Consider the following 72,089-nt stretch of genomic DNA (forward strand, 5'->3'; position numbering starts at 1 on the left):
CCAATGATAGCAGTGGGAAGTTGTGCGTGGAGTCAGAGAGATAGGGGAAGCAGTTAATAAATATTTTTCGACCGTATTCAATCTAGAAAACTACAATGCTGTCGAGGAGAATACTGCGATACAGGCTACTAGACTAGGTGGGATTGAAGTTCACAAAGAATAGGTATTAGAAATCCTGCAGAGTGTGAAATTAGATAAGTTCCCTGGGACGGATAGGATTCATTGTAGGATCTTCTGGGAAGCCAGGAGGAGATTGCTGAGCCTTTGGCATTGATCTTTTAATCGTCATTGTCTTCAGGAATAGTGCCAGAAAACTGGAGGATTGCAAATGTGGTTACCCCGTTCAAGAAGGGAATAGAGACAACCCTGGTAATTATAGACCAATGAGTCTTACTTCAGTTGTTGGTAATGTGTTGAAAAAAGTTATTAGAGATAGGATTTATAATCATTTAGAAAAGAATAATTTGATTCGGGATGGTCAGCGCGGTTTTGTGAACGGCAGGTCGTGCCTCACAAACCTTATAGAGTTATTTAAGAAGGTAATAGGTGGATGAGAGTGTGTGTGGGAGTGGGCTTGACTGTGGGGGAGGTGTGGGTCAGTGTGTGTGAGTGTGTTGGAGGATAGGTTTGGCGAGATGGCGGGGCGTTGTAGAACAGCATGTGTGAGTTTGGAGTTTTTGAGCTGCGCTGTGTGATGTGGTGGGTGTGTGTGCGATTGTGAGTGAGACGGTAGGTGTGGTATAGGGCAGTGTGTGATGTTGGTCGTGTGTGTGGGGGTGGGTGTGACAGTGAAGGTGGCATGGGGCATTGTGTGGGATGGTGGTGGAGTGTGTGGGAAGAGCATGATGGTGGTGTCGGTGTGGGGCAGCGTGTATGAAGGTGGTGGAAGATAGGGTGGGCAAGATGGCGGATGCGGTGTGGGCACTGTGTGTGATGGTGGTGGAGAGTGTGGGGGTGAGCGTGACGTGGAGGTTGTGTGGGGCATTGTGTGTGAGGGGAGTGGAGTTTATGGGGTGAGCATGACGGTGAGGGTAGTGTGTTACAGTATGTGTGAGGGTAGTGAGAGTGTGTGTGAGAGCGTGATGGTGAGGGCAGTGTGGGGCAGTGTGTGTGATGCTGGTGGATTGTGTGGGGCAATGTGTGTGTGGGTGGTGAAGTGTGCGTAGTTGGGTTTCACAGTGGGGGGTAGTGTGGGTTTGTGTGTGATAGTGGAGGTGTGTGTGGGAGTAGGTGTGGGCGTAACGGTGAAGGTGGTGTGGGGCAGTGTTTGTGATTGTGGTGAAGGGTGTGGGTGTGAGCGTGACGGTGAGGGTGTTGGGGCAGTGTGTGTGAGGGTTGTGGAGAGTGTGAGGGTGAGTGTGACAGTGAGTTCTGTGTGGGCAGTGTGTGTGATTGTGGTGTAGTATGTGGGTGTGAGCGTGATGGTGAGGGTGGTGTGGGGCAGTGTGTGCGATGGTGGTGGAGTGTGGGGGTTGGGCGTGACGGTGAGGATGGTGTTCAGCACTGTATATGAGTGTGGTGGTGAGCGTGACGGTGCGGGTGGTGTGTGGCAGTGTGTGTGAGAGTGGTGGATTGTGTGAGGGTGAGCATGACGGTGAGGGTAGAAAGAGGCAGTGTGTGTGATTGTGGTGGCGTGTGACGGGGGTGAGCATGACAGTCAAGGTGGTGTGCTGCTGTGTGCATGAGGGTGGTGGAGTGTGTGCACGTGAGTGTGACGGTGAGGGTAATGAGGAGCAGTGTGTGATGGTGGGCGTGGTGAGGCGACGTGTACGTAATGGTAGTGGAGTGTGTGGCGGTGAGTGTGACGGTGGGAGTGATGTGGAGCAGTGTGTGTGTGATGGTGTTTGAGTGCGTGGGGCAAGAGTGCGGTGAGTGTGGTGTGGGTCAGACTGTGCGATGGCGGAGTGTGTGGGGTGCGAGCGTGACGTTGGGGTGGTGTGTGGCAGAGTGTGTGATTGTGATGGTGTGTGTGGGAGTGGGCTTGACTATGTGGGAGTTGTGGGACCAGGTGCTTGATGGTGGTAGATTGTGTGGTGGTGAGTATCATGGTGGGGGCAATGCGGGGCAGTGTGTTAGTGTGGTGGAGGATGGGGTTGGGGAGATCGCGGGGGAGATGTGGAACAGCGTGTGTGAGGGTGGGGTTTTTGAGCGGCAGTGTGTGTGAAGGTGGTGGAGTGTGTGTGTGAGCGTGACGGTGGCTGTTGTGTAGGGCAGTGTGTTTGATGGTGGTCGTGTGTGTAGGAGTGTGTGTGACAGTGAGGTGGTGTGGGGCTGTGTGTGTGACCTTGGTGGAATGAGTGGGTGTGAGCGTGTCGGTGTTGGCATTGTGGGGCAGTGTGTTCGATGGTGGTGGAGTATAGGGTGGGCAAGATGGCATGTGCGGTGTGGGCAGTGTGTGTGATGGGGGTGGAGGTTGTGGTGGTGAGCGTGACATGTGGGTAGTGTGGGGTGTAGTGTGTGGGAGTGAGCGTGATGTTGCAGGTGGTAAGGGGCAGTGCGTGTGTTTGTGGGAGGTGGAGTGTGTGGGTGTGAGTGTGACGGTGGGGGCGGTGTGGGGAAGAGTGTGCAACTGCGGTGGTGTGTGTGGGAGTGGGATTGACGGTGGGGAAGGTGTGGGGCAGTGTGCGTTACGGTGGTGGATTGTGTGGGTGTGAGTATCACGGTGGGGGCGATGTGGGGCAGTGTGTGTCAGTGTGGTGGAGTATGGGGTGGGTGAGATGGCGGAGGCGGTGTGGAAAGCATGCGTGAGAGTGGGTTGTTGAGCATCAGTTTGTGTGATGTTGGTGGAGTTTGTGGGGAGGAGAGTGTGACGTGGCGGTGGTGTGGGGCATTGTGTGTAAGGGGGATGCAGTGTGTGAGGGTGAGCGTGACGGTGGTGGCGGTGTGGTCAGTGTATTTGACGGTGGAGTCTAATAGGGTGGGCGAGATGGCTATGGTGGTGTGGGCAGTGTGTGTGACGGTGGTGGCGAGTGTGGGGGTGAGCGTGACGTGGTGTTAGTGTGGGACATTGTGTCTGAAGGGGGTGCAGTGTGTGTGGGTGAGCATGATGGTGAGGGTGGTGTGGGGCAGTGAGTGTATTCATGGTGGAGTGTGTGGGGTGAGCGTGATGGTGGGGCTGGTGTAGGACAGAGTGTGTGAGGGTTGTGATGTGTGTTGGGCTGAGCATGATGGTGGGTGTGATGTGCGGCAGTGTGTGTGTGAGGGATGTGGCGTGGGTGGGTAAACGTGCGAGTGAGTGTGGTGTGTGGCAGAGTGGGTGATGGCGGAGTGCGTGGGGTTGATTGTGATGGTGGGATGCGTGTGGGGCAGTGTGTGTGATGGTGGTGGAGTGTGTGGGGTGAGCGTGACGGTGAGGGTGGTGTGGGGCAGTGTGTGTGACGCTGGTGGAGTGTTTGTATGTGCACGTGATGGTGGGGGTGGTGTGGGGCAGTATGTGTGATGGTTTTGGAGTATGTGGGGTGAGTGTGTCGGTGGGTATGGTGTCCGGCAATATGAGTGAGAGTGGTGGAGAATGTGTGTGAGAGTGATGTAGAGTTCGTGTGAGAGCGTGACGGTGAGGGCAGCGTGGGGCAGTGTGTGTGATGCTGGTGGATTGTGTGGGGCAGTGTGTGTGGGTGGTGGAGTGTTTGTGGTTGGGTTGGACTGTGGGGGTAGTGTTGGGCCGTGTGTGATCGTGGAGATGTGTGTGGGGGTGGGTGTGGGCGTGACGGTGAGGGTGGTGTGGGGCAGTGTTTGTGAATGTGGTGGAGGGTGTGGTTGTGAGCATGACGGTGAGGGTGTTGGGGCAGTGTGTGTGAGGGTTGTGGCGAGTGTGTGGGTGAGCGTGACTGTGATGATGGTGTGGGGCAGCGTGTGTGAGGGTTGTGGGAGTGTGAGGGTGAGTGTGACGGTGAGTTTTGTGTGGGGAGTGGGTGTGATTGTGGTGGAGTGCGTGGGGGTGAGCGAGACGGTGAGGATGGTTATGGGCACTGTGTTTGAGGGTGGTGAAGTGTGTGGGTGCGAACATGACGCTGGGGGTGGTGTGTGGCAGATTATGTGATTGTGGGTGTGTGTGTGGGTGTGGGCTTGACTATGGGGGTGTATGGGCCAGTGTGTGCGATGGTGGTGAATTTTGTGGGGGGGGTATGACGGTAAGGGCAGTGTGGGGCAGTGTTTGTTAGTGTGGTGGTGGATGGGGTTGGCGAGATGGCGGGGTGGTGTGGAACAGCGTGTGTGAGGGTGGGGTTTTTGAGCGGCAGTGTGTGTGATGGTGGTGGAGTGTGTGAGTGTGACCGTGACGGTGGGTGTGGTGTAGGGCAGTTTATGTGATGGTGGTCGTGTGTGTGGGGGGTGTGTGACAGTGAGGGTGGTGTGGGACCGTGTGGGTGATCTTGGTGGAGTGTTTGGGGATGAGTGTGACGGTGGTGGCGGTGTTGGACAGTGTGTCTGAGGGCGGTTGGAGCGTGTGGGAGTGAGCGTGACAGTGTGTTTGACGGTGGTGGAGTATAGGGTGGGCAAGATGGCAGGTGCAGTGTGGGCAGTGTGTGTGACAGTTCTGGAGGGTGTGGGGGTGAGCGTAACGGTGGGGGTGTTGCAAGGAAGTGTGTGTAATGCTGGTGGTGTATTGTGATGTGGGGTATTGTGGGGCATTGTGTGTGAGCTTTTGTGGTGTGTAGGGGCGAGCGTGATAGTGAGGGTGGAGTGAGGCAGTGCGTGGATGGTGATGGAGTGTGTGGTGGTGAGCGTGATGGTGGGGGTAATGTGGGGCAGTTTGTGTGATGGTGGTGGAGTGTGTGGGTCTGAGCGTGATGGTGGGTTTTGTGTGGAGCAGTGTGTGTGAGGGTTGTGCCCTGTGTGGGGTAAAGGTGGCAGTGAGTGTGGTTCGGGGCATAGTGTGTGATGACGAAGTGTGGGGCAGTGTGTTTGACGGTGGTGGAGTATTGGGTAGGCAAGATGGCGGATAGGATGTGGGCAGTGCGTGTGAAGGTGCTGCAGAGTGTGAGGGTGAGCGTGACGTAGGGGTAGTGTGGGGCATTGTGTGTGAGGGGGTGGAGTGCGTAGGAGTAAGCGTGATGGTGCGGGTGGTGAGGAGCAGTGTGTGTGTGTGGGTGGTGGAGTGTGTGGGTGTGAGCGTGACGGTGGGGGTGGTGTAATGAAGTGTGTGTAATGCTGGTGGTGTGTGTGTGTGGGTTTGAGTGTGACGGTAGGATGGTGTGGAGCCTTGTGTGTGTGATTGTGATGGAGTGCATCGGGCTGACCATGAAGTTAGGGGTGGTGATGGGTAGTGTGTGTGATGAAGGTTGCTATTGTGGTGGTGAGCGTGACGGTGGGGGTGGTTTGGGGCAGTGTGTGTGTGATGGTGTTGGAATGTGTGGGGATGAGAGGGACGGTGAGGGTGGTGTGGGGCAGTGTGTGTGATGGGGTGGAGCGTGTTGTGGTGCTCATGACAGTGGGGGTGTTGTGTGGCAGTATGTGATGATGGTGTCGTTTGTGGTGGTCAGCGTGACGGTGAGAGTGGTGTGGGGCAGAGTGACTGAGAGTGGTTGATTGTGCGATGGTGAGCGAGACTGTGACGGTTGATTGGGGCAGTGTGTGTGATGATGTGGAGTGTATGGGAGTGAGCGGGACAGTGAGGGTGTTGTATGGCAGTATCTGTGAGGGTGGTCGATTGTCTGATGGTGAACGTGACTGTGGGGGTGGTGTGGGGCAGTGTGTGTGATGGTGATGGAGAATGTGGGCGTGAGCGTGACGGTGAGTGTGGTGTGGTGAAGTGTGCGTAATGATGGTTGCTTTTGTGGTTGTGAGCGTGACGGTGGTGACGGTGTGGGGCTGCAGTGTGTGTGAGGGTGGTGGAGTGTGAGGTGGTGTGCATGATATTGGGGTGGTGTGGGGAAGTGTGTGTGAAGTAGGTGGTGCGTGGGGTGTTGAGCGTGACGGTGGTGGTGGGTGGGGAAGTGTGTGTGAGGTGATGGTGTGTGTGGTAGTGAGCGAGACGACGAGAGTGCTGTCGAGCAGTGTGTGAGGGTGTGTGATGGTGAGCATTAGGGTGAGGGTGGTGTGGGGCAGTGTGCGTGATGGTGGTGGAGTGTATGGGGTTGAGCGTGAGGGTGAGGGTGGTGTGGGGCAGTGTGTGCGACGGTGGTCGAGTGTGTGATGGTGAGAGTGATGGTGAGGGTGGTGTGGGGCTGTGTGTGTGATGGTTGTGTGTGGGGGTTGAGCGTGACGGTGAGGGTGGCTGGGTCATTGTGTGTGAGGGTGGTGGTTTGTGTGGCGGGGAGCGGGAAAGTGAGAGAGCTGTGGGGCAGTATGTGTGTGTGGGTGGTGGTGCGTGTGGGGGCGAGCATGACGATGGGGTTGGTTTGGGGCCGTGTGTGATGGTGGTGGATTGTGTGGGAGTGAGCGTTACGGTGAGAATGGTGTGAGGCAGTGTGTGTGATGGTGGTATGTGTGGGGTTGAGCATGACTGTGAAGGTGGATGGGGCAGTGTGTGTGATGGTGGTGGAATGTGTGGGGCTGTGCGTGATGGTGAGCGTTGCATGGGGCTGTGTGTGTGATGGTGGTGGAGTTTGTGCGGCTGAGCGTGAAGGTAGGGGTGGTGTGGGGCAGTGTGTGTGATGATGGTTGCTTTTGTGGTTGTGACTGTGTTGGTGTGGGTGGTGTGTGGCTGCAGTGTGTGTGATGGCGTTGGAGTGTGTGGTGGTGCGCATGACATTGGGGTGGTGTGGGGCAGTGTGTGTTAGGTAGGTGATGTGTGGGGATTTGAGCGTGAAGGTGAGGGTGGTGTGGGGCTGTGTGTGTGATAGTGGTGGTGTGTGTTGTGGTGAGCTGGACGGTGAGTGTGCTGTGAGGCAGTGTGTGTGAGGGTGGCCGTGTGTGTGAAGGTGAGCAAGCTGGTGAGGGTGGTGTGGGGCAATGTTGGTGTGGTGGTGTTGTAATGTGTCGGAGCAGTGTGTGTGATGGTGGAAGAGTGTGTCGTGGTGTGCATGACAATGGGGGTGTTGTGGGGCAGTGTGTGTGATGATGGTTGCCTGTGTGGTGGTGAGCGTGACTATCGGTGTGGTGTGGGGCAGTGGGTGTGAGGTCGGTGGAGTGTGTGGGGGTGAGCGTGGCGATGAATGTGGTGTGGGGAATTGTGTGAGGTACGTGGAGTGTGTGGAGATGAGCGTGATGGTGAGGGTGGTGTTGGGCAGTGTGTGTGATGATGGTTGCTTTTGTGGTGGTTTGTGTGACGGTGGGGGTGGGGTGGGGCAGTGTGTGTGATGGTGGTGGCTTTTGTTGTGGTTAGCGTGACTGTCGGTGTGGTGTGGGGCAGTGTGTGTTTGTGGTGGAGTGTGTGGTGGTGCGCAAGACAATGGGGGTGTTGTGGGGCAGTGTGTGTGGTGATGGTTGCGTTTGTGGTTAGTGTGGTGGTCGGTGTGGTGTGGGGCAGTGTGTGTGAGCCTGGTGGAGTGTGTGCGCGTGAGCGTGACCTGAGGGTGGTGTAAGGCAGTGTGTGTGATAATGGTAGAGGGTGTCATGGTGCGCATGACATTGGGGGTGGTGTGCGGCTGTATGTGAGAGGTAGGTTGTGTGTGGGGTTGAACGTGACGGTCAGGGTTGTGTAGGGCTATGTGTGTGATAGTGGTGGAGTGTGTGTTGGTGAGTGTGACGGTGGGGGTGGGTGGGGAAGTGTATGTGAGGGTGGTGGTGATGAGTGGTACGGTGAGAGTGCTGTGGGGCAGTGTGTGTGAGGATGGTCGGGTGTGTGATGGTGAGTGTTACGGTGAGGGTGGTGTGGGACAGTGTGTGATGGTGGTGGAATGTGTGGTTGCACGCATGATAGTTGGGGTGGTGTGGGGCAGTGTATGAAGAAGATGGAGTGTGTGGGGATGAGCGTGACTGTCGGTGTAGTGTGGGATAGTGTGTGTGATTGTGGTGGAGTGTGAGGTGGTGAGCGAGACGGTGAGGATGGTGTAGGGCAGTGTGTGTGAGGGTGGTGGAGTGTGTGTTGGTGAGCATGACGGCGAGGGTGGTGTGGAGCAGTGTCTGTGATGGTGGTGGAGTGTGTGGGCTTGAGCGTGATGGTGAGGGTGGTGTTGCGCAGAGTGTATGATGTTGGTGGCGTTTATGCTGGTGAGCGGTACGATGAGAATGGTGATGGGCAGCGTAATTGAGCGTGGTCGAGTGTGTGATGGTGAGCGCTACTGTGGGGGTGGTGTGGGGCAGTGTGTGTGATGGTCGTGGAATGTAATGGTGAGCGTGATGGTGAGGGTGGTGTGGGGCAGTGTGTGTGATGGTGGTGGAGTGTGTGGGGTTGAGCGTGAAGGTGGGTGTAGTGTGGGACAGTGTGTGTGATGGTGGTGGGGCTTGTGGGCGTGAGCGTGATGGTGAGGGTGTTGTGGGCAGTGCGTGTGATCATGGAGGAGTGTGTGGTGGTGTGCATTACAATGCAGGTGATGCGGGGCAATGTGTGTGTTGGTGGTGTATGTGGTGGTGACCGCGATGGTGAGCGTGGTGTGGGGCAGTGTGTGGGATGGTGATGGATTGTGTGGGGTGAACGTGACGGTGAGGATGGTGTGGGTCAGTGCGTGTGATGGTGGTGGAGTATGTGGGGATGAGAGAGATGGTGAAGGGTGGTGTGGGTCAGTGCGTGATGCTGGTGGTGGGATGTGTATGGTTGGGTGTTATGGTAGTGGTGTTGTGTGGCAGTGTGTGAGGATGAGCATGACGTTAGGTGTTGTGTGGGGCCGTGTGTGTGATCGTGATGGAGTGAGTGTGGGGGGACAGGGTGACGGTGACACAGGAAGTGTGAGGAGTCAGGGTGACAGTGATGGAGTGAGTGTGTGGGGGTCAGGTGATGGTGATGGAGTGAGTGTTAGTGTTTCAGGGTGACAGTGATGGAGTGAGTGTGCAGCGGTCCGGATTTTGGTGATGGAGTGAGTGTGCGCGGATCACGGTGACGGTGATGGAGTGAGTGTGAGGGGTTCAGGGTGACAGAGATGAAGTGAGTGTGAGGGGTCAGGGGGACGGTGACGGAGTGAGTGTGAGGGGACAAGGCAACAGTAATGGAGTGAGTGTAAGGGGGTCACGGTGACGGTGATGGAGTGAGTGTGACGGGGTCAGGGTGAGGGTGATGGAGTGAATGTGAGGGGGTCAGGGTGATGGTGATGGAGTGAGTGTGAGGGTTTCAGGGTGACAGAGATGAAGTGAGTGTGAGGAAATCAGGTGTTGGTGATGGAATGAGTGTGTGGACTTCAGGATGAATGTGATGGAGTGAGTGTGAGCGGGTCAGGGTGACAGTGATGTGGTGAGTGTGAGGGGATCAATGTGACGATGATGGAGTGAGTGTGAGGGTTCCAGGGTGACAGCGATGGAGTGAGTGTGCGGTGTTCAGGGTGACGGTGATAGAATGAGTGTGAGGGGTTCAGGGTGACGGTGATAGAGTGAGTGGAATGGGGTCACGGTGACGGTGATGGAGTGAGTGTGAGAGGGTCACGGTGACGGTGATGGAGGGAGTGTGAGGGGTCAGGTTGATGGTGAGGGAGTGAGTGTGAGCTGGTCAGGGTGGGTGTGATGGATTAAATGTGAGGGGGTCAGGGTGGTTGTGATGGGGTCAGGGCGATGGTGACGGAGTGAGTGTGAAGGTGTCAGTGTGATGGTGATGGAGTGAATGTGAGTGGGTCAGGGTGACGTTGATGGAGTGAGTGTGAGGGTTTCAGTGTTACGGTGATGGAGTGAGTGTGAGCGGGTCAGGGTGAGGGTGATGGAGTGAATATGTGGGGGTCAGGGTGACGTTGATGGAGTGAGTGTGCGCGTGTCACGGTGACGGTGATGGAGTGTGTGTGAGGGTTGCAGGGTGACAGAGATGAAGTGAGTGTGCGGTGTTCAGGGTGACGGTGATGGAGTGAGTGTGAGAGGGTCAGGGTGATGGTGATGGAGTGAGTGTGAGGGGGCCAAGTTGATGTTGATGGAGTTGTGTGAGCTGGTCTGGGTGAGGGAGATGGAGTGAGTGTGAGGGGACTGGGTGACAGTGATGGAGTGAGTGTGAGGGGATCATGGTGATTATGATTGAGTGAGTGTGAGGGGATCAGTGTGACGGCGATGGAGTGAGAGTGAGAGGTCAAGGTGACGGTAATGCAGTGAGTGTGAGGGTTACAGGGTGACGGTGATGTAGTGAGTGTGAGGGGTTCAGGGTGACAGTGATGGAGTAAATGTGAAGGGTTCAGTGTAACGGTGATGGAGGGAGTGTGAGGAGACAGGGTGATGACGATGGAGAGAGTGTGAGCTAGTCACGGTGACCGTGATGGAGTGAATGCGAGTGGGTCATGGTGACGGTAAAGGACTGAGTGTGAGAGGTTCAGTGTGATGGTAATGGAGTCAGTATGAGGGGGTCAGGGTGACAGTGATGGAGTGATTGTGAGGGGAACAGTGTGACAGCGATGTACAAGTGGGAGGGGGTCTGGGTGACTGAGATGGAGTGAGTGTGAGGGGGCCAGGGTGATGGTGATGGAGTGCGTGTGAGGGTTCAAGGTTACAGTAATTAGAGAGTATGAGGGAGTCAGTGTGATGTTGATGGAGTGAGTGTGAGCGTGTCAGGGTGACGATGATGGAGTGAGTGTGGGTGTCATGTTGACGTTGATGGAATGAGTGTGAGATGTTCAGGGTGATGGTGATGGAGTGAGTGTGAGGGGTCAGGATGACAGAGATGGGGTGAATGTGTGGGGTTCAGGGAGACCGTGGTGTAGTGAGTGTGATGGGTCTCAGGGTGACGGTGGTAAAGTGTGTGTGAGGGTTTCCAGGTGACAGAGATGGAGTGAGTGTGAGGGGGTCAGGTTGACAGTGATGTAGTTAGCGTGAGGGCGTCAAGGTGACAGTGATGGAGTGAGTGTGAGCTGGTCAGGGTGACGATGACGGGGTGAATGGGAGAGCTTTAGGGTGATGGAGATGGAGTGGCTGTGAGTGGTTCTGGGTGACAGTGATAGAATGAGTGTGCAGTGTCAGGGTGACTGTGATGGAGTGAGGGCGAGAGGATCTGTATGACGCTGATGGAATGAGTGTGAGTGTTTCTGGGTGAAGCTGATCGAGCGAGTGTGAGAGGGTCACGGTGGCGGGGACGGAGGGAGTGTGAGGGGTTCAGTGTGACGGTGGCAGAGTGATATGAGGGGGTCAGGGTTTCGGTGATTGAGTGAATGTGAGTGGGTCAGGGTGACGGTAATGGAGTGAGTGTGAGGGGGACAGGGTGACAGTGATGGACTGAGTGTGGGGTTGTCAGAATATTGGTGATGGAGTGAGATGGTGGAGGCAGGTACACGGTGATGGAGTGAGTGTGAGGGGGTAAGTGTGGTGGGGTTGGAGTGTGTGTGAGTGGGTCAGGGTGACGATGATGGAGTGAGTGTGTGGGAGTCATGTTGACGGTGATGGAATGATGTGAGAGGTTCAGGGTGACGGTGATGGAGTAAGTGTGAGAGGGTCAGGGTGACAATGACGGAGTGAGTGTGAGGGGGCCAGCGTGACGATGCTGGAGTGAGTGTGTGGGCTCAGGGTGTGAGAGATGGAGTGAGAGTGTGGAGTTCAGGGAGACCGTGGTGAAGTGAGTGTGAGGGGCTCAGTGTGACGGTGGTGAAGCGTGTGTGAGGGTTTAAGAGTGACAGTGTTGGAGTGAGTGTGAGCGGGTCAGGGTGACAGTGTGGGAGCGAGTAAGACGGGTTTAGGGAGATGGTGACTGAGTGAGTGTGAGTTGGTCAGGTTACATTGTTGGAGTGAGTGTGAGGGATTAAGTGTGACTGTGATGGATGGAGTGAGAGGGAGTCAGGGTGACAGTGATTGAGTGCGAGTGAGGGGGTCAGGGTGATGTATATGAAATACGTGTGAGAGAGTCAGGGTGAAAGTGATAGAGTGAGTGTGAGTGGGTCAGTGTGTTGGTGATGGAGTGAGTGTGAGGGGGTTAAGAGTGATGGTGATGGAGTGCGTGTGAGGGGTTAAGTGTGACAGGGATGGAGTGAGTGTGAGAGAGTCAGGGTGACAGCGATGGAGCGAGTGTGAGGGGGTCAGTGTGTCGGTGATGGAGTGAGTATGAAGTGGTCAGGGTGATGGTGATTGAGTGAGTGTGAGGGAGTCAGAGTGACTGTGATGGATTAAGTGTGAAACGTTCAGTGTCTCTGGGTGGAGTGAGAGTGAGGGAGTCAGGGTGACTGTGATAGCATGAGTGTGAGGAGGGGAGTGTGACTGTGATGGAGTGAGTGTGAGGGGGTCATTGTAACGGTGATGGAGTGAGTGTCATGGGTTCAAGTTGACAGTGATGGAGTGAGAGTGAGGGTTTAAGTGTGACAGTGATTGATTGAGTGTGAGGGGGTCAGGGTGACGTTGATGGAGTGAGTGTGAGGGGGTCAGGGTGACAGAGATGGAGTGAATGTGAGTGGGTCGATGTGACAGAGTCGGATTGTGTGTGTGGGGATCATGGTGAAGTTGATGAAGCGATTGAAAGCGGGTCAGGTTGACGGATGGAGTGAGTGTGAGGGTTTAAGTGTGCCATTAAATGGCAGCAGGGATAGACCAGATAATTACAGAGCAAAAAAAACATGTCAGTGGGATGGTGCCTTTTCTCACTGGCCCCTGAGTTGTGAGAAACATTGAAATGTTTCCCTGTAACACCCCCCCTGTGGGATAAGGATGGACAACCCAGCGCTCCCCTCAGTCTGTTACCATAGCGACAGGCTGCTCCATCGCTGAAACACTGAACTGAAATGAGAAAATCCCGGATGGTGTGATTAATGAGGGAATTTGATGAATGGATGGATTTGGGTGAAGGGATATTTCAGCACATTCTTCAGCTGCTGCCTGAACTTAGTCTGGGTCACGGCATAAGTCGCGGTGTTTGTGCAGCAACTGAGGAGCTGCAGCATGAAGCCCAATTCCTGCACAAAGGGATGGAGAAACACAGACTGATACCCCAAATCATACATCCGGCCCCATGTAGAATACAGCATTAACGTTGACTATAACAGGATGAAATTGGCCGAGATCACAAACAGTAAAACGATGGATTTTTTTCGGTTTCTCATTTCAGTGTCAGACTGAGCGTCCCCATTGGTGTGAGCGCGGAGTCTCCTGCGGGCTCTGCTAGTCACTAAAATGTGTCTGACGGTGAGAACATTGAGCAGCAGAATCAGGAGAAATGGGACACCCGGGGTTAGAATGTACTGGAGGAACTCGATTGTGACCCAGACACTGGAGACTCGAACAGCGACTGTTACATCACAAAACCAGGGGCCGTTCCACAGCCGATACCGAGCCGTGAGCATAAAATACCAGAAATGTTCTTTAAACAGCTCAGCACAGTCACTGCTCCCAGAACCACAGCCGCCGTTTTCTCACTGCAATATTTACTTTTCAGCTTCTGGCAACAAATGGCCACAAACCGATCAAAGGTGAAAGTGACGGTGAACCAGACAGAGCAGTCAGTGGCTGCATAAAGCAGGACAGCGTGGACATTACACACGGGGACGGAGTGCCTCAGGAAATAAAACTGTTCCTTATAAACAATGGGAATGTGTCTCAGGATCAGGTCGAGGATAATGACCAGGAGATCCGCCGCTGCCATGGCCCCCAGGTAACGTCTGACACATGGAGACAATCCACAATCTTTATAAAGCAGGACGTAGATGGTCACTACGTTAACTGTGAGGAAGGAAAACAAACCCATTATCCATCAGCCTGGAGGCAAAGGGACCCGTTTGATCGGGGACCCAGTGAGATTTTCAAATGTGTCCCTGTATTCAGGGATTTATTAAAATAATTGGAGCTGGAATAACAAATGGGAAGGTCGGAATTACTGTCAAAAATGTGACATAAACCACAAGAAACCCTCCCTCCCCAAACACACAGAGACACATCCATAAGGACAGAATGGTTTCTAGAACATTCCCACACACTCGATCACTCGAGAGCAGACACAGATCACTCCTTCCCAGTTCCTAATACGGAGAGTGGGAACGTTCCTGTCCTGAAGGATTCTCTCCCAGTTTCCTGAAGACAAACGGAGTTTGGGATTCCCGTATTTTGGTCTAAATTGTTGTCGATCCTGTGTCGTGGAGAAATGTAAACGCAGGGAAAACGTATTCCCCCTTTAACTGTCTGAGGGGGCTTCGGAACAGTGTCTCCTCTCCCTGGAACGGGATCTCTTCCCTCGGGATCTTATCGTTTGTTCAATTCACTGACGTCCGGCCGTTCACAAACTAACAACGTCAGGGACAGAACATTCCGGGTGATATGGTTAATGTAATTTCTGCAGTTTCATGCATTCACATACATACACCTACACACACATTCACTCACACACATACACACACACACATACACACACCTACACACACTCTCACACACATACATACACACACACTCACTCACACACCTACACACACACTCACTGTACTAAAACTGAGGTTTAATGAATAAAAGCTAAATTATGAAACTAATGATCGACTAGGCCATAATGAAGCATGAACTAGAAGTCACCTCTGTTATGCCAGGAACATGGTAACCTTGGGCAAGAAACCAAGGAATGCTTCAGTTAGACACAGAGGGCAAAATACAATGAAAGCTCTTTTCATGACATCAATAAATGTTATAACTAGTAGCAGAAATTGTAAAATAATATAACATTTTAATTAAAGAAATTGGCAGAGAAAAGCGTGAAATGCTTTAACCAATGGAATTGTCATTAATGATTTTTAATGTAAGAAAAATCCATAGCGTGAGATGTTTAAACCAATGAAATTATCACCAATGTATTTGAATGGAAAAATAATGTATAAGTATTAGTGCTGTAAAATCTTCCGTTGCGACTTCCGAAGTCCATTTTGGAACTCGCCCAATCTTCGAAGATTGAATAAACATCTGTTGCTCCGTTTGTGTGTGTCTCGCAGTATTTCGATTTGCCACGGGAGAAGTGATAGCCGGTGGGGATAAGGGCTGATACCAGTCAACTTGGAGTTCGCCTTTTTGAACTTAACCTTGCGGACAGTCTCCCTTGATACAAGGGTTAAAGGACAGTCCGCGGTTGGCAGAGTTCGGAGGCAGGACCCGGTTGTTCTGAATCAGAACCCTAGAGTTAGAATAGTTAGCCAAGTGTCAGGAACTATTCTCCGGAGACTCAGAAAGCCTAGACAGAATTCACTTATAACAAATTTGGGGGCTCGTGTCCGGGATCCTAAACAGAACTCCCACGGGAGGCTCTGAATTATTCTGGGACACTGTGACACACACAGATGTTTGAGCAAACGATGTGAATAGGAAGCGCTCATAATAAAGTAAAAAGGTTGAAGCTTCGAAAAAGTAAAAAGGTGATTTTTTACTTTGAGTCGGACAACTCCGTGCACAGGATCAAGGTAAGAACCTTCTCTGGTATTTTGGGGCTTTCGCGGTTGAGAAGGGTTCACTGCCTTGTCGACTCGGTGTTTGTGACAGGTAACCGGGGTTAATTGAGTAACCAGAGTGTAGGTTAGCCTGAAGACCAACCATGGGTGGCCGAGGTTCCAGGTCTAAAAAGGAACGGGAAAACGAAACCCCACAGATTCCCCTTAATAGTCCGCTGGGACGAAAATTGGGGAATTGGAGTCCCTACGAAAGTCGGGGCTTAAAGAAAAAGGAAATGATAAAATACTGCTGTTTTGTTTGGGTAAAAGAACCCATCCGTCCGCCATCAGTGATCTGGCCAAAATTTGGATCGGACGAGGATTGGGTTTGTTAAATTTTAAATGATTATGTAAAGAATAAACAGTATCCAGGTTTAAAAGAGAGCGAGTATGCTGCATGTTGGGTAGGGAACCTGACAGCAACTGCTCCAACCCCAGTACCCTTATATCCTTTAACCCCACTGAATGAGAGTAAGTGGGAAGTATTAGAGAACTTACCCCCGCCTGTGGCACCCCCGCCATATGCTCTTCAGGAGGAAAAACGGCAGCGGCCGTTGGAGAATCGGGAGCGGGATCCAGGGGATCTGGCGAAGGGGACGTGGAAGCCACAGCAGCAGGGGCTGAGGGGGTAAGGAGATCTGCACGACTAAAGGAGAGAGAGATGAGGGGAAAAGGTGATAAAGAAGTAGTGAGACTGTGTCCCCTACGGGAGGTCCCGTTTGGGGAACGGACCACAGGATTTGTTGTAGCCCCATTAAACTCAAATTATATAAGACAACTGAAGTTTATTTTTTTTACCAGCAGCTTGCAGTAAGACCGACAGAGAGAGAGAGAGTGCAAGAACTGCTCGCAAAAGATTTAACCCTCTGTGATTCGGTTTGAATGCACATTGGTTTGTTGGTGATTGAATGAGGAAGTTTTATTCACTGGAGCTTGAGTTCCAGGATTGTTTTAAATGTGATCTTTATGTAAACTTAACATGATTTATTTTCAATATGTGAAGGACAGTTGTAGTTTCAGTTCAACAGTAGACTGTCGGGGAAAAAAAGACGATAACTTCCATGGTTATTATCTGAGACCTTGGATTCGGCCATTAGAATTTTTTTTTAAACTTGAATTGACAAATTATTGTAAGACAGCTCTGATTATTTTACGACCTAAAGTATTGTAATTGAGAAATAATTGGTCAGGAGTACATAAGAAAACTAATTTTGGATCTAAATTAGAGTACTAAATCTGGGTGATTACAGTGGATTTCAAAATTGGGAACTGTATGCATTTTACATTTTAAATATTAAGTACTGAATAAATGGACGTAAATATATAAATATGTTTACAAGTTAGGAACAGGCTTTAAAGTTAGTCAAGCATGAATTAATAAATTGGTGTTTGAGGATATGAGAAGCTAGGAACATTGCAATATTTCTTAAAAAAAGGAAGAACGTATCGACTAAAGTGCCGATAGGGGACAAGGAGATTGGGTTTGTGTGTGACCCCCTCACCAGTGGGGAGGTCGGAACATTTAGAAGGAAATGACGGTCCTGGATGAGAATCCGATAGGATTGTCAGAACAAATTAATTTTTGAGGCCCAGTCTGTATATGTGGGCTGAGTTAATGTCTATTTTTGAATATACTATTTACTGGGAGAGAAAGGAGACTTATATGGGGATACTGGATAGGGAAAGTGTTAATTGAGATTTTAAAAAACTAGTAGCAGTGCCGGTATTAAGCTTGCCGGACAATTTGGCATGAGAGGGGGATGGTTAGGGGTGAAGACAAATATCCCCTTCAGAACCCAAACTGGGACCACCACAATATAGAAGGGTGCAATAATATGTTAGACATGCAAAATTTGATAATCCAAGGATACAAACTTGCATCCCCAAACAACAAAATTTAGCCAAGGTTTTCGACCTGAGGCAGGGAAAGGACGAGTCTCCCTGTGCATTCTTACACAGATTAAGGGAGTCGGTTAGGAAATGTTCGGGTATAGACCCAGATGGGGAAATAGGATGACGGATGGTAAAGGTTACAGAAGATAGAGGACGGGAACGGTAGAAATGAGTCGGAGTTGTTACAGGAGGTTGAGAAAGTCAGTAATAAGGGATGACTGTATGAAAGACAAAAGGAGTCGGATAAATAAGGTGGTTATCTAAATCTGAATATTTATGTCTTTGTGGGCCGGCCCCCAATAGGAATTTTGTGTTGGTGAAGATTTATGTGTGTCTTTGTGTGTGTAAATTTGATTGTAAAAAAAAGTCTCTGTGGATGTGAGAATTTGTGTTTGTGTATGGATTTTTTTTTAAAAAAGGCTTCTCAGCTAACAAGCAGTTTAACACTTTGTGCTCTGGCTTGAATTCATCTGTTTGTTAATGGTTTTATGTGTGAAACTTGTTGTTTGTCATTTGATTCAGTGCGCTATTTTTGATTGTAATTTTATGAATGCTCAACGTTATTTTTTTTTCTCATGATATGATTTTATTAGAACTTAAGGAGGACCCTGATACTGGGAGAAAACAGCAGTATAGGTGGACTGTCTTAGCTGAAGGTTTTACCGAGTCACCAAACTTGTTTGGACAGATCCTAGAACAAGTTCTTGAGGGCTTGACTTTAAGACCAACTTTAAAGTTAATTCAGTATGTGGACGACCTCCTGTTGTCCGGTCCCACCCAAACTGACACACAGCAGGGAACCAATGATTTATTAAACTACCTTGCAGTGAAGGGATTGCGAGTTAGTCAGAACAAACTACAGTATGTGGAACGGGAAGTAAGATATTTAGAGCAATTGATCAGTCAAGGGCAGAAGAGAATAAGCCCTGAAAGAGTAAAGGGAATTGTAGAATTAGGATTACCCAGAACTAAAAGAGAACTCAGAAAGTTCCTGGGGTTTGCTGGGTTATTGCAGACTCTGGATAGATGACTATGCTATTCTTACAAAAAAAGCTATATCTACAGCTAACGGAAGAAGCTCCGGACAGGATTAAATTGGACCTAGAAGGAAAAATGCTGATTGAAACTTTAAAAGAAAAATTAGTTACAGCACCCGTTTTGAGCTTGCCAAATTTTAATAAAGATTTTAGACTATTTGTTAATGCCAAAAGCGGGACAGCTTTTGGGGTCTTAACTCAAGAATGGGGGGGGGGGGGCATAGAAAACCTGTAGCTTTCCTCTCCAAAATTCTAGACCCTGTCTCACGGGGTTGGCCCGAATGTGTACAAGCAGTAGCAGCCACTGCTAAGCTAGTGGAAGAAAGCCAGAAACTGACGTTTGGAGCACCACTGACTGTGGTTACTCCTCACCAAGTCCGCACTATTCTGAATCAAAAAGCGGGACGATGGCTCACAGACTCCCGAATCCTGAAATATGAGGCAGTGCTCTTAGATAGAGAGGACCTTAAGATAGAGGTGGGAGCATGTTCAAATCCGGCTGACTTCTTCTGGAAAGGAGGACCATTCATGAGATTGAGTGCAAGGTAGTAATAAGTTAGAACAATTCCAAATTCACACGACATGAGGGGTGGTATCCACCTTCAGGAAAATGAGGCAGGGGAGCAGTGGCTCCGGAACAGATGTACAAAGAAATAGGCTGCTGATAAGGCAGGGGGGAACATAAACTCTGAGGGTAGATGCGAATTAATATGGGTAACTTGAGAGTGAGTTTCAGGACGTTGAGACAGTAAGTAGACTGTATTGCGCTGAGATTGTTCGTGGGGGCTATACAGCGCGTAGGGCTGCATTGAAAAACGGTAGGTAGGGAGCGGGAGCTCCGGGGGCGGATGCGCCCAGACACAGGGAAAACATTAAAATGTTACTGACAACCGACCCTGAACAGTTCCATATGTAGAGCAGTGACCTCCGGGAAAAAGGGGGGGGGGGGGAAGATCTGCCACATGAGGACTGCCCAGCAGTACTGGAGACTGCGAGTGGAGATAGTTGGGGAAAAGAATTAGCACTTGAAGACCTGGTGGTCGAGGGGAGGTCGCTATGAGCTCCGATGCGCAGACACAGGAGACAGTGACAGGCAGACATAGACAGAGAGACCAACACCGTATGAGAGAGAGAGAGAGAGACTAGCTGTGTGTGAGGACCTACAGAGAGAGAGCGGAAGCTATTACATTTTGTTGTGTTTCTGGCTGAAAGTCATCTGTTCGTTAGTGCATGAATGTTTGAGTATTTATCACCTAGAGCTTGAGTCATGAGATATTTGTATCTGTAAATATGTTGAGACTCTGGGCTTCGCTGTTTCTCGTTTACTCCACCAGGGATTCCTGACTCAGACACCACCTCTGGATTTCGCTGTGCACACTATTGAAACCGGTGAAGGGGTTTTGATCAAACACTGACAACAGTTAACTCTCGAACTTGTGTGGGACGGCCCGTTCCTAGTACTCCTCACCATTGAACGGCGGAGAAAAGCTGGCAAATGGCCAGTCACCTCTCCAGTTAAGAAAGGAGTCTGGACAGCCGAATCAACACGTGACCCACTATAACTTAGACTGAACAGACTTTGATTAACTGACTATACTATGGCGACGTGAGTGCGGGGACTGTTTCTTCAGAATTGTATGTAAATCTTGTTTTGTGCTTTGATATATTGTTTAAGTTCTTAGCACTAGTCAGAATTATGCTGCTATTCCTGTTACTTCTGAGTTTTGCTCATATATCTTTTTCAGATGTTGTGTTAATGATTTCTGTTTCGGAATTTCCACAAGTTATAAAAATTGATGCTTGCAGCCTAAGTAGAATGCCCAGATGTAGAGTTTCAAAGGGAATATCTTTCCTCGAAGATATTTCTTCACACCCTACGGAACCGCAAAAGCCACCGCCTAGCATCACTATCCATAGAGCCCCCTTTAGCCCAGCCCTAAACTGTTTTGACAGGAAGTGTCATCCTATATATATCTCACCATTAAAAATGCTTCCTCTGAAGACTCATTTCCCCATAAAAATGGGTCCCAACTCCTTAGTAAAGATTTAAAGATAGAGATGACAGTGTATGGGAAGCGTTTTGTGGGCTGCTATTTTTGAACTGGCGTCGGACGGGGACAGCCTTTGGGATTCCTTGATTCTAAACTGCAACCGTTAACCCCTTACACTGATCCAAAGTCACTGCAGATTATAGAGGTTAAAGACCTGAGACAGACTCTTGAAATAGAAACAGGATATGGATAAACAAATGCCTGGATTGAATGGGTTAAATATACTGTAAAAAGTCTGAACAAAAGCAATTGCTATGCATGTGCCTCCGGTAGGACAGTGTCTCAGGTAGTTCCCTTTCCGTTCGGGTGGGAGCGAAACAAACAGGGCATGGAATGCATGATAGCCCTATATCAAGATGAGACTGCATGGAAAAATCCGAATTGTGCCTCTTTGTCTTTGATGTTCTCTTCCTTAAAAGGACATAAGAGGCAAGCTCCCCCTGTGTTTTCTGCCGCTGTTGGGAATCACACATCGTGTGTTTATAGACAGGGTGGATCTATTGATTTGGGGGAGCTGAGATTGTGTTCGGTGATTAAAAACGTTACTGAAGCAGTGGAAGGAAGAAATTACTCATCTTTAAACGTTCCCCGAGCGGATCTGTGGTGGTATTGTGGAGGAAAACTACTGAGACCCACCCTGCCCCCTGATTGAAAGGGGATATGTGCAATTGTACAATTGGCAATACCATTCACCTTGGCATTTGAAAGAGAACAGTGAGTTGGGAGAAAAGGAAGAGATAAGAGATCACTGCTACCCACTTCTGTTGATGAAAGGATTTATCTTGATTCAATAGGGGTCCCTAGGGGGGTGCCTGATGAGTTCAAAGCTCGTAACCAGACTTCAGCAGGCTTTGAATCATCCCTATTCTGGTGGGTTACTATTAATAAGAATGTGGATTGGATAAACTACATTTATTATAACCAAGCACGGTTTATTAACCACACTAGAGATGCAGTAAAGGGTTTGGCCGAATAACTGGATGCCACCAGTCGTATGGCTTGGGAAAATAGACTGGCCTTGGACATGCTCTTAGCTGAAAAGGGGGGAGGGGGGGGGGGGTTTGTGTCATGATAGGCTCTCAATGTTGTACTTTTATTCCCAACAATACGGCCCCTGATGGCTCGGTGACCCGTGCCCTGGAAGGTCTCCAGGCACTGGCTGATGAGATAGCTGAGAATTCAGGTGTAAATACTAATTGGACTGGCTGGCTAGAGCGGTGGTTCGATAAATGGAAGGGGGTGATAGTCTCAGTGGTGATTACACTTCTGTTGGTAATCGGGATTTTAGTTGCTTTGGGCTGTTGTATAATTCCATGTCTGCTTGGTCTAATTACCCGCCTTACTGAGACTACTTTGATTAAGAGTGACCCGCAGACAGTTGTGGGCATTCACCTTCAAGCTGATGCAAATGATCCTGAGGCTGATTGGAATAGACAGGCCATGATTATGTTGCAGAAATTACAGACTGCATAAAAAGACAGGGGGGATTGATATGGTTAATGTAATTTCTGCAGTTTCATGCATTCACACAGACACACACACACACACACACACACACACACCTCACACATAACCCACACACATACATACGCCTACACACACACTCACTCACACACATACATACACACACCTACACACACACACATACACACACCTACACACACTCTCACACACATACATACACACACACTCACTCACACACCTACACACACACTCACTGTACTAAAACTGAGATTTAATGAATAAAAGCTAAATTATGAAACTAATGATCGACTAGGCCATAATGAAGCATGAACTAGAAGTCGCCTCTGTTATGCCAAGAACATGGTAACCTTGGGCAAGAAACCAAGGAATGCTTCAGTTAGACACAGAGGGCAAAATACAATGAAAGCTCTTTTCATGACATCAATAAATGTTATAACTAGTAGCAGAAATTGTAAAATAATATAACATTTTAATTAAAGAAATTGGCAGAGAAAAGCGTGAAATGCTTTAACCAATGGAATTGTCATTAATGATTTTTAATGTAAGAAAAATCCATAGCGTGAGATGTTTAAACCAATGAAATTATCACCAATGTATTTGAATGGAAAAATAATGTATAAGTATTAGTGCTGTAAAATCTCCCGTTGCGACTTCCGAAGTCCAGTTTGGAACTCGCCCAATCTTCGAAGATTGAATAAACATCTGTTGCTCCGTTTGTGTGTGTCTCGCAGTATTTCGATTTGCCACGGGAGAAGTGATAGCCGGTGGGGATAAGGGCTGATACCAGTCAACTTGGAGTTCGCCTTTTTGAACTTAACTTTGCGGACAGTCTCCCTTGATACAAGGGTTAAAGGACAGTCCGCGGTTGGCAGAGTTCGGAGGCAGGACTCGGTTGTTCTGAATCAGATCCCTAGAGTTAGAATAGTTAGCCAAGTGTCAGGAACTATTCTCCGGAGATTCAGAAAGCCTAGACAGAATTCACTTATAACACGGGGAATGTCAGTTATAGAATGTCGGACAGAACGTTCCGGGGAGCTCCGTGACCTGTCCATCACCTTTCCCCTCTATCCATTCTCCCAACATGATGTACTGTGCACAGGCTACATATCCATCCAGCACGGGGAGCTGCACTGACCACATCATTGTATTATCTATAAACCTCAGCCAGACAGTCTGACCAGTACAGAAACCTGTGCAGTGATCACCCGTGAATTAAGCTGTAACCCAGGAGCAGTTATCCTGCCAGCATGTAGGGCTGTGTACCCCACCCCAGTGCATTGATTAGATTACTTACAGTGTGGAAACAGACCCTTCAGCCCAACAAGTCCACACCGACCCGCCAAAGTGCAACCCACCCATACCCCTACATTTACCCCTTACCTAACACGACGGGCAATTTAGCATGGCCAATTCACCTGACCCGCACATCTTTGGACTGTGGGAGGAAACCGGAGCACCCGGAGGAAACCCACGGGGAGAATGTGCAAACTCCACACAGTCAATCGCCTGAGGCATGAATTGAACACGGGTCTATGGCGCTGTGCTAACCACTGTGCCACCGTGCGGCCCCAGGAATAGAAGGATCATCCACACGAGGCTGTGCTAATTTCTTGGTGCTATCGTGTTGAACTCACCTCGTTAACTACCCATGGTGTCCCTCTCATTCAATACCAGCCCGATTCTCCCACCCATCATGCATGCCCCTGGGTATTCTGTGACCCCTGGCACTGGTGCCACGGCGGTCCAGGTGGATGGGCTAGTACAGAGGGTGACCATTCTCTTCCCAGAGGGAGCCACACCACCAGACCCACTGAGCATGGTCTGAGCTCCCCACCCAGCTCAGTGCAGTATCTGCGGTCTGCAGAAATGTCCAGCAATACAGGACAAGCATCAATAACCTTCCCCGCTCTGTCAGGATAAGGGTCACTGTATTCTCTCTGCTCACTGTATATCTGTTATGGCACCTTCCCTACCCCCCCCCCCCCACCCCACCACTCTCTCTCTCTCTCCCCCCTCTCTTCCCCTCTCTCTCTCCCTCTCTCTCACTCGCTCCCTCCACTTTACCCCTCACACTAATAACACTCCATGGATACAACCCTGTGGACTGACTCCATCCGAACCCCTCCCCATGTCCCCCATGTACACCGGCACTAACAGCAGGGCCACCCACTCCCACCCTCCCTTTCTCCCATTCCAGGAGAAACAGCTTGCAGTAGGACGGAAAGGGCCAAGCCGGGTGGTGGAGTGCTCGATATCCATTCCCTCACCCCTCACCTCGCCATGTGGGGAGGGCCCTGGTACAACCCTGGAAGCCTCATGTGGGGATTCTGAAACATCCACGTCCCACCGACCGAGTAAGGAGCAATGTTCAGTGAAGGGCAACTCTCACTTTAAACCCACTGGCAGTTCCGTTTCCCCCGGGCACAACTTAGAAGCCGTGGCCCTGATGCCATCTCCCTTCTGTGTCGAGTTGGTACAAATGGAATCCCCACGGTCTCGGGGGGCAGGAGGGTGGGCTCACAACACATCGTCACCATCACCTCCCAGGAAGGGAGCACGGAGGCTCCCTCCCTCACCGCCCCCTATGAACAGCTCAGATACTGACACTAATCTGTGAGAGTTCCTGCTCTCCCCACTTGTCCTGACATCTTCAACAATCTGTGCTCATATACACGCAGCGCTCTCTATTCCTGCAGCCCCTTTATAATGGACAGCCTGTTTTAAACTGTCTTTCTTTATCTTTCATACCAAAGTGCATCACCTCACACTGCTCTGCATTGATCCCCGTCTACCAGCGTGTCACTGTCCTGTTAGAGTTCCACACTGTCCTCCATAGACTTTACAACTCTTGCAGGTTTGGTACCATTTACAAATATTAAGATTGTCACAGTGTCACAGTGCCCATGAAACAACTGAAATCCTGCCCCACACACAGGAGTGTGAGCAAGTGAAATACTGATATATTCCCAAGGACAGAATCGAATAATGACATACTGTCAATGGAATAACAAAAATCCTGACATATACGAGACAGAGTAGATGAAATATTGACAAACCACAGAGCAAGAGAAATCCGGATAGGTTCCACTTATCTATATTCATCAGGGTATAATGGGATGAAGGTGAAAGTGTGTACTGTACCTTTAAGCAAGGGTGAATGCTGCTCTGAACTGAGAGCTTACAAGTACCTGTGATATGAGAGGATGGCAGACCCAGAAACAGTATATTACTGTAGAGCTGGAGTCGGGTTATAAGCAGTTAAGAGATAGAGGGTCTCTTTCAGTTCACGTTCAGTGTTAAAAACTACATTGTTGTTTTTATTTAAACAGTGGAATTTGGGAGTTCTCTGTCACTCATATTTCAACAGTTTATGAGGCGAATTGAGCATTTATTTATGTTTAGTTTAAATTACCAGAAGAGCTCAATGTTGTGTCCTAACAATTGCTGTGTGTGTATCTGTGTGTCTCTGTGTGGGGCAGGTCTGGCAGTCTCTGTGGTGCTGAAAGTGATGCAATGCCTCCCTCTGCTGGCCTCCACACGCCACTGCACAGGCATTGGTAGAAGGTGAAAACCAACAGGGATTCACTCAGAGAGAGGGCAGCTGCTCACAGCACCATCCAAACTGATATCTTATCCATGTACTGATCTAAATGTCCTTTAAACGTTGTAACTGTACCTGTTTTCACGACATGCTCTGCAAGTTCATTCCACACACAAGCCAGTTTCTGTCTAAAATAATTACCTTTCCTGACTTTTGTAAATCTTTTTTCCTCACACGTTAAAATATCCCTCCGTTTTGAATCCCTAACTCTCAGGAAAAGACATCAGCCCTACAGCTTATCTGTACCCCTCATCACTTTATAAACCTCTGCAAACTTACCCCTCCATCTCACACTCTCCAGTGAAAAATATCCCAGCCTATTCAGCCTCTCCTTATAGCTCAATCCTTCCATTTCCAGCAACATCCAAGTTAAACTCTTCTGAACCCTCTCCAGCTTAATAATATCAAGGTCAATAATATCAAAGTGAATAGTCAATGTATTTTATAAGGGTAATGGAGACCAAAACGAGAGGACATAGTTGTAAAAGGGGAAACATTTAAAAGTGACCTAAGGGGCAGCTGTTTCACCCAGAGGGTGGTGTGCCTATGGAATGAGCGGGCAGGATGTCCAGACTGGACACAGTATTCCGGTAGAGGTCTCACCAATGTCCTGTACAACCTCAACATGACGTCCCAATTCCGATACTCAAAGGTCTGACCATTGAAGACAATTGTGGTAAACACCTTCTTAACCACATTATCTATATGAGATGCAACTTTTAAAGAATTATACCTGACGGCCTTGGTCTCTGTCCTACAACACTGCCAAAGGCCCTACGTTTAATTGTATAAGTCCTGCTCTTGTTGATTTACCAAATCCAATACCTCGCATTAATCCAAACTAAACTCCATCTGCCACGCCTCGGCCAGTGAGTGATATTCCCACCTCCTCACCTTCCCCGTTTAATTTTAAAATGCCCACCCCTCTCCAGGAGGCCTGCACATTCCGGCCTTGATTTTCACAAAGACCCTGAGCTTAGTTTGCCTTGTGTGGTTAGGGGGAGGAGGGACGGATTGCAGACACAGTCAGTGGGGAGGAAAGGCTGGACAGTACTCAGCGGCCTGGTATCATTTCATGGTTTTAGGCAGAGGGCAGACACACGTGAGAGTTGGGTTATACTGGTCGGTGTTTTGTGACCAGAAATTATGGTCTTTCTCCGTGTCTGGTGTTCAGTAATAACTACCTATTTTTCAGAGCCTTCACTGGGCAGAGTGTGTCTGCAGGATTTCTGTCCCTAATATTGCAGACTACAGATAATAGCGATTAAAGATGTTCATAGTTAATTTCGATCTTGCACTTGTTTAACAAAACAAAATGTTTTGTGTAGTTCAGTAATGGTAACCTGATTATAATAATTCCACACCTAGCTGAATGCTGCCCCTTAAAATGTGACCCAAAATCTGGGTATAGTAGTGTACTGGGTAGTGTCCCTGTCTCTGAGTCATGGCTCTGGGTTTGATTCCAATTCCTGACATTGTTTGGTAGTGTTCCTAGCTCTGGATGAGAAGGTGTGGATTCATGTCCTGCCTGTTGCAGAGGTATGTCACAGCATCTCAGGACAGGCTGATGAACAAACACACAGGAGAATAATGTTACAGCTTTATGGTTATTGCCGAGTGGTGCTCGTGTCCCTACCTCCGGGCACAAAGGTCTCGGTGTAAATCCCACAGAAGTGTCTCCTAATATATCTGAACAAACTGATGAAACTGGATTTAGAGATGTGACTTGGTGGAGAAAGAACAGGTGTGGGTGTTGCATTTCAGCATTTCGGCCCTGGATTATTGAAAGTACAGCCATTCGTGTTGATTGAAGTCACATTTCGCAGCAGGAAAGGTTTATAAAATCAGAACGGTCATGGATAGGGTTTGTAGCCAAGGTTTTTCCCCAGTTTAGGGGCGTCCAAAACTAGAGGACATTGGTGGAAAGTGAGAGGGGAAAGGTTTTGAAGAGGCCTAAGGGACACCTTTTCACACAGAGGATGGTGTGCGTATGGAATGAGCTGCCAGAGGAAGTGGTGGAGGCTGGTACAACTACATCATGTAAAAAGCATCTGGATGCTGACAGACCTGCCGAGCTTTTCCAGCAATTTCTGTATTTGTTAAAACAAAACATTCATTTTAACACAGGTATCTATGTTAGCTGTTTGGATACAGAATTGGCTGGCCAACAGAAGACAGCGAGTGGTAGTGGAAGGAAAATATTCTGCCTGGAAGTCAGTGGTGAGTGGTGTTCCACAGGGCTCTGTCCTTGGGCCTCTACTCTTTGTAATTTTATTTAATGATTTGAATGAGGGGATTGAAGCAAGTTTACAGATGACACGAAGGTTGGAGGTGTTATTGACAGTGTAGAGGGCTGTTGTAGGCTGCAGCGGGACATTGACAGGATGCAGAGATGGGCTGAGAGGTGGCAGATGGAGTTCAACCTGGATAAATGCGAGGTGATGCATGTTGGAAGGTCGAACTTGAAAGCTGAGTACAGGATTAAGAATAGGATTCTTGGCAGTGTGAAGGAACAGAGAGATCTTGGTGTGCAGGTACATAGATCTCTTAAAATGGCCACCCAAGTGGACAAGGTTGTTAAGAAAGCACATGGTGTTTTGGCTTTCATTAACAGTGGGATTGAGTTTAAGAGTCGTGAGATCTTGTTGCAGCTCTATGAAACATTGGTTCGAATGCACTTGGAATACTGCGTCCATTTCTGGTCACCCGATTGTAGGAAAAATGTGGATGCTTTGGAGAGGGTTCAGAGGAGGTTTACCAGGATGCTGCCTGGACTGGAGGGCTTCTCTTCTGAGGAGAGGTTGACAGAGCTCGGACTTCTTTCATTGCAGAAAAGGAGGAGGAGAGGGGACCTAATTGAGGTATTCAAGATTGAGAGGCATAGATAGTGTTGATAGCCAGAGACTATTTCCCAGGGCAGAAATGGCTAACACAAGGGGTCATAGTTTTAAGCTGGATGGAGGAAAGTATAGAGGGGATGTCAGAGGCGGGTTCTTTACACAGAGAGTTGTGAGATCGTGGAATGCATTGCCACAGCAGCAGCTGTGGAAGCAGGGTCATTTGGGACATTTAAGAGACTGCTGGATATGCATATGGTCACAGAAATGTGAGGGTGCTTACATGAGGATCAATGGTCGGCACAACATGGTGGGCTGAAGGGCCTGTTCTGTGCTGGACTGTTCTATGTTCCATGTTCTATGTATTCTGAATACATTAAACATTTTATTTTTTAATGATGCAGGGCCATATAAACATATCTTCAAATTGACCGAGACCATTTTCTGCTCAGGGTATGGCTCTGTGTATGACAGCAGCAATGATGCACCGACATGGAACAGGGAATGTGATGGAGACATAGTTTGGATAATGTACAAGGAGACCTCACATGGTCCAGTTTGGGAGAGAATGACATTATTGTGTGATTCAACTCAGAGAGGGAGAAAGTGTCACCTGTCTGAAAAGAAACGGCCTATTGCACTCTCTCTCCTTCATTATTCCTCATCACAGTAACGTGTGCGAGCTAAAATAAAACTCTACTGTCATCATTACCATTCTTATTTTTATAGAATCCTGCAGTGTGGAAACAAGCCCTTCTGCCCAACAAGTCCATACTAACCCTCCAATCAGTAACCTTCCCATGCCCTTCCAGTTACCACTGACTAGTGCACCTAGAGTAGAAATCGCTGAACACTATGGACTATTTGACCAATCCACTTGAATTATACAGCTTTGGGCTGTGGGAGGAAACGGGAGCACCCATCAGAAACTCACGCAGACAAGGGGAGAAGATGCAAACTCCACGCAGATAGTCGCCCGAGGCTGGAATTGAACTCATGCCCCTGATGCTGTGATGGAACAGTGCGAACTACTGAGCCACTGTGCTAACCTGGAACCTCCCGCCAGCCTAATGCAAAGGGAATTCAGCCAAATCCGACCCTCCCAGGATAAAATCCCATTGCTAGCGACTGTGTGAGTACAATATCTTCAGAAGCAGAATAACATTTTGGACAATCTCTCAATTTTTCCTTTTGTCATTAGTTACACTAATATTTTGACAAGGTTGCAGAGATTTTGTTTATTTTAAGGGCGGCATGGTGGCAGTGGTTAGCACTGCTGTCTCACAGCTCCAGAGACCCGGGTTCAATTCCCGCCTCAGGCGACTGACTGTGTGGAGTTTGCACATTCTCCCCGTGTCTGCGTGGGATTCCTCCCACAATCCAAAAATGTGCAGATTAGGTGAATTGACCATGCTAAATTGTCCGTAGTGTAAGGTGCCAGGGTAAGTGCAGAGGAATGGGTCTGGGTGGGTTGCGCTTTGGTAGGTCGGTGTGGACTTGTTGGGCCAAAGGGCCTGTTTCCACACTGTAAGTAATCTAATCTACTTTGTGTGTGTGTGCGTGTGTGTGTGTCAGTGTATTTAGAACGGGAAATAACGGTTCTTTATTTGCAATACCCAAACAGTTTGTCATTCATCTTTCCACCTTAGTTGGAATAACATTGCTCTGGATCAGAAACGTGCTATTTGAGCAGATTAACGATACTAGCCTGACTTGTTCCTAAAACTGACCCTGACCCAGTCTGAGACCGATATCATCGGCTATATCACCGACCTGGTAACATTTAACATTTGTTGTGAACAGTGGAGGAGTGGGACTAGAAAAGGAAACAGTGACCCAAAAAGCCGGGGAACTATAGACCGGTGAGCCTGATGTCGGTGGTGGGTAAGTTGTTGGAGGGGATTCTGAGAGATAGCATTTACATACATTTGGGAATGTAAGGACTGATCGGGGTAGACAACGTGGCTTTCTGCATGGGAAATCATGTCTCATTAATTTTATTGAGTTTTATGAAGAGGTGACAAAGAAGATTGATGAAGGCAGTTGGGTAGACATTGTCTATATGGACCTCAGCAAGGTGTTCATAACATTCCGATTGGTAGGCAGATTAGTAAGGTTCGGTCACATGGGGATACAGAAGAAGCTAGTCACAATTGTCTTGAAGGAAGAGGGGTATTTTTCAGACTGGAGGCTTGTGAGCAGCAGTGTGCTGTAAGAATCAGGACTGAGTTCACAACATTTCATCATTTATGTCAAGGATTTAGATGTGAATATTGGGGCCATAGTTAGTAAGGTTACAGACGACATCAGAAAGGTGGTGTAGGAAATTATCTCAGAGTACAACAAGACCTCAAATAGATGGGACAAAGGGGCAAGGACTGACAGATGAAGTTTAATTTAGATCAATACGAGGTTACACATTTTGGGAAGGCAAATCAGGGCAGAAATTATACACTTAATGGTAAGGGCCTGGTGAGTGTTGTGAAACAAATGGACATAGGGCTGCAGGTAGATTGTTCCTTGAAAGTGGAGTCTAAGGCAGGTACAGAACACATTTGGCACATTTGCCTTAATCAGTCAGAGCATTGAGTATAGGAGTTGTGGTGGCATGTTGTATCTGTACAGGATGTTGGTGAGGCCACTTTAAGAATACTGTGTACAATTCAGTTGTCTGCAGAAAAGATGTACACGGATGTCCCAGGACTGGAGGTTTGAGCTTCAGGGAGAGGTTGATTAGTTTGAGGTGTTTCCCCTGGAGTGTTATTCTAAACAGCCATGTTCTGCTCCCCAGGATCCCAGAACAGGAAAGCATAGGTTGGAGGGCAGAGGACGAATAATTTAGAAGGGACCTGAAGTTAAATGTTTCACACACACAGTGGTGTGTGTACAGAAAGTGCTGTCAGAGGAAGTAGTGAAGGCGGTGACAATCGCACATTTAAAAACTATCTGAAAGAGGAGGGATATTGGTCAAATGCTGGCAAATGGGACTGGATCAGATTTGATATCTGATCGGAGTGAACAGATTGGACTAACGGGTCTGTTTCCGTTCTGAATGACTCTGATTCTGTCAGAGGGATGACGAAAATTCTGAAAGTACGTTTCAAATCCGAATCCTCTTCACTGGACGTTTACTTGGGACATAGAACATAGAAAAATATAATGCAGTACATGTCCTTCGGCCCTCGATGTTGCGCCGACCGAAGCCTACCTAACCTACACTAGCCCAATAGCCTCCATATGCTTATCCAATGCCCCCTTAAATGCACATAAAGAGGGAGAGTCCACCACTGCTACTGGCAGGGCATTCTATGAACTCACAACCCGCTGAGTAAAGAATCTACCCCAACATCTGTCCTATACATACCACCCCTTAATTTAAAGCTGTGTCTCCTAGTAACAGCTGACTCCATTAGCGTAAAAAGGTTCTCACTGTCAACCCTATCTAAACCCCTAGTCATCTTGTAGGTGTCTCTATGTTCACATTGATTGATTGAAAGCTGCGTTAGTGAAATATTTGACAGGGAACTGAGTCATGGATAATGGGACGCAGACAGGAAAGTGGGGCTGAGACCATAACATGATCAGCCACAATCTTAGTGCCTGGTGGAGAAGGTTGAACGTATCTAATGACTCACTCCTATCCCTCAATCCCGTGTCCCTGTGTTCCATTCAGCCCATTAAACCTGTTAGGCAGGAGCATTTGGAGGCTACTTACTTCTATAACCTGGTGAGCAGAAACAGAGGAAATCATTCGGCCCTTCAAGACCGTCCCACACGCTTTGAGGTGATTTGAGAAATGTAATTGTAAAAACCCAGGCTGGGTATGAAAGAGGCTTCTCATCTCTCTTTACAGAGCTTCCCCTCTCTGAAACTTGTGCTCCATTTGTTGGTCATGTTGTAGACCCAAATTCACTATGAATACAGCCCCCATACTTCACCCAGCGATGGCTCACACAATCCTCTGGTCTCCCTGACGGCAACATTCAATAACAGAACATTCATGAAAATAACACCCACTAACTTTCCAATAAGAGCATGTGAGAATATCAGACTCAGGGGCAGGTCGTTCACTCCTCAAACCTGACTTTCCCTTCACTAAGATCATGGCTGATCTGCTCTTGGTCTCAAACCCTCTTTCAAACCCAATTCTTCATCGCCCTCAAATCTCTGACAGGTCAATATCCATCTACCTCCTCTTCAAATACTTTCAGTCATCGAGCTCCCTGAACACTCTTGAGAAGAGAAATCCTGACATTCAACGCCACCTGTTTGAAGAAAATCCTTGCTGCTCCTATACCATGGCTTATTGATATGAACAAAAGAGATTAACACAAGGGGTCAGGTAATAATGACTGGCCCTGATATCAAGGCTTCTGTTGACTTCTGTTGACATCAAGGAGCTTAACAAATCTGAACTTAATGGGAATCAGAGAAAACTCTCCAATGTTTGGAATCAAACATGACACAAAGGAAGGTGTTCATCATCTCAGTCCTGGGTCACCTCTGTGAGAGATCCTCAGGGTAGCTTCCTCTTCACAAACATCTTCAGCTGCTTCATCAATGTCTCCCCACCCTCACCCTCCCCACCATAAGATCCGAAGTGGGGATGGTCACTGAGGATTCCACAATGTTCAGAATAATTTGACGCCCCTGTCAGGTTCTAAACTGGACTGTGTCCATGTGCAGCAAGACCTGGACTCCATTGAGGCTTGTGCTTTTAAAGAGTCCATAACATTCATATAAAGGACTGTCTGACACTGCACATTGCCACAGTAAAATAAGAGTTCATTCCACACCTCACACTGGTTTGGCAGGAATATGAGGAATTCTTTCAGCCCATTGACACTATTGGAGAGGAACAGGGACAGCCCATTCAGTGCCTCCAACATAATTCTCAGGAAGAGAAGGATTTTAGTGTGAAGGGCCACACCAGAGCCCCTCAACAATATTTGAAGGTGGTAGCCTAGACTCTAATGTTCTCTTATTTTAAAGAAAATATAAAGTGTCTGTTCCAGATGCAATGTGGTGGGTCAAACAACTCCGTGTGAAGCATAATTCTCCCCGTGTCTGCGTGGGTTTCCTCCAGGAGTTCCGGTTTACTCCCACAGTCCAAAGATGTGCGGGTTAGGTGAATTGGCCATGCTAAATTGGCCGTAGTGTTAGGTAAGGCGTAAATGTAGGGGTATGGGTGGGTTGCACTTCGGCGGGTCGGTGTGGACTTGTTGGGCCGAAGGGCCTGTTTCCACACTGTAAGTAATCTAATCTAATCTAATCTAATCTAATCTAATCCATAACACCATTTATGTAAACACGATAGATGAAATAAAACCAAAGAAAGAAGAATTTAGAATAACAGATTAAAGAACTATTATTAATGAATTGTTCCAGTACTAGAAAAAAAAGGAATATTCAGACACTGAATGACACAAATATTTCTCCAATTCAGGATTTAAAAACAGCACCAAGAGAAAATTCATAGAGAGTAGCAGCCAGGAGTCATTCACTAATGTTTTCAACTCGGTGGAGACCCCAATAATTTCTGATGTTACTGAGAAAGCAAAACCCAGAAATCCTAATCTGTGAGAGCTGACCATACCCATTCCTTCTGCATTAAAATAAACCGAAGGCCTCACTAGTTAATTACTCAAGTAGTCCTAACTAGCCAGCTTGGGATCGGTCATTCAATCTCTCTCGTAAAAGAAACCAGAACAAAATAAACTCTTAAAGCTCCAGCATCATCACACTAGTGAGCACATCGAGCTGTCATACAGGAACCAGGGGAAACCCAATCAGGCCCCTGGTCCTGTCCAATCGGACGAGGAAGAAACCCTTGAGTCACTTACACAGGAACAGTAGGAGGCCATTCCCACCTCAATGCCCTTACACAGGGGCAGAATGAGGTGATTGATGCTGATTCTTGATGAATGGCTTATGCTCAAAACATCGATTCTCCTGCTGTGCTTTTCCAGCAAACCACTGTCTACTCTGATCTTCAGCATCAACAGTCCTCGCTGTCTCCTAACTGATGCTCTAAAATGATGACCAAGTGGAACAGAGGGTACACAGCCTGGTGTTCTCTATGTAGGGTGGAAGCTGGTGGGAATGGCTACCTGTTTCAGATGGAAGGCATTGTGGCTGCTGTTGGGGATTGTGAACAACATGGCGTTCAGTACGGGTTCACATGCCGACTGAACAATAACGTGGGGAGAGTTAATTTAGGCATGTAAACTATTAGGATAGTCACGTTAGACTGATGGATGGACTCTCTAAGTTCAAATAATGCTGATCTTGTTCATGTTGATCTTGTTTAGTGCACGTCACCTGTATGCCTTACTCTGTCCGAGTCTATTTCTACCCTCTGATCTGTCTGGCCATGTTTACTATGATCTGCCTCCACTGCTCATAAATAAAGTGTTTCCCTGTACTGAGGTACACGTGACAATAAATCAAACCAATCAATCCTGGGTAAAGTCTGGAATTTCTCACCCTGTCCATGTCTCTTTTGGAAGTAAGTGATCGCTGTCACTCCTCGTGTTTAACGTCACCGTTTCTTCTCTCACACCTCTAGTGATTAAACACTCAGCTTCTTTACTCTATCCTCGTGATACCATCACGCGTGTCTGTGGTAAGGAGATCATTCCTTACAAAGGAGATCAAATCCGTAGGGAGTGTCCCAACCATGCTCTCAGCAAGGCCCTACAACAGCAGGAAGATGGCATTACTTATGTACTGGAATCATCTTACAATGAAGGACAGCATACCATTGACTGCACCCATTACTTACACAGGATTTGATTCGGAGCAGTCAGCATAGACTTGTGAGTGGGAGATCATGCTCCCCAAATTTGTTAGAGTTCGTTGATGAAGTGACCAAGCAGGTTGATGAGGGCCGAGTGGTAACCATAGTCTCTATGGATATCAGTAAGCTCTTTGATAAAGTTCCACATGGCAGGCTGCTCTGGAGAGTTACATCACGTGGAATGCTGGGGAACTGGCCAATTGGATACACGTTTGGCTTAATGGTAGGAAGCAGCGGGTTTAGCTGAAGGATGCTTGTCAGACTGGAGGTGGGTCCATGTTTGTTTGTTATCTATGATTTGGTTGAGAATGTACAAGGTATGATTAGTAAGTTTACAGATGACACTAAAGTAATTGGGAGCATAATCATTGAGGAAGTTTATCAGAAATTGCAGCAGGACCTTAATCAGGTGGGGACGTGGGCCGAGAAATGGCAAATGGAATTTAATATAGATACGTGATGTCTTGCATTTTGGAAACTCAACTCAAGGTAGGAGTTGCACGGCGAATGGGAGGGCCTTCAGGGGTGTAGTGGGCAGAGAGACTTTGGTGTTCAGGAGCATGGTTCTCTGAGAGTGGAGTCACATGTAGACAGGGCAGTGAAGAAGGCATTTGACACACTGACCTTCATCAGGCAGGACATTGAGTATGGAAGTTGGGAATTTATGTTGCAGTTATGTTGCAGTTACAGGACTTTGGTAAGGCCGCACTTGGTGTATTCTGTTCAATTTTTATCACTTTGTTATAGGGAGCATTTTATGAAATTAGAAAGAGTGCAGAAGAAATTCCCATGGACGTTGCCAGGACCCAATGGTCTGAGTTATAGGGAGAGGTTAGACAAGCTAGGACCTTTTCTATAGAGCGCAGGAGACTGAGGGGGGACCTTATAGAGCTGTATAAGATCATGAGGGGTATGGATAGGGTTAATGCTCTCCGTCTTTTTCCAAGGTGTAGAGAATCGAGGATGAGAAGGGATCAGTTTAAGGTTAGAGGGGAAGGAATAAAAGGGAACCTGAGGGGCCACTTCTTCACACAGAGGCTGGTACGTGGATGAGCTGCCAGCAGATGTGGTTGAAGGGGTACATTAACAACATTTCAAAAGCATTTGGATAAATATGTGGATAGGAAAGGACTGGAAGGATATGGGCCAACTGCAGGGAAATGGGGTTAGCGTGGATGGACATTTACAAGGTGGAGTCGAACCCCTCTGTTAATTAAAACCAAACACCCAGAAAGGCTCGCCTCACCTCGTAAACTGTTAAAATATGAGCGACACAAATCTCCAACATTCCACGATTTAAACAAACATTCACAAATTAGTTTCTTAACTTTAGTAGTGAACACTGAACAACAACTATTCACAAATACAAGCCCCTCTTTTCTTAGCTACTTACTATCTGTTTCCAACTCTGTAAAAATATGATGTTCCACCAACCCCCATATTAAACATTACAATCTCAAGACCACACATTCTCTATCTTCCCCACTGTGCTCACTCATCCAGCTGCTGATCTCCCTGGGTCACATTTTGTTTTACTGCAAGTAGGTTTGTCATGAACATGTCTCTTTGATAGAGTGTGTTTGAGATGGCCAGCTAGCACTCCTGCTTTACAGCAGTTACTCTGCTGTTGGATGGCAGTAGCTCTCTCTCCAGTGTTCCAAATGCCGAGTTCACTTACTCCACATGATACAATAATTCTCATAACTTGATTGCTTTCCAGCTGTCCAAACAATAGTATTCTAATTCAGTTGGCTTCGGATATCCTGAGCATTATTTAAACTACTAATACGTCACCCCCACCTGCTTCACTCTATGCTGTGTCCTCTTCAGGTGCTGTTTAGTTCACTCACCTACTCGATCTAATCTCTCCCTCACCTCACATACATAATCCAAGTGTGAGATCTCCGACTTCGGTCCAGTCAATTTAGATTTAATTAATTTCAAAGGATTTCACTTCATGTAGGAAGATTAACTCAAAGGAAGTAAACGGAGTAGATTTATTTGGGGCATCTTCGATGACAAGCAATTTACTGGGACACGTTTATCCCAATCATTTGGCCAATCCTGACAGGACGCTGTTAACATGGTCTTCAGTGTCTGATGCTAACTTTTCAATACTCCCTGGGATTCAGGATGGGACATCCTTGATTTGAAGTGCTGTATGCCTGTGCTATCCATGACTTCCTTAAACAGCTGAGGGGTTAAAGGAGACCCTTGGTCTGATTGAATCTCTCTGCGGAGCACACAGCGAGTAAAAAAAGCTACCAACTCCTCTACCTCGCTTTTTGCCTTAACACTCCATAATGGAATTGCCTCTGGAAATCTGGTCGACACATCCATTATGGTCAGCAAATGTTGGTTTCCACTTTTACTTTAGAAAGGGGAGCTCCACAATTAATCAGAACCCACGTGAAAGGTTCTTCGAATGCAGGAATTGGCAACAAAGATGCTGGTTGTTTATTGCCTGTGACTTACCGACCATTTGGCATGTATGATATGTAAAACAAAAATTGACCACATCCTTGAGCATTCCAGGCCACTAGAAATGCTTCTGCACCTAAGCTTGAGTCTTCCTTACACCTAGGTGACCACCTGCAGTTAGTTTGTGTGCTACCCATAACACGGTATGCTACCAGTCAAACGATCGAGTGCACTTGGCCCATTTCCCTTCTGCACTAACCTACCGTTTTTCTCCACATTCAGGGTTTTCCTGCACCGTGACATCACACAGGGTGTCAGTTACCTGAACATCAACTCCTTTGTCTTTTTCTTCCGTTTTTCCTTCCTGCTGTAACTTATGACAGTGGGATGTTGTTACTACACAGTCTGGAAAATTCCTGGGTATATTTCTTTTAACTCCTCAGTTCCCTAGTTTTCATTTGACTTCTCCACCATAAGAGGTCTCTCCCACCTTGGATCCTATTAAATCGTTCACAAGAACAAACTGTATTCCTGGAACTGACACTCTGTCACTCACTCTCACTGTTACTTCCCCAATCCTGATTTGGCACTCCAATGTGATGTTTCTGTCCCCAACCTGAATTTCTGTCCCAATTCCACAAATTATCACACTCTTGAGTAACATGTCAGAAAGAGTGAAAATCCTTCCATCTCTTGCTATTAGGGGCTGAGAGAAAGTGAGGACTGTAAACGGTGGAGATTAGAGTTGAATAGTGTGGGGCTGGAAAAGCACAGCAAATCAGGCAGTATCTTAGGCAGGAGAGTTGACGTTTCAGGCACAAGTCCTTCATCAGATAAGTGGGGGGGGGTAAGGGAGGGAAAAGGGGGCTGAGAAATAAATAGGAGGGTGGGGGTGGAGCTGGGTGGAAGGTAGCTTGCAAGACGATAAGTAGATGCTGGTGGGGTGTGATGGTGATAGGTCGGAGAGGAGGGTGAAGTAGATAGGTGGTAGGACAGCTGGACCCCTCAAACTATACCGCATCAACATCGACTTCACCAATTTCCAAATCTCTCCTCCCACAACCTTATGCCAGATCCAACCATTCAAATTATTCCGCCCTCTTGAACTGTCTTAATTATCCATCGTGCTTCCCACCTATTCACTCCACCCTCTCCTCCGACATATCACTATCACTCCCACCTACATCTTCCTATCACCCTCCCAGTGATCCTCCCGCGAGTCCAGCTCCTACCCTCCTATTTATCTTTCAGCCCCCTTGTTCCCCGCCACATTCCTGACGATGGGTTTATACCTGATATGTCGATTGTCCTGCTCTTCAGATGCTGCCTGATCTATTGTGCTTTTCTGGCACCTCACTTCTCAACTATTAGCAACTGCGCAGATCCCATATCTCAGAAAATTATAATTTATCATTCTCTCCTGGAACCTTCCTGCCCCTCCCCCCCCCCCCCACCCCCCCACCTTCTGAGTTAACTTTATCCATAGAGGCGAATTCTTTATAGAGACCAGGCACTGACTCTGTACCTAGGCTGTGCACTCTCTTACAGCTCCTTGGAGACTTGGGGTCTTCTTTAACAGTTTCACTAATGCCACTGGCTTAGCCTCTTCTACCACATCTTTTCCCAAAGTATCTTCCTTCAACCCCCAGCACGGTGTGTCCCAGCTTACTGCAGTGAAAGCTCCTTTTCCCAGTGCCTTTCTTAAACCATGTGCACTGTAATGGTATTTGTTTCACTCCCTTATAGTGAGAACACCATAGGCCTTTCACCTCCTTTCAACCCCCTTGGGCTTCTATTTTCACCTATAGTAAACTATTGTGCGCTACTGTTCGCTTTGTAGTGTGTGATATCTCCTTCTCCCAGTTTCTATCCTTCACAGGATGAAACTCCTCCCAGAAGCTAAATTTCATCTCATGCACCAATGCATATTTACCTGCTATTTCTGCCGCGCTTCTCACTTCTTGAAATTTCTATTCATTCACATGATTTTTTACCATCTCTGGAAGTGCGTCTTTAAACTCTTCCAGCAGAATAATCTCCCTTCGAGCCTCTTATCCATTTTTAAGGTCTACCAAAATGACTGTGTTTAATTCTTTCAAACTCAACATAAGCCTGACCTGGTTCCGTCTCTATATTTCTGAACCTCTGCCTATATTCTTCTAGTACCAATTCATAACCAACCAAAATAGCCAGTCTGACATCTGAATAATCTCTTGACCCCTCATCTGCCAGTGCTGCAAATACCTCACTCCTGTGCCCACCGGCATGGTCTGAATGAGCGTTACCCACAAGTTCACTGGACACACCATCTGCTGAGCCATTTTGTTTTCAAATGAAATAAAAACAGATATTGACATTTTTCTCACCGAAATATGACAAGGTATTATCATAGCTGTATACATCCCTTCATCTCTATCCTGTTCATTTAACTTTCTTGTCTAATTCCCAACTTCCGAAATTCAAATTATCTCTCTCTTTTCCTCTCTTACCCATTCCCTTTGTTCTCTCTCTGTTTCCGTCCCTATTTTCACCTTCTAACTCCAGTTGCCAGATTTGCAATTTAAGTTTCTTTCTAACTCTACTGCAGTTGCCTGTTTCTCTGACACACCAAAGTGCTTGACCATCTCCGTTACAATGTCAGCTTTCCTTTTGTCCCTGGTTAAACCCAATTCCAACCTATTTGCTAATTATAAAAATATTCCTTGCTCTGACTTTGTAAACTTCCTTGGCAAATTTGGGAACCTCTTTAGTTATGTTAAAAAAACAATTCTTTCACTTTTACTTTAACCAACCACAAGTTAACAAAATTAAATGAATTTTCCTAACGGTTTTATGTGAAGATCCAGGTCACTAATTGCAATGTGTTGGAATCTGCTGGGACCTTTTGTACCACAAATCTGTTCAAGTCTGTCCAAGTCCCCAGCAAGGCCCCAAACTGTTATGACATCAATCTCAAACCCCTCTGTTAATTAAAACAACACATCCAGAAAAGCTCGCCTCGCATCATAATCTGATAAAAGGTGGGTGACAGAGAACTCCTAAATTCCACTAATTAACGAAAAATAATAATTTATATGTATGCAAGTTAGCTCACTGAGCATGAATATTTGTTTTCAGATGTTTCGTCACCATGATTAGGTGACATCATCAGTGAGAGTTTCCGCTGAAGCGCTGGTTGTTTGTCCTGTCTCTCTATTTATGGGTTTTTCTTCCCGAAGGTGGGTGATGTCATTTCCGGTTTTTTATTAGAAGAGAAGGTAGATAGGATCCAAATTGATGCATTTATTGATGGACTTCTGGTTAGAATGCCATTCCTCTGAGAACGTCCTTGCGTGTCTTAGTATGTGTGTGTGTTGTTCCAGTCAAAGTGATGCCCTTCTCTGTCTGTATTATGGAATATAGTGATAATGGGTCATGTCTTTTGGTGGCCAGTTTGTGTTCATGTATCCTGGTAACATGACAACAGGACCATTACAATGGCAGAAAAATGATTTTGTATACATTGTTTAATCAATGTGTGTGTGCAGATATTTTTCATATGTGCACAACACATTCTAAATGAACAACGGAGACACAGTTATTGAAAAATGATGCACATGATGTATAAAATTTATAAAACATTATTTGATGCTCATGTAATGTGACATGTTCCCCTTCTCGCAGTGTTCCATCCTTTTCTGGAATTCTCTACTCTAATTTCACATTCTTATCAGGTTGTGTGTTGTACATTCTTTCTTCTGGTGTCCCAACGTATTTCCGTTAATCCCCTTTCTACTGGGACTCCAATATATTGGCCTGCTGGGTGCTTTCCAAAGCTAGTGTCTGTCATATTATTGGAGATAAAAATTCTGGCATCTGACCCACCATTTGAACACATTACTCTGTTATAAATGCACTGTAGAAAGTACCACAGCACACAGGAATTGCCAAAACATTGAGGGATGTGCATCTATTTCTTTCAATAACCTAGTTTAATCATTTTCACATGTCCCCATCTATATCCTCTCTCTTGCTTTCTCTTTGTATCTAGTCAAAAAAATTGCCAATTATTCTTTATGTCCCATCTCTCAAAACACCTTATTTCGATTTATATCTATTGCTCTCTTCTTGATGTAATGTGATTATAATTGAGCAATATCACTACAAAGATATGAGGGAGGAGCTGGCTAAAGTTAATTGGAAGGGGAGCCAAGCAGGGAAGACCACGGAGCTACAATGGCAGGAATTTATGTTGGATAATTCGGAAGATATCAGAAATTCTCCCAAAAAAGATGAATCATATTCATGGGAGGACAAGGCAGCCATGAGTGACAAGGCTTCGAATCAAAAGAGGAAACATACAATGTGGTGAAGAGGATTGGGAATCTAGAGAATTCATTGGCTCTGAAACTACATCAGGCTGGCATCCCTGACACTGCAGAGCTCTTATTCATTGTCAGGGAGAGAAACAGAGGGAAACACATTCAACTTAAACCCAGAAGATGGGATTACTCAAGGGAAAAGATTCAGGTGAATTTAACAATTGAATTAAAATCAGTTAAATGTTCTTACGGAATGTGTCAGATTGGAAACATGACCTCAGCAGAATGAGAATATGAAAATGCAAGTATTTCCACATCAGAAACCAGAGTAGGTCACTGAGTACAGGGCTGATGGGTGAATGAGTCTCAATGTGAACTAGGGGACAGAGAGCAGAATTGCATTTCAGATATTGCAGCTCAAAACTGCATATTCATGTAGTGCTGGAGACCACAGCAGCACGAGAAGCAGAATACCATTCAAGCACCACCTTTTATATTTTACCCAGGGATAATTTCCTCAGTCTGCCATTACAATCAACACGACCTATATATCAGTAATGACTGTGGGTGAACATGTCAGGGTCAGAACCACGTGAACCTAAACCTGCTTTTCGCATCAGAGAGAGGCAGGAGCTGGGCGGAAGTGAAGTCGGAGCGCAAAGCCGGTCGGGAAGGTAAGTGATTGCTATTTAAGTGGAAGTGATTACGCCACAGTTGAAGAGGGTGAAGACATGACTGCCAAGCTGGTTCAGTGTGCTACGTTCTTGATGTGGGAGGTCAACGACTCTGGTGTGTCTGGCTTGTATTAGTGTGGAAAGTGTGTGCACGTTCAGCTACTGGCAGAGCGTATTGCAGCACTGATGAAAGAACTCGAGGACCTTAGCCTCATCCGAGAGAACGAGATTTTTCTGGACAAGACCTTCGGCGAGGTTATTACGCTAATCGTACCAGAAGAGAGCAGAGGAGAGCAGACAATGAGTAAGGCAGAGAGGAGACGGGTGCAAGAGACCCCGGGGGAAGTACCTGTCAGGAACAAGTTGAAACTTATGGAAACAGTAGAGACAGATGACACTGCCAGTCCACGAGGCGGCCAGGTCTGTCAATCAAAAGTTGGCGTGGAGGCAGAGCAGAAGAGTCACACAGAGCCGTGGTAATGGGGGACTCCATAGTGAGAGGAACTGACCGGGGTTTTTGTGGCAGCAGATGGGACTTAAGGATGGTGTGTTGCCTTCCTGGTGCCAGGGTTAAAGACATCACAAACAGAGTGCAGGAAATCCTCCAGGGCGAAGGTGAAGAGCCAGAGTTGGTGGTATATGTCGGCACAAATGATGTCGGGAAGAAGAGGAGGAACATACTACAGCGGTACTTCGGAGAACAAGGAAGAAGGCTGAAAAGCAGGACGTCCAAGGTGGTTATCTCCGGTTTGCTTCCAGTTCCTAGGGCTGGTGTGGCCAGAAACAGGGAGATAATGGACTTGAACGTGTGGTTGGGGAACTGCTGCAGGAAGCAAGGATTTAAATTCTTGGATCACTGGGGTATATTTTGCGGGAAGCATAAATTCTACAAGAGAGACGATTTGCACCATCATAGGTTATGGACCAGCATTCTGGCTGGCAAGTCTGCTACTGCAACTCAGCTATGTTTAAACTAAGAAGCGTGGGTTGGGAGGGGGTGTGTGGGGAAGGGACAAACTGGATGTTTGAGAAGGAAATTGGAGGGAAAGTTAGAACAAGGGAAGTCAAGAAAGACAACTGTATCAATGAGGCAGGAAACTCAGAAAGAGATCATGCTGTAAAGTTGAGTGAAATAGGAGTTGATGGGAAGGGTCAGGGCAGTAACAAATTAAAAATACCATATATGAATGTATGAAGCATTAGAAATAAGATGGATGAGCTTGAGGGTCTTTTGGAAATTTACAGATACGGTATTGTGGGGATAACTAAGACGTGGCTTCAAGTGGACAGGGCCTGGGAAATTAATACTCAAGGCTACACGTGCTATTGTAAGGACAGAATGACGGGCAGAGGGGGTGGGGTGGCCATGTTGGTAAGGGATGATATGCAGTCCCTTGCACGGCGGGACGTAGAATGAGGGGATGTAGAGTCAGTGTGGATAGAGCTCAGAAATACTAAGGGTAAAAATACCCTCTTGCGAGTTATCTACACGCCCCCAAACAGGAGTCTGGATGTCGGAAGTAAGTTAAATCAGGAGCTGAAATTGGCCTGTCGCAAATATGTTGCTAGAGTTGTTATAGGGGATATCAACATCAGGTAGACTGGGAGAATCAGGATGGTATTGCACCTCAAGAAAGAGACTTTATGGAGTGCCTCAGAGATGGATTCTTAGAACAGCTGGTGCTGGAGCCGACCTGGGAGAAATTAATTCTGGATCTGGTATTGTGCAACGAACCAGAATTGGTCAGGGACCTCGAAGTGAAGAAGCCATTGGGAAGTAGTGACCATAATACAATCTGCAATTTGAGAGGGAGAGGGTACAGTCGGAAGTGATAATTTTTTCAGTTTAATAAAGGGAACTATTGAGCTATGAGGGAGGAGCAGGCCAAAGTTCAATGGTGCAATACCTTAGCAGGGATGACAGTGGAGGAACAATGGCGGATATTTCTGTGCATAATGCAGAAGTTGCAGGATCAGTTCATTCCAAAAAGGAAGAAAGATCCTAGGAGGAGGCATGGGTGGCTGTGGCTGACGAGGGAAGTTAAGAATCATATAAAGTTAAAAGAGAAAAAGTATAACATAGCAAAGATAAGTGGGAAAACGGGGGACTGGAAAGAACAACAGAGGATTGGCAAAAAGGAAATACGCAGAGAGAAAAATTGGTACGAATTTAAGATGGATAATCATATAAAGGAGGATAGTAAAAGTTTTTTTTAGGTATGTGAAAGGCAAAAAAATGGTTAAGACTAAAATTGTGCCCTTGAAGACAGAAACAGGGGAAATATTACGGGGAACAAAGAAATGGCAGAATAATTGAATTGGTACTTCAGATCTGTGTTCACTGGGGAAGACACAAGCAATCTCCCTGAGGTAACAGTAGCTGAAGAACCTGAACTGAAGGGAATTTATATTTGCCAGGAATTGGTGTTGGAGAGACTGTTAGGTCTGAAGGTTGATAAGCCCCGGGGCCTGATGGTCTACATCCCAGGGTACTGAAGGAGGTGGCTCGAGAAATCGTGGATGTGTTGGTGATTATTTTCCAGAGATCGATAGATTCGGGATCAGTTCCTGCCGATTGGAGGGTGGCTAAGGTTGTGCCACTTTTTAAGAAAGGTGGGAGAGAGAAAGCAGGAAATTATAGACCAGTTAGTCTGACCTCAGTGGTGGGAAAGATGCTGGAGTCTACTATAAAGGATGAAATTACGACACATCTGGATAATAGTAACAGGATAGGACAGAGTCAGCATGGATTTATGAAGGGGAAATCGTGCTTGACTAATCTTCTGGAATTTTTTGAGGATGTAACTCTGAAGATGGACGAGGGAGATCCAGTAGATGTAGTGTACCTGGACTATAAGAAAGCTTTTGATAAAGTCCCTCATAGGAGGTTAGTGAGCACACTTAGGGCGCATAGTATTGGGGGCAAAGTACTAACTTGGATTGAAAGTTGGTTGGCTGATAGGAAACAAAGAGTAGTGATAAACGGCTCCATTTCAGAATTTCAGGCAGTGACCAGTGGGGTCCCACAGGGATCAGAACTGGGACCGCAGCTTTTGACAATATATGTTAATGATATAGAAGATGGTATTAGCAATAACATTAGCAAATTTGCAGATGATACTCAGCTGGGTGGCAGGGTGAAATGTGATGAGGATATTAGGAGATTACAGGGTGACCTGGACAAGTTAGGTGAGTGGTCAGATGCATGGCAAATGCAGTTTAATGTGAATAAATGTATGGTTATCCACTTTGGTGGCAAGAACAGGAAGGCAGATTACTATCTAAAAGGAATCAATTTAGGCAGTACAGAAAGATCTGGGTGTTCTTGTACACCAGTCAATGAAGGTATGCATGCAGGTTCAGCAGGTAGTGAAGAAGGCGAATAGCATGCTGGCCTTCATGTCAAGAGGGATTGAGTATAGAAGCAAAGAGGTTTTTCTGCAGCTGTACAGGGTCTTGGTGAGACCACACCTGGAGTACTGTGTGCAATTCTGGTCTCCAAATTTGGGAAAAGACATTCTGGCTATTGAGGGAGTGCAGCGTAGGTTGACGAGGTCAATTCCTGAGATGACGGGTTACCTTACACTGAAAGACTGGAGCGACTGCACTTGTATACCCTTGAGTTTAGAAGACTGAGAGGGGATATGATGGAGACATATAAGATTATTAAAGAATTGGACACTCTCGAGGCAGGAAACATGTTTCTGCTGATGGGTGAGTGCTGAACCAGAGGACACAGCTTAAAAATATGGGAAGACCATTTATGACAGAGATGAGGAGAAACTTCTTCACCCAGAGGGTAGTGGCTGTGTGGAATGCTCTGCCTCAGAGGGCAGTGGAGGTCCAGTCTTTGGATTCATTTAAGAAAGAGTTGGATAGAGCTCTCAAGGATTATGGAATCAAGGGTTATTGAGATAAGGCAGGAACAGGATATTGATTAAGGATGATCAGCCATGATCATATTGAATGGTGGTGCAGGCTCGAAGGGCGGAATAGCCTACACCCGCACCTATTGTCTATTGTCTATTTATGCTAACCCATTAATGTTACCGCACTTGAGCAACCGATCTCATCAAAGCTCCGCAGTCCTGCCACATTCAGTCATAAATGGTGATGGATGATTAAACAAATGACTGTAGGAAAGGGATCCACAAACATCCCCATCCTAGATAATGGAACAGACCTTCATATCAGTGTAAAAGACAAGGATGTAGTATCTGCGCCATCCTCAGCCAGAAGTGTTGAGTCGATGATCCACCTCACTCTCGCCATGATGCCCACAGAACCACCGTTGCCAGTGTTTAATCAATCTGATTCGCTGCCAATGACATGAAGAAACAGCCGAACACACAGTAGATACGACAAAGGCAATGGGACCTGACCCCATTCCTGCGATCAAACTGAAGACTTGTGCTGCACAACAAGCCGTGTCCCTGGGGAAGCTGTTTCATTTCAGCTCCAACTCTCACATCTCCCTGGCAATGTGGAAAATTACTCAGCTATGTCCGGTCCCCTAAGAGGGGAATAATTACAATCTGACCGATTACCATTCCCTCGGGACAGTCACGATAGTCAAGTTGGTGGGAGTTCTTTTTGACAGAGCTGTCAAGCAGCACAGAAATAACTAGCTCAGTGTTGTCTCTGATATGTACCCATGTAGAGATGGGGCTGTTATGGAAATGTCATTAGATTACTAATCCAGACCAGGCTAATGGTCTGGCAGCGGGTGGATGTTTAAAATAATTAATAAAATATTAAGATGCAAAATCTGATGTCAGTAATATGACCTTGAAACCAATATCGATTGCAAACACGAATTTGCTTCCCCAAGGACTTTCAGGAAGTAAATCTCCCGTGCTTTCCTGGTCTGTCCTAAACATGACTCCAGACACACAGATATATGATAAACGTTTCAATGCTCTCTGAGTCGGCCAAGCAAGATAATCTATTGTTTCAAACTGCTCCGAGGTCATAAAGGATAAAACCAGACAGAACACCCGGCATCAGCCTCGGTATCGGAAAAGGGAAGGGTAAACACAATCCTGTCGATCCTGCAGAGACCTCCTGCCTAACATCTGAGAGTTTGTGACAACTTTCCCACAGACTACACAGAAACACCGGTAAAGGAGGAGGTTGCAAAACACATTGAGCCTCACCCATTCTAGTTCATGTTCAAACATCTCCTCAATGCTCTTATCCCACACTATGAATATACCCATTAATTTGAGTAACCTTGGAGAGCTATAAAATAGGAAATGCAGTACTCCCTTTGGTCCATCAAGTTTGCTACCCAATTCAGCATAATGATGGCTGGCCCTTTATTTCCACACCGTACTCCTGCTCTCCCACCATCCCTTTCCTGTCTCTAAATCCTTATTTATATACAGTGTCTTGGCTACCAGGTGTGAGCGAATTCCCCAGGGTCACCAGTGCCTGAGTCCAGACATTTATTCTCATCTCAATGCAGAGTGTCCTGTCTGTATCTAATACTTTGGCCCCTTGTTTTAGACATACCAGTCAGGGGAATTATCATTCCTGCTTCCAATCTGTCTCACCCTGTCCGAGTGTTATATATGTTACTGAAATCTCCACTCATTTTCCTAAAGCCCATGGAATACAGGCCTAGTTGCCCCAAACTCTGCTCCCACAACAAGCCTGTCATCCCAGAGATCAGTCTGGCCATCTTTCACTGCATTCCCTCAATGTCAGGTTTGTCCTTTATTTGGTAAGGAGACCAAAACTGCACACAATACTGCACAATGTTCAAGATGTGGTCCCAACAAGGCCCTGTACAGCTGCAGTAAGAGACCCTTTTTGCTGGACTCAAATCCACCTGAAATTAAGGTCAATGCACCATTTACCTTCCTAACTATTTTCTGTTCCTGCAATATTGTTTTCAGTGACTGGTGTACAGGGAGATCCAGATCATTTTCAATATTACAACTCCCCCCTTGGAGGGTCTGTGTACACTGGTCAACTGACCTCTGGGTTGAGACCTCACTGTGCAGCAGGGACCTTGGAGGGCCGCTCAGAAGGAAACAACAAAAAGGAATATACTTCGCTTTGTAGATCAACATGGTTCAAGCATAGGCTGCCAATCGCTTGTTCCCACCAAAGGGCCCACCGTCACCTCGACCCACCTTACTCTCCATCTGCAACGTATTTGCCCATTCACTCCACTTGTCTCAGTCACCTTGGAGCTTTTCTTACAACCTCCTCGCCCACTCACAATCCCACATCCTTTAGTGCTGTTAGCAGGCTGGGATTTCATACCCGCAACCAAATGCTTAATGCGTTTTGTGAACAGTGGGGCCCGAGCACCGATCCCTGCGATACCTCAGTAACCTTCCTGTGTTCATTTTATTTTTCTGATTTATTTATTTCGTGAATCTGGGTGTCACTGGCTGGGCCGGCATTTATTGCCCGTCCCTAGTCGCCCTTGAGCAGGTAGTGGTGAGCTGCCTTGTTGAATTGCTGCAGTCCACCTGTCCCACAATGCCATTTGGGAGGGAATCCCAATTTTCTGACCCAGTTACAGTGAAGGGATGGTGATATATTTCCAAATCAGGATGGTGAATGGCTTGGAGGGGAACTTGAAGATGGTGGTGTTCCCATACATCTGCTGCCCTTGTCCTTTGGGATAGACGTGGTCGTGAGTTGGGAAGAGGGTGTCTGAGGATCTTTGGTGAACCATTTCGGTGCAGATTGTAAAACACTGCTGCTGCTGAGCGTTGATGGTGGAGTATTGTGGATGAAACGACACTCAAACTGGCTGTTATGCCCAGAATGGTATCAAGCTTCTTGAGTGTTGTTGGGTCTGCAATCATCCAGGAAAATAGGGAGTACTCTATAACACTTCTGACTTATGCATTGTAGATAATGGACAGGCTTTTGGAAGTCAGGATGTGAGTTACTCGCCGCAGTATGCCTTGCTTCTGACTTGCTCTTGTAGTTACTGTCTTTATGTGGGCGAGTCCAGTGAGTTTCTGAGCAATGATTATCCCCAGGGTTTTGATACTGGGGGATTCAGTGATGGTAGCACCATTGAATGTCAAGGGGCAGTGTTTAGATTGTATTTTAGTGGTGATGGTCACTGTCTGGCATTTGTGAGGCCTGAATATTACTTGCCACTTGTCAGCCTGGATACTGTCCAGATCTTGTCTCATTTGGACATGGATTACTTCAGTTCTGAGGAGCCACAAATTTGCTGAACATTGTGATATCATTGGCGAACATCCCCACTTCTGACATTATAAGAGCGGCAAGCCATTGATGAAGCAGACCTGAAGATGCTTCGGCCTAAGCCGCTGCTCTAGAGATTCCTACAGACTTGTCCTGGAGCTGAGTTTGCTGACCTTCATCAGCCATGACCATCTTCCTATGTGTCAGGTACGATTCTAACGAGCGGGGAGTTTAACCCGGATACCCATTGATTCCAGTTTTGCTAAGGTCACTTGATGCCACACTTGGTCGAAGGCAGCTTTGATTTAAAGCCCTGTCACTCTCACCCCACCTCTGGAATTCAGCGCTTTTGTCCATGTTTGAGGGAATGAGGTCAGAAGCTGAGCGGCTCTGGTAGAGTCCAAACTGGCGTCATTGACCAGGGTGCTGCTTAAAAGCACTAACACCTTCCATGATAGATAGTACACTGATGGGTTGGTAATTGGCCGGATTGGATTTTTTCTGCTCTTTATGTATAGCAGATACTTGGGTACTTTTCCATACAATCGGGTAAATGTCGTTGTTGTAACTGTATGGGAACTGCTTGGCTAGGGAAGTGGCAAGCTCTAGAGCACATGTTTTCAGTGCTATTGCCAGAATGTAGTCAGGGTATGTACCCTTTGAAGTATCCAGTGTCTACAACCGTTTCTGGATATTGCATGGATTAAATGGAATTGCTGATGACTGGTAACTGAATTACAGAGGACCACTGAAGGAGGCCAAGATGGATCATGCGCTCAGCATTTCTTACTGAAGATTGTTGAGTATGCATCAACCTTATCTTTTGCAATGATGAGCTAGGATATTGCATCATCAATGATAGAGATATTTGTGGAATCTCCTTCTCCAATGACTTGTTTAATTGTCCCTATCATTTCTCCACGAGATGTGGAAGAACTGCAGAACTTAGATCAGATCCGTTGCTTTTGGGATCACATAGCTCTGTCTCTTACATACTGATTATGCTGCTTGGCCCACATGTTGTCCTGTTTGGTGGTTTCGTCAGGCTGTCCCCTCATTTTCAGGGATGGCTGGTGCTGCTCCTGCACACTCCATTGAATCAGGGTCTATTCTCTGGCTTGAGAGTAATTGTTGCAAGGGGGATATGCCAGGCCATGAGGTTGTGCGGAAGTCCAATTCTGCTGCTATTGATGACTCACAACACCATATGAAAACTCAGGATTGAACTGCTAGATCTGTTCGAAGTCTGTCCCATTTAGTACAGTGATAGTGCCACCCAATATGATGGAGGCTATTCTCAATGTGAAGGTGTGACTTTGTCTCCATAATGACTATGCGATGGTCACTCTTACAGATGCTGTCATGGAGAGATACTTCTGCAACTGGCAGATTAGTACTAATGAAATCAAATATGTCTCGTTAGTTCCTTCACCAACTGCGGCAGACCCAGTCTAGCAGTTATGTTCTTTAGAACCCGACCAGTTCGATCTGTAATGCTGCAGCTGAGCCACACTTGGTGGTGGACATTGAAATCCCCCACCCAGAGTACAACTTTGTGTCCTTGCCACGCTCAGGGCTTCCTCCAAGTGTTGTTCAGCATGGAGGAGTACTGATACATCGGCTAAGAGAGACTGGTACATGGTAATCAGCAGGAGGTTTTCTTTCCCATGTGTAAACTAACACCACGAGACTTCATGGGATACGGAGTCACTGTTGAGGACTCCCAGAGCAATTCCCTTCCAATTGTATCCCACTCCACCATCACTTCTGCTGTATCTGTTACTAATTCTAATAACTACTAATAATTACTAATTCAAAGTTTGTGAGAAGATTTATAGCTCGGGTGCCTGTTGTTGTGGTTCTGTTCGCCGAGCTGGGAATTTGTGTTGCAGATGTTTCATCCCCTTTCTAGGTGACATCGTCAGTGCTTGGGAGCCTCCTGTGAAGTGCTTCTGTGATGTTTCCTCCGGCATTTGTAGTGGTTTGTCTCTGCCGCTTCCGGTTGTCAGTTCCAGCTGTCCGCTGCAGTGGCTGGTATATTGGGTCCTGGTCGATGTGCTCATTGATTGTGTCTGTGGATGAGTGCCATGCCTCTAGGAATTCCCTGGCTGTTCTCTGTCTGTTCTGCTGGTGAGACAGGAGATATCCGGGAAGGTGATGCGGTGTCTGGGATATAGTCATACTCACAGAATCATATCTTACAGACAATGTCAGGCTGTTGTTTGACTAGTCTATTTATTTCTATTTACTGCTTCCTGCCAGCTGTCCCATTCTGGAAACATGGTCATATATTCGCCCCAATCCACTCAGATTTTATTTTGCAAACTAGCTTTACCAAAACTTTCCTGAAAATCCAAGTACTTGTCTCCTAGACCGTTTCTCAAACATAATCCCCATTTCATAAATCCGTGTTACCGTTGTCTGTGACCATTATTTTCAGTCCCAATAATTTCTCCTAAATCTTTTATTTGCTATGTTCTATGCCCCATGTACTCGAACCTTTTTGCCACACCCGACTTGGTTTTCCTCGTATTGTTTGAAAGTTCTGTGAAGACAGACCTGAAGTAGCTGTTTCATTGTTCTGCCATTTCCGTTACCCATTCTCCATTCTCTGGTTTCAGATTGTAAGGAAGCTGCACTTGTTTTCTCATACTTCTCACATTGACATGATTTGACGAGCTATTACAGTTCACTCTTATAAACTTTGTGAATATACTCTTCAGAAACCCATCAATTCCTGCCTTTTGCTCCTCAATAATTTACCTTCCACACCATATACTCACAGGAGCATAGACCAACAGAAATACAGCACAACCTATATCAGTCCCACTTTGAAACAACAGGCCCATAGCAGGGAATGTTATGACACTTCCAAGTGCTCGTCCAAGTACTTTTTGATGGTTATGAGGCTACCTGTGATACCTCCGCTCTCAGGAAGTGAATTCCAGACCGTAACAGCTTCTGGGCGAAGAACAAACCTCAAATTCTCTCTAATTCTCAAACCCTTCACTTTAAAAGTGTTCTCGCTTGTTATCAACTCTCTGACTAAAAGGAACAGCTGCTGTTTATCCACCCATGTCCATGCTTCTCATAGTCGTTGCCTTCTGAATCACATCCCCCTCAGCCTTCTCTGCTCCAATGTAAACAACCCGAGCTTATCCAGTTTCTCTCCATAGCGATATGCTCCATCCCAGGGAACATCCTGGTGAATCTCCTCTGCATACCATCCAGTACAACCATACCCTTCCTTTTAAGTGGCTTCCAGAGCTACATACAGTATTCCATCTTGACCTAACCAATGCTGTGTATATTTCTTATAATCTACACCCCGATTGATTAACGCTACACCCAAGGTCCAGTTCTTAGCTAGTCATTACCCTGCTCAGTCCCATGTGTGGAGAAGAACGAACTGAGCTTCCCAATGTACTGCCATTCATTGATTACTCCCCTGTCTGGTTCCTTCTTCCACTGTGCATCACCTCATATTTATCAGGGTTACGTTCCATCTGCCATTGATCTGACCATCTGACCATTCCATCTGTTCTTTCTGTAACATAAGACCTTTCTCCTCACTGCCAATCAAACAGGCAAACACAAACTTGCTTATCACAATCCCCACCCCTTTCACCCAACCCCTTCATTCACATCTGCACCATTTATGAAAACAACAAATAATAAGGGAAACAGCACTTATCCATGTGGTACACCAGGGGACACTGGTCTCCAGTCACACAAACAGCCTTATCCCACCACCCTCTGACCCCTGACACTAAGAAACTTTTCGTTGTAACTTGTCACGTTATCCTTGATTCCATGAGATTTTACTTTATTTTAAAGTTTCCCATATGGGGCTTTGTCAAAGGCCTTGCTGCAATACTAAATAAGTGACCTCCTCAAACTAATTCAATCAAATTCATTAGATTTGACTTCCTTCTGATAAAATCATGATGATTATCCCTGATCCGATCTTGCTACTCTGATTGGAGTTCAATTTTATCCTTCCGTGTTTTCTCCAGTAGTTTCCTTAACTGTGAATTAATACTCGTTCAACTATACTTCCCTGGTCTATCTCTACCAACCATAGTGTGAAGTTATAAATCAGACAACACCAGGTTATAATCCAACAGGTTTAACTGGAAGCACACTAGCTTTCGGAGCGTCGCTCCTTCATCAGGTGATTGTGGAGGACACAATTGTAAGGCACAGAATTTATAGCAAAAATTTACAGTGTGATGTAACTGAAATTATACATTGAAAATTACCTTGACCATGTATTGAGTCTTTCATCTGTTCGAATACCATGATAGTTTCACTTCTTTCGTGTGCAAATCAAAAACAACTTTTTGTAAAAAAAAGTTGCTTCCTCAGGTTAAATGTAACAATTGGTGTTAGCTAGACAATATGTCGAAGGTGTTAGCGCTCTGTCTATGCCATGATGTTTAGATGATTCTAATCTAAAAAGTGAGATAACAGAGTTTTACATTAATTCATGCAGTTTTTGAGCAAAGTATAATGTACTCTGCAATTACAAATTCACCCCACAAAATATAGGTGTGCTTGTGGATCTTTGTGTCAGTCTGTTTGTGTGTCTGTCTGGGTTGGAGGTTGTGAGTGTGAGAGAGAGTTTATATGTGTGTAGTGAGTGTAGAGTGCCTTAAGTCTGTGAGGGGTGTAGGTGTGAGTGTGGGAGTGTGTGTGTGTGTGTGTGTGTGTGTCTGGGCTGGGGGTTTGTGTGTGTCTGTGAAAGAGAGGGTGTATGTGTGCGCATGAGTGTAGAGTGGCCTATGTCTCTGAGAGGATGCATGAGTGAGTGTGGGAGGGTGTGTGTCTGTAAGAGAGTGTGTGTGTGTGTGTGTGCCTTCCGTGTGTCCATATGTATATAGGAGTGGCTCTGTGTTTGTGTAGTGTGTGTGTGTGTGTAGACGTGTCTGTGTGTAGATGTGTATATAGTGCAATGGTCGTCACCTATAGTGTGACATGAACCTCAGGTGCCAGTTGAGGCCCTCGTTATGGGTATGGAACTTAACTATCAGCCTCTGCTCGGCCACTTTTCCATGTTGCCTGTCCCGAAGTTCAGCTTGGAGGATGGTCACCTGAAGGTCCGAGGTCAAATGTCCTGGACCACTGAAGTGTTCCCCAACTGCGAGGCAACACTCCTGTCTGTTGGTTGTTGTGCGGTGCCAATTCATCCATTTCCGTGGCCTTTGTTCGGTTTCCCCAATATACCATGATTCAGGGCATACTTGCCTGCTACGTATATGATACACAACGTTGGCTGAGTCACATGAGAACCTGCCACGTACATAGTGGGAGGTATCCCCATGTGTAATGGTGGTATCCATCTCCGCACTCTGACACATCTTGCAGCGCCTACCTTGACAGGGTTGTATGGAGTTGTCCTGAGAGCCGGGCAATGTGCTCTGAACAATGATCAGTTTGAGGTTTGGCGGTTGTTTAAAGGCAAGCAGTGGAGGTGTGGGAAGGTCTTGTCGGGGTGCTCATCCTCATTGATATTGAGTTGCAGGTCACCAAGTACATGGTGCAGTTTTTCAGCTCCTGGGAAGTACTGAACAACGAAGGGTACCCTGTCGGTTGCAGCACATGTCTATCTCCTAAGGAAGTCATTGTGGTACCTTGCTGGGGCAACCGACAGGGTACCCTTCGTTGTTCGGTACTTCCCAGGAGCTGAAAAATTATGCCATGTTCTTCGTGACCTGCAACACATTATCAATGAGGTTGAGCACCTCGCCAAGACCTTCCCCACACCTCCACTACTTCCCTTTAAACAACTGCCAAACCTCAAACAGACCATTGTTCGTAGCAAGCTGCCCAGCTCTCAGGACAACTTCATACAACGCTGTCATGGTAGGCGCTGCAAGACGTGTCAGAGTGTGGACATGGTTATCACCATTACATGTGAGGACACCTCCCACTATGTACGTGGCAGGTACTCATGTGACTCAGCCAACATTGTCTATCTTAGACGTTGCAGGCAAGGGCGCCCGGAGGCATGGTACATTGGGGAAACCGAGCAAAGGCTACGGCAAAGGATGAATGGGCACCACACAACAATCAACAGACAGAAGTGTTGTCTCCCAGTTGGGGACACTTCTGTGGTACAGGACATTCGACCGCGGACCTTTGCGTGACCATCCTCCAAGGCAGACTTCGGGACAGGCAATAGCGAGAAGTGGCCAAACAGGGGCTGATAGCTAAGAGCAGTACCCATAGGGAGGGCCTCAACACGGCGCTTGGGTTCATGTCATACTACAGGTGACCACCATTGCACTATATACACGCACAGACACACCTACACAAACACACACACACACAGAGTCACTCCTGTACACACACATACACATGGACACATATATGCACAGACACGCACACTGACACTCGCACACAACCTTACAGACACACACACTCCCATACTCACACATGGATGCTCTCAGAGACTTAGACCACTCTACACTCATGCAGGCACATATACCCTCTCTCTCACAGACACTCGCAAACCCCCACGCCAGACACACACACACTCCCACACTCACATATGCACCCCCTCACAGACTAAAAACACCCTACATCACTACACACACATATACACTCCCTCTCACACTCACAACCCCCAACCAAGACAAAAACACCACACACAGACAAAGACCCACATGCGCACAAATATATTGTGGGGTGAATTTGTACTTGCAGTGTTACATTGTACTTTGCTCAAAAACTGCAGGAATACAGTAAAACTCTGTTATTTGACTATTTAGATTAGAATCGATCTAAAAGCATGGCATAGACAGAGAACACAGGGCGCTAACACCTTCGACATATTGTGTAACTAACCCAATTGTTACAGTTAACCTGAGAATGCAACTTTTAAAATATGGTTTTTTGATTTACACACGGAAGAAGCGATTAAAATCTGATTGAAGATTTGTAGCTCGGATATTCGTTGTTGTGGTTCTGCTCGCCGAGACGAAAGTTTTTGCTGCAAACGTTTCGTTCCCTGGCTAGGGAACATCATCAGTGCTGTTGGAGCCTCATGTGAAGCGCTGCTTTGATGTTTCTTCCGGTATTGGTTTGTTCTTGCCGCTTCCGGGTGTCAGTTTCAGCTGCAGTGATTTGTATGTGGGGTCCAGGTCGATGTGTCTGTTGATGGATGTTCTTGCCGTTTCCGGGTGTCAGTTTCAGCTGTAGTGGTTTGTATGTGGTGTCCAGGTCAATGTGTCAGTTGATGGAGTTTAGGGATGAATGCCATGCCTCTAGGAATTCTCTGGCTGTTCTCTGTCTGGCTTGTCCTATGATTGTGGTGTTTTCCCAGTCAAATTCATGTTGCTGGTTGTCTGAGTGTATGGCTACTAGAGATAGCTGGTCGTGTCGTTTTGTGGCTAGCTGATGTTCATGATGCGGATTGTTAGCTGTCTTCCTGTTTGTCCTATATAGTGTTTTGTGCAGTCCTTGCATGGTATTTTGTAAACTACGTTAGTTTGGCTCATGCTGGGTATTGGGTCCTTTGTTCTAGTGAGTTGTTGTCTGAGCGTGGATGATGGCTTGTGTGCTGTTATGAGTCCTAAGGGTCGCAGTAGCCTGGCTGTCAGTTCTGAGACGCTCCTGACGTATGGTAGAGTGGCTAGTCCTTTTGGTTGTGGCATGTCCTCGTTCCGTGGTCTATCTCTTAGGCATCTGGTGATAAAGTTGCGTGGGTATCCGTTTTTGGCGAATACCTTGTATAGATGTTCCTCTTCCTCTTTTCGCAGTTCTGGTGTACTGCAGTGTGTTGTGGCCCTTTTGAATAGTGTCCTGATGCAGCTTCGTTTGTGTGGAAACGTTTGCATCAAAAACTTCCAGCTCGGCGAGCAGAACCACAACAACGGAAGAAGCGAAACTATCATGGTATTCGAATAGATGAAAGACTCAACAGACAATCAAGGTAATTTTCAATGTGTAGCTTCAGTTACATCATACTGTAATTTTTTGCTATAAAAATTCTGTGCCTAACAATTTTGTCCACCACAATCACCTGATGAAGGAGTGGCGCTCCGAAAGCTAATGTGCTTCCAATTAAACCTGTTGGACTATAACCTGGTGTTGTGTGATTTTTAACTTTGGACATCCCAGTCCAACACCAGCATTTCCAAATCATGATTACTGTGAAGTGGGACCGTATTAATCGTTCTCCAGCACTCTGGCACCTCCCCAGTGGTCAGATTCTAAATAAAATTAATGTTAGAGGCCATCTCGCCACGTTATTCATGCTCTTCTCAAGCATTATTGTGAGATTTTCTCTAGATCTCCTGTTATGCATGTGGAGTAGAGAAGGACAATGATTTTAAACAATGCTGTGTATTACCCTAGAGAGCTGAGACTGCTCTAAACTGAGTGGGAACCTTTCAGCAGCCTGGTAATGCTTTTGCTGCCTCTGTACAGGATCTTAGTGAGATCACATTGGAGTAGTGTGTAAAGAATTTTTCTACTCAATGAAGAAAGTGTATTATTATATTGGAAGGAGCTCAGAGATAGTTCCCTCAACTGATTCCTGCAAAAAAGGTGTCTTAGGATGGAGAGTTATCAGGAAAGTGGTACAGAGGCCACGATAACATCAGCCATGATTGTATTCAATGGCGGAGCTGGTTCAAGGGTTGGATTCCTGACTGATGCTCCTCGTCCATACTCAGCCTTTCGACCGTGTTACACATTATAGAGGGAGGACTGTCTATCAAACAGGAAGCAGGCTCTCTGGATAAGTCAGTCTCAATCAGTTTGTCAGAACGTCAGCAGTGGAGTCACACAGTGACCAGTGCGGGGGCCTCAACTATTTACAATCTACATCAATGATCAGGAGGTTGGAACAGATATCCAGATACTGCGTTTGGTGATGTCGCTTGGATAAGCAAGAGATTAAATTATCAAGAGAGGGTGGAGTGTCTGCAAATAGATACAGAAAGTTAAAGACAATGGATAATAATCTGGCAGGTGCAATACAACATAATATAACCTGTAATTTCATTTACAGGAATAATGGAAGGCAGTATGTTCCTGAAATGGAGAGGGATTACAGGACTTCGTGATACTGTGTACTGGGGGGTTCACGGAGACCCGTTCAGACATGAAAGGTTTTGCTCCATCCCCGATGGTCTGCTCATTGACACTCCGAGTGACCCCATTGCTCTCTGTACACATGGAATACTTTTGATGTGGTTGGTTGGTGGTGGGGATGGTGTTTTGAAACGTGTAGTAAGGGGATGGCCTTTATCCAAGATACAATTATTCCTTTCTACATGGAGACCCGTAGACGATGGGAATGGCTGCCTGCTTCTGAATGAAGGAACTGTGGCTGCTTTCAGGACAGGGGTATTCACCAACATAATATACTGTACATGGACACACTGTAACATTAATAGAGAGAGAGCTCCTTCAGTTCCTCTACCTCTCCCCATGCAATGGCTACTCTGCAGGTACCATGTTCACCTTCGGGAATCTCATTATACTCGGAAAATAAGGATACACCTGGAAGCTTCCCGCTGAGAGAGAAGCAATGTATTGACCTCATCCACCATATACATCCTCCATCACCGAATGGTGACATTGATGTTGAGATACTGGGAGAAGACGGAACTGTCACCGACTCCGGCCTGGAAAGTTTCGGATCACAGAAGCTGAATGAAACTGTGACACTAACCGCCACCGGCAGCACCGTCTTCCCCCTGGCGTGAAGCTGCAGGTCGTGTTGAAGAAGGTGACACCGCTCTGTGACCAGCTCCTTGTTCAGTCCAGGTCCCCTGAACACTCTGTTCCTGGGTTAAGTGTAGCTTGGGAAGCTGCTCCTGGAAAACCCGGAGAGGATACAGCAGATCCCTTTCCCAACACACACTCACTCCGTGGTTTCAGAGCTTCCCCTGTCTGCAGCCTCTGCTCCATTTGGTGTTCATGTTACACACCCAGATGCTGTTACCACAGTCCCCATGCTCCATCCAAAGTTGGGTCACCAAATCCTCCGGTCTCACTGAATGTCTGAGGCAGCTCACAGCACAAGCCCCAGCAAACCATCCCCAGCAACTCCACTAACTTTTCAATAACAGGAGTCAGTCAGAAATCCCTCGGCTACAAATATTGTTGACCAGACCAGATCCCTGCAAAAATATTTTAAGAAGGCCACTTAGACCCACACCTTTCCTTATTTTAAAGAGAGATGTGAAGTGCGTTTTCCAGATATGTTGTGACTGGTCAAAGCACTCAACATTAAGCCAAATATAATCTATTCAAATGCTTTAGTTAAAATACAATCAAAGAAAATTTTGGGAGAGCTTATATGTTGGTACACTTACACAAACAATAGATACCGTACCTTCTTGGTATACGCTGCTTGGCACAAAGATAAATTCAAATACAGATTCTTACATGCAGTTTTCTGATCTAGGAAAAATCAACGTCAACAACCATCTCAGAGAGAAAAGCAGCTAGGGATCATGTATTGAAACTTCGAACCCTGCTGGGATCTCCAACAGCTTCTGAATGCTGCAGCTAAAAACAAAACGAGAAACCCTGGTCTGGGAGAGCTGGCCACTGCCCTTCCATTGTTATCACCGTTTTAATAAAACCTAAAGGCCTCCTCAGTTATTTACTTAAACTGTTTTCAGTCAACAGTTCCGCACCTCTGCCTTTAAAACCTCTCTTCAAAAAAACAAGAGAAAATAACCTTTTTATAGTGATATAATCCTCACAACTCCACCTTTAATAAAATGATCTGTCAATATACAAAGATGGATTCATTTTAGATTTCCTAATCTTCCTCTATTAGTAGCAGATAGAAAGGATAGTGAAAAAGGTGTTTGGTATGCTTTCCCTTATTGGTCATAGTATTGAGTACAGGAGTTGGGATGTCATATTGGGGCTGGACAGGACATTGGTTAGGCCACTGTTGGAATATTGCGGCAATTCTGGTCTCCTTCCTATCGGAAATATGTTGTGAAACTTGAAAAGGTTTAGAAAATATTTACAAGAATGTTGCCAGGACTAGAGGATTTGAGCTATAGGGAGAGGCTGAACAGGCTGGAGCTAATTTCCCGGAGAGTCGGAGGCTGAGGGGTGACCTTATAAATGTTCACTAAATTATGAGGGGCATGGATAGGATAAATAGGCAAAGTCTTTCCCTGGGGACGGGGAGTCCAGAACAAGAGGGCATAGGTTTAGGGTGAGAGGGGAAAGATATCAAAGAGACCTAAGGAGCAACCTTTTTCATGCAGAGGGGGATACGTGTATGGAATGAGCTGTCAGAGGATTTGGTGGAGGCTGATACAATTTAAGAGGCATTTGGATGGGTATATGAATAGGAAGGGTTTGGAGGGATATGGGCTGGGTGCTGGCAGGTGGGACGAGATTGGATTGGAATATCTGGGGGCATGGACGGGTTGGACAGAAGTGTCTGCTTCCATGCTGTACATGTCTATGACTCTGTGATTCTATGACTGCAATGTGTGTGTGCGTGTGATATATATATATATATATATATATATTATATATATATATATATAGACTATGAGCATATAAATGTTCACAACGAGATTCGATTTCAATCATTTTACTCCTGCCACAAAATGCCTTTGTCTTTCTTTATCCACGTCTCCAGACTGTGTCAAAATTTAGTTTTCTCGCCCTGTCACCTGTATAATTGCAAATTGAATGGCAGCAATAATAAGATCACTCGAAACAGACTGGTATTTTTTCACCTGAATGTGTCCAAAGTTTTAAGGGGTCACGATCAGTGATAAAGATTTATCTCATGTATGTTATTCGCAATTTAAATGCTGAAATGTTGTAACGCCAACACCAAGCTCAAGGCCTCCTTCCCCATTGTGGAATAAATCTGGTGATGTTTGCCCTGGACACTCCAACCACACGTTACATAATGGAGCACTCCTCATCTCTCCAATAGTCCCTCTGAATGACATAGCTCCTCATGTCTCAGCATAAAAGAATTACATACTTCTGTACCTCTTAATGCTATAACCTCTTTACCTGCTACCCCTGGCCTATGCCAGTAAACCTTACTCTCACAGGTATATGTTTTAAGAAGCTATCACACATTCTTCTCAATCTCTCACAGAATCCAAACTTTGATTTCTGAACCCAATCATCATCAGCCATTTCAGCTTCTAATCTTGCCATTGTTACTCTCTGCTCTTCCACACGATTTGTCACGACTGCAGGAAGTGAATTGTTGAACTTCTCCAAAATAAGAATCTCTCTAAGAGTGCCATAGCCTTTGCTCTGTTTTTAATACCAATACCCACCTTTCAAAATTACTTTGTTTGATTCTTTCAAATTCAATGTACGCTTAACGAGGGAGTGTTTTTTTAGATTCCAGAAACGCTATCTGTAGCTTCTGGCACAAGCTCATATGCACTTCAGATGGCTTTCTTCACCTCCTTATACTGGCCAGATACTTCCACTGATCGGGATGCAAATACCTACCAGCTCTGTGTGGATCAACTAAATCCACATGGTCACTGATCACTGCATTTGTTTAGCCACTTTCTCAAATGAAATTAAAAAGGCTTCCCTATTCTTCTCATCAAATTTAGACAATGCCTGGGCATATTTAAACAAAACCCCATCAAGCCTTTGGCTACTAAAGGATTGCTCATCCTTACTATCCTCCTCATCCAACCTACAGTCTGCCTTCGTCTCAACCTTCTATGTCAACTTTCCTCTCTAATTGTTAACTTTTGAAGTTGAAAATCTCTGGTTTTCTTCTCTCTCTTTCTCTCTTTCTTCTTCATTTCCTTTTCTTTTATTTCTACTTCTCAATTTAATTTAACTGGTTTCAATTCCTTCTCATGTTCAAGGTGCCTCATTTCAAATTGAATTCGAGCCATTTCCAAAGAGTCTGATGGCGGTTCCACCAAATGTAATTGTCGAGCTATAGCTGTATTTATCTCTCATTTTCTCACGGACAAACACAACCCCAACTCCAGCTTGTCTGTCAATTCCTAAAGCTTTGCCTTCATTACCTTTTGTAAAACCTCCAACTTCACTTCTTCCACACCCAGAGAACTCTCAGTGACTGAAAGAATCTTTATACACAAAACACGTTTTAAACCAACCGAATTCAACATCTGGAACAACTATCATATGCGACTTTTGAACCCAATAGTCTCCATTGCATACTCTCCAGTGTCTGCATGAGAGTATTCTGGATGCTCTGGTTTCCTCCCACAATCTAAAGATGTGCACATCAGGTGAATTGTTTGTAGTTTTCAGGGATGTGTGGGTTAGATGCCTTAGTTGGGGTAAATATGTCATAATTGGGCAGAGGAATGGTTCTGGGTAGGTCACTCCTCGGAGGGTCGGTGTGGACTTGTTGGGTCAAATGGCCTGTTTGCACATTGTGGGGATTGTAATTCAAACCCAATTTGGTATTATCGATTTAGAACCAGACAAGAGTCCACCGTTAGACCAACCAGACCGCCTCAAATTATTTCAAGAAGGTAGCTTGAATGCCAAAATTTCCTTATTTTAAAGTTGGATGCGGTGTGATTTCCAGATGTGATGCTACTTGCCAAACCACTCACCATTAATTCAAACACAATATATTTAAACACTCTAATGAAAAGCCATACAAAATGAAGAGGATTTTAGAATAACTTAACGATTGGAAACCTTCACTAAATAATGGATACAGTACCTTTTACAAATGAACTGTTCCAATATACTAACATCACCGAAACACAACCCATGATAAAAAGGAGCATTCAGACATACAGTTCTCCAGTCCAGGAGGAAACAGCATCAAGTGAAGCTTCAGAGAGAATAGCAGCTAGGGATAATTTACTAAAGCTTCCAACCCTTCTGGGACCTGGTGACTTACAGCTATAAGGAAAAAACTAGAAAGCCTGGTATATGCGAGCTGGCTATTGTTACTACTATTTATTTTAAACCCAAAAACCCTGAAAGTTATTTACTTGAGCCGTTTACAGTAGGCAGTTTTGACTTTTAGATCTCTGGTTTAAAAAAAGAGAAAATAACTTTTTTAAAAATAAAATGTGACAGCATTGTCACACAATTTAGATGCCTGGTCCTTTACTCAATGAGCTTCCCGTTGTTACTTAGCGCAAGGTCACCTGACTTGGCAAACATAGGTACAGTCCAAGTTACAAGGATGTGTTGCATAACTTCTGAAACACGCCTGTCCATGGGCCATCACATGGGACATTCCGGGAAGTGAAAAACAGCCTGACACACACCATTTCACTGTTTCTGAGCTACACAATGCCAGCACTCGATACAAAATATAGCCAAAACTCAAGGCCAGGGAAAGATACAGAGGGACAGAAATTCACATTAAAGGCAGAAACAGACAGTAAATTAACTGGGAGGAGGTTGTAGAAACATGGGGGGAAAGACAGGGCAATGGGACTAACTGGAGAAGTGAGATCTTCGAGAGTAAAATTACAAGAATGAGAACATTGAATAAAGGCATTGTCAGATCAGCTGGAATGGTTTGTTACATCATATTCTGAATCTGCTTCACAGAACACCACAAACCACATAAACTGGGACAAGATGACAGCCCAGCATGGAGGGCTGTGCAGACCATGCTAGTGTGTTGCTCAGTAAACTGCACTATCTGCCCAGCATGGAGAGCATTGCAAACTTTACTATCATAGACTAACTGTACTCGCATCAGATTACTATCTCCACTGGGAATTTTTGCTCTGTGTGTGTGTGTGTGTGTGTGTGTGTGTGTTCATCAGAGACTGAGGCAGAGTGTGTGCGCGTGCGCGATTGGCGTGGTTGAATGCGAAACTCATTGTTTGAGAAGGAAAGCACATGGAGGAAACTATTTTTAATACGAACAACTGGCAGGATTTTTGTTAATCAACAGAGAGAGAACGAGAGAATTTTCATGGACAGATGAGGTAAAGTGTTTGAAAACGTTAAAATAAAGGCAATGCCATAAAAATAGCAATATATATCTGCGTGAACATGAATGACAGATGGATGGGAGGTTGGTGTGTGTTCGAATCAGATTTGCTTCAACAGGTTTGAAGCCGGAGCGTCAGCAGCAGATTATTAACTTCATTAAGACTGTATTTTATAACTCAAGGTTCAAACAGGAGATGGAATAAGCCAGTGAGATACATTGTGGAGTGGTGAGTATTTCAAGTTGGAAATGGACAGGGAATGGGGTCAGGAACCAGCTCTTGTTCAAAGGGATCACCCACAGTTCTGACTCATCTGTTTCAGCCGCAGAAATTGACCAGGGATGGGATGGAAACAGTGGAAGGAAGTGGAATTTGCAACCAGAACAGTAGACAGTGACCTCCATGCTCTTAATATTTAAATAACAAAGGCAAAGATACAGTATATGTGGTTATCCACTGAAACTGAGTAGGTCAACACAGAGACCCATGAGTAACATTGCCAGAGCAGAGGGAGACAGTAATTGAACACTTTCATTGATGTAGTTAGTAGTTGTCTGTAGAGTAAATATCTGGATTCAGAGTTTCACCAGGAACAATAATAGCGGATAGAAGTGTAGACTATATGAAAGAACAGTAATACAGTCATAACTAGTTTATAGAAAAAAAATGGACAGTGACACTTACCAGGAACACCAACGATAGCCAGGAAGGGATAATAAAAATATTGAATAATGAGAAGAGCGAAATAGATCCGCGATGATAATAACAACCAATAAAATGCAGCAAGATACCAAATATAATCGGATAAACTCCTGTCTATTGCTGGAATATTCCAGTCTAATGTTCTCAGATTCTGATCCATTGTTGGAACATTCCAGTCAAATGCTCTCAGATTCTGATCTCTCCTCCCCCTCTCTCTGGATCTGCTGATCCCTGTCAGTGCTGTCCGTGACGGTCCCGCTCATGTTATGGGATAACACATTGAACGGCGCCCACTTATCATTAAACGATGGAAAGCCTCATTGGGATAATTAGTATCCATCGAGACTGGCATTAATCACAGGCACTGAACAAATAGGATCAGTTAACCAGTTCCATACATCACTTTTCATATCACTATAAAAGGGAACATTTACTGGTTTTGGATGGAATGTATGAGGGTTGCTGAGGGATGGACCATAAATCTTTCAATTTTTATTTCTGTTTCCTTGCATACGAGATTATTAACAGAACACTTCAGGGGTCTATATGTGTTCCACTCTGTTTATGAAAGGAAGCAGGATCTGAAAATAACAGATCGGCTACACAAAAAAAAACGTCGGATGGGCAAGTTTCTAGATGCCTTAACCTACAGTATGATATTTATTGACCAATGTGGGGCTACTCCGGGTTTTCAAATCCTTTCGTAACCTTGACACAGAGCACTGAGACTGCTGCTCAGGAACAGGCCAAAGCAATTCTGTCCCTATGGGCCTCTTACAGAAGGATAGGAGAAGGCCATTCAGTCCATATTAGCCTGTTGCTAATTGAAAAGGTGGAACTCTGGAATATTAGCGCATTTTGCCAACAAAATCATTCAAAATAAAAGGATTTATCGCTGCAGCTGTATGAGGTGTTACTGAGAGGGCACCTGGAGTTCATTGTTTCTGTAACTGAGAAGGGATGGACCTCCATCAGATACAGATAACTGGCTGCTTGTAATCCAGGGGTTGATGTACCATTTAATGTCTCGTGGCTGTTATACAGGGACAGGAGGGTCCCATGCAGCCTCTCGATCCTGTTACAGAGGAGCAGGAAGTGTTTATTTAATATATCAAGTCTGTTACGCATAAATATTACGTTTAAACTAGTAATGGAATAGGAAAGACCTGATGTAAACAATAAAGTTCTAACTTTGAACAAGGCCAATTTTGAAAGTGTTAGGCAAGCCCTGTGAAAGGCTGATTGGAATACCCTATTCACAGGGAAAGGGATGGTTGGAAAATGCAAGGCAATCAAAACTTTGTTTCAGAGAGTCCAGAACCAAAGTGTTCCTATTAGTGAGATGGGCAAGGCTGGTGGGTGCAGGGAGTGCTGGATGGCTAGATATATTGATGCTCTGGTCACGGTAAGGAAGGAGGCATATGTCAGGTAAACAGAGCTGAGATCAAGTGGATACCCAGACGAGTATAAGGGCAGAAAGTGTATAGTCAACGGGGAAATTGGGCCAGAAAAATGTGAACACAAGTTGGCTTTAGAAATAGGGTTAACGAGGTATTGAAGAAATTCTACAATCTTTTAATGGCAAAAGATTAACGAGGGAGAGAATAGGGCACCTTAAAGATCAGTAAGGCTACGTATATGTGGAACCACAAGAGATGGAAGGGATATGAAATGAGTATTTCTCCTCAGCATTTAATGTGGAGGGAGTTACAAGAGCAAGAGAATGAAGAATGTATAGTGATATCTTGAGAAGTGTCTATATTACAAGGAGATGTTGGACATTTTAAAACACATAAAGGTGAACAAATCCCTGGGACCTGATCAGTTGTATCCCAGACGTTTGTAGGAAGCTATGAAAGAGATTGCTCTGCATTTGGCTGATATATTTGTATCATTGATTTCCAGAGGTGAAGTGCCAAAATATTGGAGGGCTGCTAACGTAGTGTCATCATTTAAGAAAGGAAGGAAAAACCAGGTAAATATAGACTGGTGAGCCTGACGTCAATGGTGACTAAATGATTGGAGGGGGTTTTGAGGGAAAGGATGTATATGCATTTGGAAAGACAAGGACTGAAGAGGGCTTTGTACGTTGGAGATCACATCTCACTGACTCTGTGGAATGTTTTGAGGAAGTGATGAAGATGGTTGATGAAGGCAGGACAGTGGATGTTGTCTTTATGGAATTCAGTATGAAAACCAAAATGTTCTACATGGTAGACTGGTTAGCAAGGTCAGACTGCCTGGGATCCAGGGAGAGTTGACCATTTAGATTCAACATTTTCTTGAATATCGGAGACAGGGCGTGACAGTGGGCATTTGTTCATTGAACTTGGAGACCTGTGACCAGTGGTATAACACAAAGGTCAACAGTGAGTCCACTGGCTCTTGTCACTTACACAAACCATTTGCGTTTGAGTATATGAAGTATGGTCAGTAAGCTTGTGGATAATTCCAAATTTGGTGGTGTAGTTGACAGTGAAAAATGATATCTCCGAACAAAGAGAAAGTTGATTAGGTGAGCTGAGGGGTGGCGGATGGAGTTAAATTTAGATAAATGTGAGGTGTTGCATTTTGGCAAGACAAATCAGGGCAAGGTATATAGGTAGGGTTCTGTCGAAAGTTGCCACTCAAAGAGAACTCCATTGTAATTATAGAAACGCTTCAGTGACGAAACAGGCTATTCGGCCCATCGAGGCCACACCAACCCTCTAAACAGTATCCTACTGGAGAAACCCATACCCTGTCCCTCTGAGCCTGCATTTCGCATGGCTAATCCACCTTGCCCACATGTCCCTGCGTACTTGGGACAATTTAGCATGGCCAAACTCCACTTGCTGGTATATCTTTGTACTGTGGCAGGAAAACGTAGCACCTGGAAGAAACGCACGCAGACACAGGGAGAATGTGCAAACTCCACACAGGCAGTCATTCAAGGATAGAATTAAACCCAGATCGCTGTGCTCTGAGGTAGCAATGCAAGCCACTGAGGCACTGTGTCACCTGGTGGCGCAGTTTAACCGTTCCTTGAAAGTGCCGTCACATGAAGACAGCGCAGTGAAGAAGGCACTTGGTGACCTTCCCTTTATTGGTGCGTGTTTTGAGTCTATGCGTTTGCATGACAAAATCTGTACAGGACATTGGTTTGGCTACTTTTGTAATATTGCCTTTAATTTTGATCTCCCTGTTGTCGGAAAGATGTCAAACTTGAAAGGTTACAGAAGAGATTTAAAAGAATATTGCAGAGGTTGGAGGGTTAGAGTTACAGGGAGAGTTTGAATAGGCTGGGAGTATTTTCAAGTGTTGAGGCTGAGGGGTGACTTAAAGAGGTTTGTAAAATCACAAGGGGCATAGATAAGGTAAACAGTCACCCTAGGATAGGCGAGTCGAAAATTACAGGACAAAGTTTAAGGTGAGACGGGAAAGATTTATGAAGGGAAATGAGGCACAACACTTTCAAAGAGAGACTGCTGTGTATATGGATTGAGCACCCAGAGGAGGTGGTGGAGGCAGACACAGTTACACCATTTAAAAGGCATTTGGATGTGTACATGCATGGGAAGGGTTTAGAGGGATATGGGCCAAGTGCTGGCAAGGGGGACGAGATTAATTTAGGATATTTGGTCAGAATGGATGACTGGACCGAAGGGTCATTTTCCGTCCTGTACAATACTGACACTCTGCTGACTCTTGAGTGTATAACACAAGAACAGGAAGAGGCTATCCAGGTTCTGAATTCTGTCAGTTAACTTGTTTGCTCAATTACGGAGAGTCAAATAGAAAACTACATCATTCAGATTTTACAGAAACAGGAGAAAGGCTTTTAGTCATGAGAAGCTGTAAGGAATGTGAGGAGGCTTCAGTCCCTCAATTCCATTCCACAGGAGCAGCCATTGAGCAGAGAGCGATTGGAGCCTGTTAGTCAATAGTAAGAGGAGGACATCTATTTTCACAAACTTGGGATCAGGAGGCATCACTCAGTTGCTCGAGACTGGGAAACAGGAACAGGAGGCAGTCACTCAACTTCTCGAGGCTGGGACTCAGGAACAGGAGGCAGTCACTCAACTGTTCGAGACTAGGACACAGGAACAGGACGCAGTCACTCAACTGTTCGAGACGACGACACAGGAACAGGAGGGAGTCATTCAACTGCTCGAGACTGGGACACAGGAACAGGAGGCAGTCACTCAACTGCTCGAGACTGGGACACAGGAACAGGAGGCAGTCACTCAACTTCTCAAGACTGGGAAACAGGAACAGGAGGCAGTCACTCAACTGCTCGAGATTAGGACACAGGAACAGGAGACAGTCACTCAATTGCTCGAGACTGGGTCACAGGAACAGGAGGGAGTCACTCAACTGCTCGAGATGAGACACAGGAACAGGAGGGAGTCACTCAACTGCTCGAGAGTGGGACACAGGAATTGGAGGCAGTCATTCAACTGCTCGAGACTGGGACACAGGAACAGGAGGGAGTCACTCAACTGCTCGAGATTAGGGCACAGGAACAGAAGACAGTCACTCAACTGCTCGAGACTGGGACACAGGAACAGGAGGGAGTCACTCAACTGCTCGACACCGGGACACAGGAACAGGAAGGAGTCACGCAACTGCTCGGGACTAGGACACAGGAACAGGAGGGAGTCACTCAACTGCTCGAGACTAGGACACAGGAACAGGAGATAGTCACTCAACTGCTCGAGACTGGGACACAGGAACAGGAGGCAGTCACTCAACTGCTCGAGAGTGGGACACAGGAATTGGAGGCAGTCACTCAACTACTCGAGACTGGGTCACAGGAACAGGAGGCAGTCACTCAACTACTTGAGACTGGGACAAAGGAACAGGAGGGAGTCACTCAACTGCTCGAGACTGGGACACAGGAACAGGAGGGAGTCACTCAACTGCTCGAGACTGGGACACAGGAACAGGAAGCAGTCACTCAACTGCTCGAGACTGGCACTGGGAAATCTGGAGTCTTGTGAGACCCCAGGATCCTGTTACTCAAGGACAGCAAGAGGTGACTCACTCCCCATCAGCTTTGGGCACTGGGAGAGGAGGGGAGTTTGCCTGTTGCAAACAGAAATAGATGAATAAGTTGCATTCATCGTCCACACAATCCTGCCCCACCATTCACTAAGACCACGGCTGATCTGATGGGGATTCCCTCATTCCATTTTACGGAGACTCCCCTCTCTGCAGCCTCTGCTCCATTTGTTGGTCATGTTGCAGACTCAGATGCTGTAACAACAGTCACCATGACTTATCCAGAAGGATGGGTCTAATCGGATGAGTCAGGATTTGAAGGGTCCAGTCACAAGAATGAAAACACAATATAAAGACATTGCCAGATGTTTAGTTCTCTCACATTTGCAATTCAACTCACATAAACAGCCCAAACATTGTACGTTCAGGATTGAGCACTGTACACATCCAGCTAGCGTACTGCTGAATGCAACCCAGCAATGTCCAGAGTGGAATTCTGTGCAGCCCACATATAAACCCAGACTGTTGCAATGTTCGGTAACACTGTGTTAGATCACTGCCCAGTGTGGGGAAACTTGCAGCCAATGCTGTCAGTGACAGGATGTGCAGCTCCCATCCATTTACAGCTTTATATCTCCATTGCGCCTTGACGAGGTGTGCTGTGGGTGTGAAAATCACTGAAAGTGAGAGATGTAAATTGAAACAGTTTCAACACCAATAGTTCTGACTCAAGCGCATACCACTCCATTATTTAAAGATGAAATAACTGGGATAATGTTGAGTGAGTTTATATGGATAGTGCAAAGAACTAAGAGGGGAATGGTGATGTTATAGTGGTTGCACTGTAAGCCTCCAAATAATCAATTGGAATTAGTGAAACAAATATGCAGGGAGACTGAGGAGACTTGCAGGAGCAAAAAAAGGAGGGTTCAGGTTCAGGTAGCTGGAATCAATGGAATCTCTGGAGAGAAAAAGAACGACTACAGAGAAAATAGGACGTCTTAAAATCCAAAGTGGGCATTCATGTGTAAAACCACAACAGACGGGCGAGGTCCTCAATTTCCCCTCTGTATTAACCACGAAGGAAGACATGAAGATCTTTGACCTTTGAGTGGAGTGGGTGGGGGGGGGTGAAGAGAGGTTAGTTGCCATATCTTGGTACCGTTAATATCATAGTAGAGGTGCTGTTGGACATATTAGAATGCATAAATTCAGAAAAATCTCTTGGTCCTAAACAGATATGTCCAAGAGCACTGCAAGAGGCGAGAGAAGACAGTTCAGGGGCCACGGTCCCGGAAGACTGGGCAATAGCAAATGTTGTGCCCTTATTCAAGAAGGGCTGCAAAGACAAACCTGGGAGGTATGCACCAGTAAGCTTCACATCTGTTTTCGGTAAACCACTTTAGAAGGTTCTGAGAGATAAGATATGCATGCATTTGGAAAGACAGAGTTTGACTTGGAGCAGTCAGCATAGCTTTGTGCGTGGCAGATCATGCCTTACACATTTTGTTCGAGTTTTTTGAGGAAGTGACCAGGAAGGTTGACGAGGGCAGGGTGGTGGACATGGTCTATATGGATTTCGGTAAAACCAGTAAAATAAGGTTCCACGTATTTCCTAGCACAGAAAGTAAGGATGTAATTTTTCCTCATAGGCATCTGTGTAAGGGACTCTGAGCAGGTCCAGGAAAAGAAAAACCGGGTTCACCTCCAATTCAGTCCCAATATCTACTCTATCACAGCTACCACAGTGCTCCAATATATATGAAGCCTGCAGCAGGACAACAAACAATGAGTAAGAGAGTCTGTAGTCCTTCTGCATTTA

The 72,089-nt window shown here is 46.2% G+C and overlaps 1 long non-coding RNA gene across 1 annotated transcript; it reads left to right on the forward strand.

Moving 5' to 3' along the window:
- Positions 1 to 13,477: 13,477 nt before the first annotated feature.
- LOC132823833 (uncharacterized) lies at positions 13,478 to 28,866 on the forward strand. Its single transcript, XR_009645595.1, has 3 exons — positions 13,478 to 13,567; positions 27,566 to 27,658; positions 28,680 to 28,866. It is a non-coding gene; the product is annotated as an uncharacterized LOC132823833 (long non-coding RNA).
- The last annotated feature ends 43,223 nt before the right edge of the window (positions 28,867 to 72,089 follow it).

Source organism: Hemiscyllium ocellatum, chromosome 17, assembly GCF_020745735.1.
Source record: "Hemiscyllium ocellatum isolate sHemOce1 chromosome 17, sHemOce1.pat.X.cur, whole genome shotgun sequence".
Classification (NCBI taxonomy): Eukaryota; Metazoa; Chordata; class Chondrichthyes; order Orectolobiformes; family Hemiscylliidae; genus Hemiscyllium; species Hemiscyllium ocellatum.